General features: G+C 39.5%; 1 long non-coding RNA gene across 1 annotated transcript; it reads right to left on the bottom strand.

Moving 5' to 3' along the window:
- Window positions 1-1,078: 1,078 nt before the first annotated feature.
- Window positions 1,079-40,576, bottom strand: LOC142100176 (uncharacterized). Its single transcript, XR_012678751.1, has 3 exons — window positions 40,498-40,576; window positions 6,766-6,837; window positions 1,079-1,153 (listed from the first exon to the last, which is right to left on the bottom strand). It is a non-coding gene; the product is annotated as an uncharacterized LOC142100176 (long non-coding RNA).
- Window positions 40,577-72,089: the final 31,513 nt, after the last annotated feature.

The following is a 72,089-nucleotide window of genomic DNA, read 5'->3' on the forward strand; positions in this document are numbered from 1 at the left end:
AGAAATTCAATCAAGGTCCAGTACAGGAAATTGGCCAGGGCGGTTGACACAGTTTCGTAAGTTGATAAACTAAACAATGTTGTGTGTTTTATAATCAAGTCAATGCTAATAAACCAGATAGAATAGAAATCACAGTTTGTGTTGGGCAATGGGTACATGAATGGCATGATCTACAAGGGCAATGCTGATGATGTCAGTAATGATGTCATTGAGCACACATGCCCATCACTTGTATACTCCCAGACTGGTACGACTGTAAGAATTAATGAGAAACTAGGGATGTTCACTGACCCCTGTGTTTTGGTTTTGGTTTTGGCAAAACGGCCCTCACGTGTTTTGATTTTGTTTTTGTTTTTGGATCTGTATTTTTTTTAAAAAATAGCTAAAGAATGTTTAGATAACATAATTTAGCTATTTTTTTTTGTTCCTACATTATTATTAACCTCAAAACATTACTTTCCAGTCATTTCCAGTTAATTGTTGTCAAGTGAAAAGAACACTGCTCCCCCTTCTATTTCTGTATGAGCAATGGCACTGAGCAATGTCACTGGAGACTGGACAAGAACACTGCAAATTCTTTTTCTGTGTGAGCAACGGCACTGATACTGGAGAGTGACAAGAACAATGTGACTGGAGACTGGAGAGTGACAAGAAAACTTCTATTCCTGTTTCTATGTGAGCAATGGTGCTGGATCTCCAGGGGAGGGAGGTACTTATGGAATAAAAAACACTCATGATTGACGACGCAACAATGATGTCTTGCCTCAATTCAGTTCTGAGGAAGAGGGAAAGTACCGAGTTGGCTCAGATCGGTACTCTGATTGGCAGTGTTCAGTTTTCGGAGAACCGAGCCTGAGCATCTCTATGAGACAAATGCAGGATGGGGAATCTCAAGCATCAGGCATGGTAATTAACAGATCAGTATGTGACAGGACAGAGGGTAATTTAGTGTGTGTCAGCGAAATAATCAGAATTGAAAAGGTGCCTCACACATTACAATCTAATTGTTTGGCCCAATTGCTGAATCACCAAATTGCTGTCTAATCTGGCCACTTATATGGTAGACAAGATTGCAACGGTCTTCTCAAATACATTTGGCTGGATCAACTTTCTTCCAGATTTTCCAGCCAGCTTGGTTAACATGTGATTGTTTCTGATAGAATAAAAAATCAGGAATAACACACAATTTAGGACCAAGGCAAACCAAATTCTACCAATGTACCAAGTTAATTATTTTTAAATATACAATTATTGTCTGGCAACCACTATTGATTGGTCTTCTCTGGGCAATAATCAGGGTGAAAAACTAACATATAATTTGACTAAAAGTATGAGCTTGATTAGACCTGACTGCTGTATGAAGCACCATCTAAGAGGTATACAAAAAGAGACCAAGGGGTATATTTACTAAACTGCGGCTTTGAAAAAGTGGAGATGTTGCCTGTAGCAACCAATCAGATACTAGCTGTCATTTTGTAGAAAGTACTAAATAAATGAAAGCAAGAATCTGATTGGTTGCTATAGGCAATATCCCCACTTTTTCAAACCCGCAGCTTAGTAAATCTAGCCCCTAATGTTTTACAAGCATCAGTTAATATGTTGGTTAACGGTTCTATGACTCAGGATCTTAGCTGCCTGTTCATGGCGTACACATTTTCTTTTCCTAATCACATTTTCCTTAATTAGAACACAATGCACAAAGCCATTACAAACTTTTTTTGTAGATTTAATTTAATTCGGAAACATAGTGGAAGTATTGAGACATAACTCAATGATAGCAGACATTTCAAGAAACCTTTTCCATTCTTTCCCATATGCTTCCAAACTACTAGATTAAAATAAACAGTTTTGCTTTGACATTATCTACTATATGCTAATGAAATAAAATGTCTGCTAGAATGAATATTTTAATTAAAAACTGTAAGAAATAGAATCACATTTATACTGTCTCCTGCTTAAATTTTTCAAGGCCTGGACTTTAGCTGAAAGTTTGAGTTTGTTTCTTCTTGTTTTTCAATGTTCCAATCTAAATTACTTGCACCATAGTTAATTAAGATAATGCTCATTTAAACTTTTGGCTGCTAAATGTATATCTCACTGGGCCGTGCCATTTTCCACTTTTTCATACTGTGACAGCTTCATCAGGAATACCTTTTTGTTTTATACTCCACCCAAGCATTTTTTGTGTATCTTTAGGGCCTTTCATTTTATATCAAAGTCAAGAAACCAACTTTGTAATTTATAAGCATTGAACAAATAAATAAAAGGAGAAATAACGTAATAACATTTTTTTTTAATGATTTTCCCCTTAGCTACATCTACAAAAATAATATAGCCAATAAAATATACCCTTTAGTTTATTCTATGGCTAATTATATTGACAGAGTTACCATATATATATGTATGGGGAGGGAAGGGGATGAGTCCGGACTCTGAAGACAGGTGTCCAATTCAAAAACAATTTTATTAGACCCAAGTGTAATCACATAAAGCGCAACAACATAGGAACAGGAGTAAGGAGGGTGAGGATGGGAGTGAATGGGGCTATATCCAATGTAAACAGTATTTAAACCAGCCAAGAATAGCATAAAGTGAGCCAACAAACTACACCTTTCTCTTATAAACCTAATGTATACTGAATCTGATGAAGGGTATAGGTTTGCCCAGTGAGAGGCAGAGGAGGGCTGGCAAATTTTAGCCCGAGTGGCAAGACCCCACTCAGCAGCCTATTAGGAACATTTTAAAGGAAAAAAATTCAGGTTGCCCGGTGACCCAGCAAAAGGTAGCCCACTATGGGACCGGCCCGGGGGGAAGATGCTCCCTGCCCCTGGTGGGAAGTGGTGTAGAGCTAAATCTTGCTTCTGGAGAAGTTAACCCCTTTCTCACATGTAACAGACTCTCACTCTTCTACAGTGTACTTTATTGAAGGTTTATTTTTTGATGCTGGATTTTTATTTTGTATGACATGTGTTATTACGTACTCTACCACTAGGAGCACTGTGACAGTGATGTTCTTACAAAACCCAGATGATCTCAGGAACCACCAGTGATCACATCACCAGCCTCCGAGGGCACCTTTAGGGTGCACGGGGAGAGAGCACCGCTTTCTACATCCTATTAATGATCATTATTTCCATTTGAGCCAGGTGCTTGCCAGCTAACAGAAATTCTATGCTGTGGCTAAATCTAACACTAATTTTGTTGCAGTTTTCAGTGGTGCAGTGTAGGTTGGTGTGGTGATGTTGTATTACTGTTGCCGTGTGGATGCAATATTCCTGGTATAAGCTTACATTGATCTCATTTGTTTGGTGGGTTGTTCTTCCTGAGTGGATTATTTTAGTGGAGACCACTTCAGTTCAGGATTCTTGCTTTAGTTCAGCTCCTGGGGGTAAATGTATCAATCTGAGAGCTTTCCGGCAGGTTTGAAAAACCAATCAGATTCTAGCTATCATTTATTTAGTACATTCTACAAAATGATAGCTAGAATCTGATTGGTTGCTATTGGCAACATCTCCACTTTTCAAACCCGCCGGAAAACTCTTTGCTTGATACATGTACTCCCTGGTGTTAGTAGAGTCCTGTGAAGAGAGGTGGGTGGAGAGGGGAATGAGGCTCACCTTCTGTGGTCTGCGGTGAATTGCAAACTCTTTTGATGCAGATGCTAGGTGATTTGTGGGGCAGGCAATGACAATGAATCTATGCCTTTATCAGAGAGAGGGCTGAACAAATTGTAAGCTATGCTGTATGATGATAGTGCAGAGTACACTGCGCTTACCTCTCCATACTGCACTTCCTAGAAAATAAATTGCATTTTTGCATTCTTGTGTGTAATAAACCACATTATTGGTAATATCCTGATTTTCTATGGAACATCTGACTCAGTCCATATCCATCTGGACCAAATCCTGCTCCTTTAATCAGCACCATCTTACCGAGCTAATCCTGGCACATTTCCATAAAAAACGGATGCGATCCCTTCTGACTTGTCCAATAAATAAACAGCTTATCACTTGGATGATATACACAAAATCATTAATTAATTAATAATAATAATACTATTCATTTTCCTGTATTATATGCCTTACATACCTCTGTAACACAAAAATATATTTTATTTCATTTCTTGCTCTTCTTTTGTATATTTTCATTTCAGAGCTGATTACTTCAAGGTGGCATATACCTCTTATGCAAGACCACTTGTGAGAGTGATTATACACTTTCTCAATCTCCTCTTTTGCTTTTAATTACAGAGATTATGTGAGTTCATTTAGTCTGCCTCGATCTCTTCACCTATCTAGTGCCTGTTTTTCTCTTTAGAACCATGATTCGCCTCTTTATTTCCTTGGGTAAATACGTCAAGCAGCACTAATCAGCGCTTCTCACAGCCTGACTCATCAGCAAGGAACAGCATCCATTCTCTAACTAAGGCCAGGGTTCTTTTTTCGAGGCAAAAAAAAATAAAAATAATCCCATTTCAAAAGACATCATAATGTATTAACCTTGTTATAGAAACAATCAGAACATGATGTATTATGGTTTCTTGATCGACATGTCTTCTGTAATTCATTGTCTCTTTTCAATGAAGGAGAATCGACTTACGGCCTTGATTAGCTCTGGGAGCAATATATTATGTTGTTACTCATTACATTGCACTAGTGTCACTGTTACTTATGTGGTTTTTGGTGTACTTATCATAACATAATGGAACGAATAAATGATTTTGGAGAGAAAGACAGCACTCCAGTGAAAATAGACTCCTGAGAAAAATGACAATAGTATAAAACTTATTATAGAGCTTGAAAAATATAATTAGCCACTTAAAAAAAATCTGTTGTACCTATGTTAGCATTCATTTGATAATAGTTTATATAATATGCTGAAGTCTAGTAGAAAGAAAGAATTAAACTTCTCGCATTTCATACAGCAAAAAATTTTTTGGGATGTATTCTCCATTTAATTAGTTTGTTTAAGTAATTTATTTAACTTTTCTGGCAATGTGCACAGGTAGGCAGAACCATATAAAACATACTTGCATAATAAAAAAAGTGCAACTTTTGTGACAATGATTGGGGCAGCACAGTGGCTCAGTGGTTAGCACTTTTGCCTCTCAGCGCTGGGTTCATGAGTTGGATTCCTGACCATGGCCTTATCTGTGTGGAGTTTGTATGTTCTCCCCGTGTTTGCGTGGGTTTCCTCCAGCTGCTCCAGTTTCCTCCCACACTCCAAAAACATAAAAGTAGGTTAATTGGCTGCTATTAAATTCACCCTAATATCTCTCTCTGTCTGTGTGTATGTATGTTATGGAATTCAGTCCCTGGGGCTGGGACTGGTTCACATAGTTTGGTCCCGCCCCCTTAACGTCAATCACCTTTTCTGACCAATTGCAGCGGGGGAGGGGGCGACACGTTGATGAACGAGTCGCATCCCGACCCCGCCACTTTACTACTTTGGTCTTTAGGAACCGGGAGGTTAGCCTGCTCTCCCGGGAGAACTCCCAGAAATCCGTGAGTCTCCCGGACATTCCAGGAGGGTAGGCAACTATGAGCTATATAAATAGCTGATGATTATGAGTTCCTAACATACTGGTAGAGTGTGAAGCAGTAACAGGGCATCAGTCACTTTGGTGCTTTATTTCAACCTGTTGATATAGAGAGCGCAAACAGTTCCAGATTACTCCTGCTTCATCGACACTTTTGTCCAAGTGCACATCTGCACTCTTTATATGAATTGTCTTGTAACTTTAATGAAGCCCAGGATTTTTCTCAGTTTGTACTAAGATCAGGATTCTCACTCTTATCTCTGCTAGCAAGAGAATTTGATTTTCTGACCAATGTAACCTTTGAACAGACAAAATGATAGATGTAACAAAGATAATCCAATGTTCCTTCACTCTCATGGTTAGTTTCATACACAAATTAGGCTAAACCAAGCAGTATTTTAGATTAAAAAAAAAAAGTGAAAATTTGTATTAGTACGCTGGCCTTTAGTGTGTGCAGGACAAATAAATTATATTTAGAGTATACAAATCTGAAGCACAGAGTATATGAACATCACACATTCCATGGGTTATTAATTTAAGTACTTTACTTAAAATATACATAAAATGGAAACAATTTAAAAACAGTAAAGTCAAGTAAAAAAATAATCAACTGTTTGTTACACACTTGTCACCCAGCTAGTTGTACATTTATATTTATTACCTCAACAATGAAATAAAAGAAAAATTGGCTTTAAGCACAGTAGGGCTACATTAGTGTATAATGTCCATGACAAAGTGTTAAAACACATGTAACATTGGTAACTGCATGTCAGCTTCCAATGTCTTTGTGAGTTCTGTAACGGTTTTAATAATTCTGTTAAAATAAATATAGCGGTAGTATAGCAGGAGTAGAACAATATGGTCTCATTATGTACAATAAATATTAACTTATCCAATTCCCCATTTAATTTTGCAGTTTAGTTTGTGCCTTTGTTGCACGGTTTTATTCCATTTATGTTGAGTCATTTGCAAGCATTTTTTATTTTCTTGGGCTGAGGTGTTTTAATCAGAACTTTGAGATTGTTTTTTTTTTGTCTTATTTAACCCCATTGCTTCCAGGGCTTTGTTTATTTCTTTTTATTAAAAGGTAAGAATATGCTCCAAGCTAGGGGCACTGTGGCAGAGGGTGTTGTATGAATTATCGGCTGTGACAAAGCCGGCACACTTAAGCACTACAAATTAACCCCGACAGCAATAACATCGATAGTATGAGAATATAGACTTACCATATAGCAGCAAGTCATTCTGTCCGGCAGCTGTAATGATCTACAGATCTAAAATGCGACTGTGAGAAAGATCTAAAAAAAAGAAGCAACGTCATTTTTAAGAGACTGAGTACAAATGCCGCTTTTAAAGTGGCAATGTCTGGCCCCACCGCCTGTATTACATTATACAGGCGGTGGGGGCCATGATCCCATATTTCCCATATTCTCACAAATAGAAAACATTGGACATGTCTGAAAACTATTGACAAATGTTGAGGATCCACTTCATACCCAAAACAAGGCCATGGGACCCATAAAGCTCAGTTGGCATTGCTGTTCCAACATCTGTTCAGCTGCCCACTGAGCTCAAAGTGATTGCTGTTGCTGGACCCTCTGCATCCAACTGTCAGCATCCTGGACCTTGTCATGTGAGAGCTGCAGAAACTGCCTAATCTATTATCCCAGGCCACGGGGCAGTAAAGTATTCTTCACCTCCTCTATTGCCCTGCACAATTTGGCTCAATTGTTCCTTCCCACCCTCGCATTACCTACCCTAGATAATACACATTCATTAACAGCTTTCACATCTCTCCATCATGCACATACATAATTCAATTTCTCTCCAAACTCCTCTTCTCTATCCATCATCCTATTTCTCCCTCTCCCTATTATTTTTTCCTCTTCACTACTTCCCACCTTGCTAGCTTGCACTCATGAACTGTTTTGTTTCCTGCACCCACCACACTCACCAGTCTACGAAACATAAATAAACTTCATACACACAAATCATCCTCACATGTCCTCTTTCTCACCCTGCCCCTTCTCATGGCTGCTTGTGATACACACCTAACTTTGCATCTTGTACAATCCCACTAACTGCTCCTCATTCCACTTTCAAAACTTTACATCCACCCCATACTTCCAATACCACCAACATTATACACATATCTGCGCTACCCTCTCCTCCCTTCTCCTGTGAACTGTGGAACACAGATCTGTTTGTAACAAACTTGCATCCATTCATGATTTATTAATTTCTAAATTCATCAACCTCCTTGCCATTACAGAAACCTGGCTAACCTCCTCTGACTACACATCACCTGCAGCTCTCTCCTATGGGGGACTATCTCAGACACACTCCCAGATCTTGGAAAAGAGAAGGTGTGTAGTAGGTATTCTACTTTCTCCAAGCTGCACCAAGTCTTACCTTTGAAGCCTCCCTTTCACACTATCCGTCTATTTTATCCTCTCCACCTTCATGTTGCTGTCGGGTAGCCCAGGTCCAGTATCCCAAATCCTCAGCAACTTTTATGGCCTGGCTCACTTATTTTCTATCATTTGACCTGCCTACTATTATACTAGGCAACTTCAACATTCCCATTGATAATCCCACTGTCTCTGATGCCACTCAGATTTCTTTCATTTATTTCCTCCTTTGGTGTCTCCTAATGGACCTCCCACCCACTGTGATGGACATTCCCTTGACCTTCTCTTTTCCCACTGGTGTTTCATCTCTAGTTTTGCCAATTTAGCCTTCCCACTCTCCGACCACAGCCTTCTTTCCTTCAGTCTCACTTAGCTCATGCCCTCTCCCCTGCATCCAAATCCACACAGACACCTAAGTACTCTTAACCCAATCAGCTTCTCATTTTCACTAAAACAATTACTTTCTCTCATGACAGTATTGTCCTGCTCTAATCAGGCAAAACACTCACCTTAGCCATAGACAATGCAGCTTCGGCTACTACATACAGTCTTCGACAATCCAAACCCCAACCGTGAAACACCAAACAGACCCACTACTAACAAAAAATGCTCCCCCACTGCAGAGCGCCATTGGAGAAAATCTCATACTGATCCCCTCCACTATAAATTCATCCTTTCATCCTATAGCACTGCCCTTTCAAGTGCCAAACAAACATATTTCAAATCTCTAATATCCATCCAGTCTAATAACACATGTCGCCTTTTTGCCACTGTCAACTCACTTCTCTGCCCACCTACACCTCCTCCCCCTTCCTCCATTACATCCCATAATTTTTCCACCTACTTTATAGATAAAATCGACATCATTTGACAAGATTTTTCCTCATGCCAAATTTCACACATTACACCAACTCTACCCACCGTCACTTACACTTCCCAAATAACCCTCAAATCATTCTCTCCAGTAACAGAACTCATCTCATCATCTCACACTACAACCTGCCCCTGTAAAACTATTGTCTCCCAAATTCTGCACTCCATTTCCCTCCCCCCGCATGCCCAACTCCTCCTCTTCAACCTGTTTTTCTCCACTGGCACATTTTTATCCTCCTTTTAGCATAAACTCATCTCACCAATTCTAAAGGAACCAACTCCTGATCCAGCCTCTCTCTCCAACTATCACTCTGTTTCTCTCCTCCCCTTTGCCTCCAAACTACTTAACGATTAATGCACAACGGTCTGTCTCACTTTCTCTCCTCTCACTTCATTCTCGACTCTCTGCAAAAAGGCTTCTGCCCCTGACATTCCACTGAAACTGCTCTCACAAAAGGCATATCCTCCGCTCCATTCCTGCTATCTGTTGGTCCCACAAGGCTCTGTCCATGGCCCTTTACCTTTTTCACTTTACACCTCTTCTCCTGGAGAACTAATTCGCTCATTCAGATTCCAGTACCACATCTATGCTGATGACACCCAAATCTATATCTCTTCCCTTGACCTCTTCCCTTCTGTACTATGTTGTGTAACCAACTGTATTTCTGCTATCTCTACATGGATATCCCAAAGCTTATCATATTCCCTTCTCCCAGAGTCACCACCTCCCCTCACATCTCCCTCACTGTCACCACAAATCCCTCAGTTTCCCAAGCCTGCTGCATTGGTGTCACGCTTGACTTGTCCTCTGCTTTATTCCTCACATCCAGACTCTCTTCAGTCCTGTAAACTCCACCTTAAAAACATTGCAAGAATACACCCTTTTCTTACCCAAGATTCTACCAAACCTGCTATCCATTCTCTCATCATCTCCCGTGTTGACTACTGCAACCTTCTACTATCTGGCATTCACAACACCCATCTATCCCCACTTCAATCCATCCTAAATGCTGCTCCAAGACTGATCTTCCTCTCTCACTGCTCCACATCTGCTACACTACGTTGCAAATCTCTACACTAGCTCCTGTGTCCTCCATACCATGCCCAATCATGCTTTCCCACAGCCTTCAAATCTTTAGACACTCTCAAAAAAAACATCTCTCTCTTTTAAAGCTTACCTTATTCTCGATGATACTACACACACTAATTCACCCTCACAACTGTCCCAGTCTCCACTCTGAGCCACACTCGCTCCTCTTGTTTCAGCTGTGCCCTCTTCTACTTAGAATGTAAGCTCTCTAATGAGCAGGGTCCTCTCTACAGTTTGTCTTCTTGTCTGCATTCATTTCACCTACCGTGTATGTCCTATTTTATCTATGTATTGTTTGTTCTACTGTACAGCGCTGCGGAGCACTGTGATGCCTTACAAATCTGCAACAATAATAATAATAATAGTAGTAATAATAATAATAATAATAACAATAAAAAAAAGAGGTGATATAGTGGATCAAAGCATGACTATCGACTATACATGTCCTCAGCATGTTAAACGGCATTAGCTATTAATGTTTTAAAACTTAGAGAATTTAAGTTTTAAAGCACCATACAATATATATTTATTCTTATTAAATAGTTTCAAATATATCAGAGAAAGTATAAACAAAGGCCGTAGTTCACCTCACATATTTCCTGTATCAACATAAGACAAACATACAGTTTTCAAAAAGCCTGCTATGCTTTAACTAAATTAATATTAATTATGTGTAATTACATTATTAGACCAAATTACCGTAAACAACAATAGGAGGGTAACAATGTCTTATAGCCTCTGTTGCCTTCCTACAGACAGTAGGGCGAGTTCCCCGTCACACTGACAACCAAACAGCTTTGGTCATGAGACATTACCCTCTCCGCATGAGGCATGTCTATCAGCAAAAAACAGTTGTAAAATAAGAAGTGACTATCTGTATTTATGATATCAGTCTTGCTTACAAACCCATTTACATAATGGATGGGTATCATTAGCAATTCAACAACAAACTAAAAAGTACAATGATGGGTTTCATATGTTCATTAAAATAATATTTCAGAAGAATCATTAGGATCCACCAGACAGCGCGTTGTCTCCAAATAAATGAGATGGAACTAAAGAGTTTTCAAGTACTGTAGACTGAAAGCAAAATTTTTTTTTTAATATATTAAAACTATAATGCGCTGGAGATTGCAACGAAAAGCATCACCAAAACATTCAATTTACTAGAACAGGGTAAAATGGCCTTTTAATGATCTGTGCAGCATCCTGAGCGACAGATAATGTCAATCAATATTTCATAATTATCATGCTATTTATAAATAAGCGGCACTGTAATCTGATATAAAACAACGGATGTGTACAGTCGCTTATGTCCTTCCTACTCAATTGTATATTCGGGATGAACTATTTCACATTTTTCCTCCCTTACATTTGTCCGGACATGGCAAGAATTCTCTTTACAGTCATTAGAAAGAGTGGTGATGTTTGTGGTTGAGCTGTTCTACTAATGAGATTATTTTAAATCAGAAACCATATTTCTTATTTCTGGTAAATGCACGTCTTGTAAAGGTTGAAAATATGGCTTGTGTACCCCCGAGGGACTGTCTGCTAATTGGTTTAATATTTTGTTTTGTTTGCTCTCACGAAAATAGCAATTGACATCAGCAATGAAATGAATGGGCACATTTTGCTTTTCCTGAATGGCATTTTAATATCCGTTGGAGGTTGCGGTAAAAAGAAGTTTGTTTTCCTGTATGTCAGGTACTTCAATCCAGCACACAATGTCAGATAGACCTTCAAAGTATAGAGAAACAAATTTCCTTTGTCATTATCGCTCTTGACTTGATATTCCAGAAACTTTTCTGTATTACTAAGACCATTGGTCTGAAATGAAAATTGATATACATTAGAGGCTTATTGTTAAGGGTTTAAGTACATTATTTTACTGGTACTCTGGTCTAGTGGTACATTTGGTATTTATACTTATTACATCAATCTTTTCCTGTTTTCTTATACTGAAAAGATTATACAACCCATAGGCAGCAGCCGAGCTAACATTGGTGCAGCAGGTGGCGTGCACCGGGGCCCATGGAGATAATGGGGCCACCTGCATGAGGAACTATTGAGTTGTGGGCCCCGGCTCTCTTCTCCTGCTTCCCTGCACCGGGTCCCACGGACCCGGAAGAGTGTAATCTAATCTAAGGGTTAGGTTTACGGTTAGGGTTAGGATTAGGATTAGGGTCAAGTGCCGTATCCGTGTATTGCCGCTTTAAAACCAGAAATGTCAGACCAGCATTTTGAAGTGATGTCAAGTTCAACTGTCGACCCTTTTCTGTAGTTGCAGTTTATTGAAGCTCTGTCTGAAATGTTGTGTGTGTGTGTGTGATGATATGTCTGCATTTCTGGCATGTTGCCCTGTCAGGCTTCGGTATTTTCATGTCACACTAAACAGTGTCGGACATATCACTATCGGAAAAGCCTTCTCCACCCATATAAATATACCAACAATAACATAAATCTTGCAGCATAGACATTACTTTATTACAGATGCGTGACATTTTCAAAACTGTTCCACAAAGTATTTGTTTCACTCCACATTGAAATTTCACACTTTGACTATCAGTATTTGGCCATATAGAACTCTCTACTAAATTCTATCTGCGCAAAATCCCGCAAGATCACTTGTCTCTATATTTTACTCAATGCAAAACATCATTCAAAATGAATTTATCTTTCATCAGATAGCTAGTACCATAATAAATGCCAATAGTCACAATGCCAATGTGAAAATGGTTTTAATACAGAGCATCAGTTTACAGGAAGTGATGTATTGTTTATAAGTAGCCCTGTCTGTTGTATTCAGATATGTCAGAGAATGTTTAACAATGCAAATGTTTTATATTGGCAATTGTGTAGAGATTTGAAAGCCATTTTCCTGACTCTAGATAGGAGCATAACGCTTATGTTGCTTTTTAATTTCATTTTGGCGTCCAAACTTCACAGCATTTAATACCACTGCAAGATCCAGATGGCGTAAAATTCAGCCAAGAAATTTCTGGTTGGTTGACACTGACAGTAATATCTACCTGCTCCATTCAATTTTAAAGTCATTACTTTGCTTTCAACCAATCATTGTGTGTACAATGAAACATATGTACATTGTACTCCTTGCGCTTTCACATAATTAATGTGCGTATAACAAAGGATGTTTTGGTGGGTAATGACACTTCATAACAGTGGGATTCTACGAACCGTTGGGCATATGTTCTACAGTCAATATTTATTGCTTATGAAATCTATAAACGAAGTCTAAAAAAATTAATATATGAGAGAGAGAGAGAGAGGGATGGGGATAGGGATGGGGATAGGGATGGGGATGGGGATAGGCAGTGAAAATGACCTGTGCGCCCTAGGCACCTAGGCACCCTTTGCTCTGATGCTTCTTGTGGATGTGATGTCATCACAAGGGAGGAGCTTCGGCCACCTTTTCTACTACCGGGGCTCTCTTGCTTCTTAACTTGTGTGCGGGAAGGAGGGTGGCATATTCTGCTCCTCTATCGATTGGGTTTGTTGTACTGGTCTGTGACATCATAGCCTATTACCAACATAAAGGAAAAGCAGCTGGGAGCTTTAGAGGTAAGAAGCTGCTGACTGCTACTCCTCCATGTTAGTGTTCGGCACTGGGTGTGGGGGTACCAAGAGAAATGATGTCACTTATTCAGTTGTTTTAGGCCCGACCTCAACTTTTTCACCCTAGAGGGCCCCCACACTAAGTGCCGGTGACTGCATGGAGGACCCCTGTGAAGTTCCAGCTGCTGTTCCTTTATCTTGGTAATCTATATATAAATTAAACTATATCAGAAACTACCTGTAATTGATATTTAAAATCATATTGCATCATTACAACCCTACTCTAAGCCAGCAAGGAGCTAATTACTCAGATTTGCCCCTAACCCTTGTTGGAAAAAAAGACCAAAATTGACATATTCACCTAGTTTCACCCAACAACGCTTTCCAATCACTCATGCTCCTCCTGCTCAAAAACTTTCATCATGTAGAAAGTAGAAAAAAAGAATTCCCAATGGGATACAGAGTGAATTAAATGTTCTCAAAAAAAGCAATCGAATATATTTACTGTATATTAAATATACAGAGTGATTCAAAAGTCGCAGTACACCCTTTTATTTCAAAAACTCTAAGGATTGGGAAACCTGAATACTCCAGTAAGGTATGGGTGACGTGGTCTATCTTTTACGGTATGTACCAAACATTGGCGCCATCTTGAAATCGGACAATCGGCCCAATTCCTGTAGAGTTTTTGAAATAAAAGGGTGTACTGCGACTTTTGAATCACCCTGTATTTACATTTTACAGTGCGCTTACATATGCTTACAGTAGCAGAGCCAGTGGCGGATTCAGGGGGGGGGGGGCAATCGGGGAAATCGCCACCCCAAGCTAGTGGCACAAACCTAACTTTAAATTGGTCCAAGACGTCGCCGATCAAAATGAGAGGGTACGGGGGCCAATCACGGGTAGTGGGTGGGGCCAACTGGGCCGGCCAATCAGAATGAAGGAGGAGAGTGATTATGCTAAATTGTCCCCCCCTAAAAATAAAGTCTAGGCCGGCCCTGAGCAGAGCCAGATTAAGATCAAAGTGTTGAGTACTAGTTTTAGGGCATGCACATGCTCTCTCCCAATGCTCCCACATAGTGTGCCAGCAGTGCTCCAACTATGATTATATCAACAGTACACCTAGTATATTGATTATACTAGTGTCTACCCCTCAAGTGCCTACTCTTGTCTTTTGTGTTATCCTACAAGTGTAAGAATGGACCGTCTGTGACTTTACCAATTGGCACAGATACTTTTGGGGCTTGAGTCAAAACACTGTATCGCTTAGCCCCATAGCAAAATTTTGGTAGGGACCTGGTGATGCTGCTCTAGCCTCCCTCCTACCCCACATACCTGCTCTGCCATAAAAATAACTCATCTGAGCATGTGCAGTTTGGCGTATGCTTGTCTCCTAACCTTGTATGCACACAAGGTTAGAATGTTAGCATATGGAGCGCTTTGTTCCATCTCCTGCGTTGGCATGGTAACCACTGTATTCCCCGGTGAGCTAGTGTAGGCAGAAGTGGGCAGAGGGATACTGTCCGAAAAGCGCTACTTCCATTAGAGCCTGCATAGTGAATTGATGCAGCAATGTTAGCTGCGCACCTAGTGTAATATAAAGCTACTAAAAGCCCTCATAGTGGGACCGGAGGCTCCCTGACAGTATTAGGAGAGTCTGTGCCCACATAATAAGTTACCTGCACGGGCGTGCAGTATAACAGTGATTTAGTGAACCTACCTGCATCTGTATATCTATATATTAGAGTACATATCTATCTGTATAATACTGTTATAACCTGAACTGCTGCTTTACTAACAAGTTTGCAACTACTGTGAGTACCTGGATATATCTACTGTTGTGCAAGTTCAATAAACAGCAACTTGTTTAAGTTCAAAAGCGTTATGGTTTAACATCCATATTAACACCACTGGCACCTTCAATAACTTTAGAGGGTATAACCAACATAGAATTATTTACTCCTGATTCCCATTATGTTTCCTTTCTCCCCTTCTGCTGCTTTCTGCCATTCCCAAGTCTGACCCTACTCATTTCTCTTCATCTGTGCTGCATTCTCTGTCCCTTTTATCTCCGTGGCTTCTCTCTTTTGTGTCCTGCCTTTGACTGAATGCAAGAAGTGTTAGGTAATTAAACGGGACATTCGCTTGAGCTCATTGGTGGAAAGCAGAGGAGTTGTGGGAGACTCAGTACGGTCACATTATTGGAAACTGGCCAAAGCAGCAGGGTACAGTGTGAAGAGAGGCAAAGGCAGCATGGCAGAGTGTGAAGGGGGGCCAAAGCAGCATGGCACAGGGTGAAGAGGAGCAAAAGCAGCATGGCACAGGGTGTGAAGTGGGGCCAGGAGAAGGGGGGAGCAAAAGCAGCATGGAGGGTGCAGTGTGATCATAAGGGAGCACAGTATGGTGATGAAGGGGCACAGTAATGTGTGTGTGATGGCAAGGCATGTGGTAATGTAATGTGTGCGTGGTAGGTGGTGGCTAACTAATGGGCGCTATTTTTTTGTGGGGTGATGGTGGGACAATTTCATTTTATAGTGCGTACTATTAATTTAATATGGGGTGGTTTGGGGGCTATTAATTGAATGTGAGGCTGAGTTTGAGGAGCATGAGGTCTATTTATAAATAGGAATATTAATTATTTAATGGCAGTGTTGGTTCCGGGAAATAGGTATATTTATTATATGCAAATGTATTGTTGGAATTTTCAAAATGTACCCATTTTTTTCCCAAATTGGGCCCCCAACATTCCAGGATCCAGACAAGCCGCAACTAAAGAAACCAGCAGCCACAGGTGGTAAAAGTGACAAGAACAAGTAGGACAGTTTATCAAATGTTCTGATTCTAGTGGGACAATCACGATTTTTAGTCAGTGTTCTGCCCAATGTAAGGGGCAGGTCAAGACTGTGTACTCTTTATATACACACTGCATTCTTTATATACTACACTTTGGTGCTAGCTTTTCTTCGTGGGCTGACCACTCTCCCTCTAGTGCCTGGTCTTGTCTCTATGATGGCTGGCCACACCCCCTCTGGTGGGTCCCTAGTGTTGCAGTCCCCCGGTGGGCCCTTCATGCCCCAGTCCGACACTGCATAAGGGGGCTCTGACCCTGCTGAGGATTACAGATTTTCTCCCAAAAGAGTGTTACCAGGAGACTGCTGGCTAACAAGCAAGAAAAGTTCAAAATCACAAGATACGCCAGTGCCAGTCAAAAATGGAGAAGAGGCACCACTGGCTGGAGGGTCTGGAAGAGACGGAGATGTGGAAGAAAAGCAGCAGAGGGACGACAAAGAGCTATCAGGGTTCCCCTTGCTGCCGATGAATGCTACAGAACTAAAGTAAGGCTCTTTTTGGGCAAAGCCTCTTACAGGCCTGAGCCTGCACTCTGTTCCACTCCTCTTCCCTTGGGCATAAAGCCCTGGCACATCTTGGACATTGTGCCCATTTCGCAATAGTTTGCACAAGGCCCAGTGTAAATAGGTGTGATGCTAAAGGATAAATATCCTTTGGGCTCATATAGGGTAAATCAGGCTTTAGGCCTGTGACACAATTTAACATACAGGATTAGCCTATGCAGCAGTTAAAATTCAGGATTAGCCTGTGGTCCCACGTAATGGTCAGGAGAAACTGGTGGTAAGTAGTTAAGGTGCTAGGCCTGTGAGTTTGAATTGGCAGTAGTCCGACAGCCATAGGTGGTAATTCCCATAGTGAGACCACGCCTGGTCTGTTCCTCTATGTGGTAATTAAGTGGCCATTTGTATGATTGTCTCTCTAATGTATTGCACTGTACTTTATAGCATAGTACTCTACGGTATTGTGTTTATTTTCCTTTAGCAATTTCATTCCAGGATCCTGAAGTCAGACCCCCATTAAAGGTAGGCTTTTGGTATCCACATTCACTGTCTGCATCTTTTGGCATCGGTGTCTGTGTGCTGTGATGTTCGAGCTGGGGTAGTACACCACACCTAGTGCGAGTATTTTTGCGCAGTGTCTGATCGTGTAGTTTTGTTGTTAGCATCTGGGTGCTGCTTTGTCATGTCCGTAGATAGCACTAGTGTGGGAGGAACATCTTAGACAGTAGATAACTCTGTGGGTTTTGTGTCTCCCCTGTTTCATAGGCAAGACACAACACAGGGTTGCAGATTGCCATCAAGAGCAGGCAACCACTCCTGACAGCACTGCAATCCTCCTCCTACTTGCCCAGCTGGTTGGTTGCCATACACTTATTTGAGCTCACCCCTACTGTATTGAACCTATGATTGTATGCTCTCGCTCTGCCTCTCTGGCAAAAGGCAAAAGGGAGGACTCAAGTCTATGATATGCACAAATCTACATATGGATGCATTTTGTGTACATGTGCAGTTCGGGAATGCATATATTCGCACCACAAAAAATGTTGTGTGCCCAACTCCAAATGAGGCCCTTTAAGTTATTAGACTAAAGAAAGCTGATATCTGATTGATTGCTATGAGTTACTGTACAACACATGATACTCTTACACTAATTTATTAAACTAAGCACTAAAACTTTCTTTTGTTTTATGCAAACTAACTCCACGGTGCTAATTTCCCCCCCAAAGAGTATGGGACATATTTTTTCAGATCCTACTTCACATACTATAATTTATGTATTGTTATGGGTCATTTACCCAACCAAGAAACACAATTCTAAAGTCTTAGCTGCAATAGAATTCATTTTAATTTCATGTAAAATACAAACAAGGTGGAAAGCTGAATCACAACAAACTTGCCAATAGAATAATTAATTAAACCGTAGGGAATAGGGACTGCCACTGGTGTGATTTGGTTTGGAGAAAAGATGTTAAGTAGATTGATCTTAAATATATCATTTTCCATGTAACAATTATCAAATGACAGTAGTGACCGTTTCAGGCAAATTAATTATCCCTTGACACAAGCCTCATTTTATATATGCAGGGCTGAGATTTTAATGATGTATTTTACCTCTGTTGTTTTTCAAGCCAGGTAATTGTCATCCCAAGATAACACATTCCAACAGTCATGTTTTCATTATGTGTTATCAGATGTATTATATCTGTCATGTCAATAGGTCATAAGAGAGCATGTTAACTTACTATTTACTGATTTTGCTGGCAATTAACTATTGCATGCATATTCATTTGGCAGGGGGAAAAAATCTATTTATGTGGAGAACATCTTTAAACCATTCTTATTTTCAGAAACACTTGAAAAATCTTTTTCTAGAGGTAAAGAGATATTAAAGAGCAAACCTCTTTTAGGATGGTTCAAAACAATGGCATAAATGTGTTTTTTCATATTTGTGTGTGATTAAAGTTAATATTATACCTGAAATTTGCACTTTTTGGGCCTTGTTTATTAAGGCATAACGAACGAAATGTGCATTTTTTTTAAAAACGTACGTGAAACGGGTATACATATCATCATCCATTTATATAGCGCCACTAATTCCGCAGCGCTGTACAGAGAACTCACTCACGTCAGTCCCTGCCCTATAGGAGCTTACAATCTAAATTCCCCTAACATACACACACACAGATCGAGAGAAGCTAAGGGCAATTTAATAGCAGCCAATCAACCTACCATTATGTTTTTGGAGTGTGGGAGGAAACAGGAGCACCCAGAGGAAACCCACGCAACCACGGGGAGAACATACAAACTCCCCACAGATAAGGCCATGGTCGGGAATCAAACTCATGACCTCAATGCTGTGAGACAGAAGTGCTAACCATTGAGCCAATGTTCTGCCCACATGATGAATATAAACTCACAAAAGAACACACAGAAAAAAATAGCTTTTCAATTAGCGTTACCTGTTAATTCATTAGTGACAAAACATCAACAAAATAAAAACAGTTGTTTATTAATCTATTTATTTTTAAAATTAAAAACATGCATTTAGATGTATTTAATGTCTACTGTGCATAAAAAATAACATTTTAACAATTGCTCCTGATGTCCTAGCATAGATTCTCAGCTGTCATCGCTAATAATCACCACTTAGACTATACCTGCAGCTATACCTGTAGCAAGAGATACGACTGAAAAACATGTACCTTAGAGATGCATAGAGCCTCAATCGAACGACTGCATGCGCTCGAGCTTGAACGAACATAATGTATATTGACTGCAGACGTACGCGCTTACCAATCCCTTTCCCTCCCTGAAATCTGAAGCTGCATAAGTGTCCTTTGCATTTGAAGATTAATTGAAAGCTGCTGCGTTCTGTGGCATATTGTCCGGTTCTGAGCATGTGCAGAGTAATTATGCGCGTTATATGCAAAAAACACACCAGGGGGTAAATGTATGAATCTCCGTTCTTCATCTCCGGCGTGTTCAGCCTCTTCAGCGCTTAAATTTAAAGCGGCGCTGCATTGTAAAGGGAAGTTTCCCTTTACAATGCAGCGCCGCTTTAAATTTAAGCGCTGAAGAGGCTGAACACGCCGGAGATGAAGAATCCGGAGATTCATACATTTACCCCCAGATACGCTTAATGAATCAGGCCCTTGTTGTTTCTGATATGGAGACTATCACCCTCTATTGTTTTATAGCTGTAGCATCACACAAAATAGTATAAAAATATAATAACTGTGTTCTCTGGGAGGGAACCCGTATTAAGGATGTTGTAAATACAAACTTTTTTTAGCATTTTATTTTTTCTTCCTATAAATTTTACTGTGCGAAATCACACCATCTAGCTAATACCCAGCAAATCTGGATTAGAATAATGAAAGCACATAAAAAAAACAAAGTGTTAGAGACAGTACATTGAAATATGTTGTACATATGGGAAACTGGTTCTAAGTGTGGAAGTTGAATAATTGGATGAAGTAAGCCGGATAAAGTAATTAATGTTGGGTTACCGTGCGATTGCAATGGAAAACAATACACACGCTTACATTTACACTTACATTTGTAAATAGTACACATTTAATAAAGTTCCAGCTCACATCAGTTTATTAGTAAAACTTAAAGGTTATTTATACAAAGATAAATTTACATTACGGCTATTTATGCTTCAGGTCCTGAGAAATGTATGGTGATTGGTCTTATATTAATGCTCGTTTCACCAGAAGAAATCCGGTATCAGCGGTCAAGCGATCGCACACTTCGAACGCTAGTTATAAATAATATCACTGTTTCATACACCAAATAACCAGTACATAGGGGTCATAAAATCCAATACATACAGGTCTAGAGGCGGGAGCCTAAGGAAAGGATACCTGGCAGTTTGAAGAACAATGACCAGATGAATTCACCAATGCAGCATCGAGTACCTGAGAATGCAAGAACTTTGACCTATGATTACACTACTTTTATGACTGTACAGTGTATAAATTGTTGAGCTCTGGCTTTGGTCCCCAGAGCGTTGTGATTGGTCCTCAGAGCGTTCTGATTGAAGCTTGAGTTGGTGCCAACCAGGGCCGCCATCAGGGGGGTACGGGGGGTACTGTTGTACCGGGCCCGGGCTCACCAGGGCCAACAGCTCAGCACAGACTTACCTGGGGCCCGCCGCTGGTCTCCGCTATTCTGTCTTCAGCCTGGCTGTCACCGTGACAGCCAGGCACCAGGATTCGATCGCAGGGGTGGAGGATTCATTCCCCCTGTGATCATGTGCTCTGCCTGTGACAGATCACATGATTGCAGGGGCAATGATTCCTCCACCCCTGCGATCGGATCCTGGTGCCTGGCTGTCACAGCCAGGCTGAAGACAGAATAGCGGAGACCAGCGGCGGGCCCCCAGGTAAGTATGAAAGTATGTGTTGCTCATGGGGGGGCGCTCATGAGGGGGGGGCCCGGGTGGCGGGCGGGGCCCGGTTGGCCCGTACTGCTCCCGATTTTATCTGAAGGCGGCCCTGGTGCCAACTGTCGGATGCATAATGTATTTAGTGTACTTTTCTGTATTTTGTAATACATTCTTATGCATCCTCATTGTTTGCTGTAATTCTGCTATCTTTTGCTATTAAATCTCTTTGTGAACCACATTCCATTAGCAGAAATTTAATATTTGCAAAAGCCAAAGTTTAGAACCCATGAATAACTACTGTATTTTCTGCTCTTTACAAGTCAATCTGGGAGCCCAGCTTACACATGTCCATCATGTTAACATTCTATAACCGCATTCCAACCTCAGGGTGGTCATTAATTATACAACACTAGTTAAATTATTGAGAGCTGTATATGATGTTTTATCATTGACAGCTGTAAATTAATCTGCAAAACATCTTATTGAATAACACATTGTGCTGCAATAATCGATGGTTATTGGAGTTGTATAACATGCTGGTCATGGGGCTGTTTATGATACAGGAACGCACAGTAAAAATTGGCAAGGAATAAATATTATCTATATATTAATAGCATAAGTATGACTTATTTCTATGATGACGTTGTCTGAGGAGGACACATCATATACCAAATTAAAGATCTTGGTCTGTAGATTTCCAGAAAAATATTGGTGAGGTAATTGCATAGTTTTGCAAAACGTCTGCCCCTCATTTACAACAATGCATCACCATTGTCCTCTGGAAAATGTGACAGTTGGCAATACTCCTGTGCACTGGTTGGTTAATCTAGATACTGTAACAGTTAGTGAACGCTACCTGTGTACCTGCTGGGTAACCTGGAACATGTGACCTGTTGGGTGGTCTGGAAACTGTGACTGTTATTTGCAGCCCTGCTGGGTGACCTAGAACATGTGGTCTGTTGGGTGGTCTAGAAACTGTGACAGTTATTTGCAGCCACACATACCAGTGTGTCTTTGTGGGGACCATGCCCAGCAATGTAACTTCGACGAAAGAAGTTATACATATATTGTAGTGTATAGAGACATTCTTTAGTTCCTTTAATATAGTGATTGATAATATAGGGCCTGATTCATTAAGGAAAGTTAAGCAAAAAATTTAGTAAGTTTTCTTACTCAAGTGTTCTGGAGAAAACCATATTGCATTGCAAGGGGTGCAAATCAGTTTTATCATTTTGCACATACGGAAAATACTGGCTGTTTTTCATGTAGCACACAAATACTTGATAACTTATTTGTACACTGAAATTTAAAGTTCATCTAAGACATGCCCTACCTCAACTATAAATTTGCCATCACATTTTAAATTTACCTCCCCTTCCAATGCAACATGGTTTTGCCTTATTTACTTACTTTGCTTAACTTTCCTTAATGAATCAGGCCCATAGTTATTTGTCCATTATACTCCGTTGTTAAAATTTCTACATGTAATGTAGTGTATAAAAAAGTTATTGAATTCTGTTAATAAAGTAATTTAGCCATTACATTTCAATGTAACTTAAGGCGGTTACCATCGGGTTTCTCTAGATTTTTATTAATCTTTGTCTGTCCAGCTACTATAATATTCCTCAGATGACCTTGACTTTCCCTGCTTACAGTTTGATGACGACACTGTGATGGGTCAACGACTTGTTAAAACAGATCTGCATTCCAACAGCAGTTTTTAATTTAGCCACTTATAATACTACATTAAAAACTATTGCAAATATAAGCAGATTTTTAATTTGTTATTTTCAACATTCTGCTAGTAAGCCTATTAAAAGAGGACTTGTCAACTACATACAGTGGAGGCATCAATTGAATGGACTATATAGCTTATTAGTTTGCAATGAACTAGTGACATCAACTTTTTGAATAATATCCATGGGACCTCATGGTACCATGAGGTACTAGTTCCAAGTGAATAATGGGGAGGAACTGCCACTTATGTGTAGTATAAAGGATGATAAGCTGGAGATGGTAAAGTTTTAAGAAAATGTTCATCTTACATTGTGGCTGAGATCAGACATAGGCCTGAAAATCATCTGGAAACGTGTATGTATAGTTGTAGCTACATTGGGACTCTCTGCAGTATAGAGGAACAGATCGGAGGTACCTGAGCAATTAAAAACCTCATTAATGGTCATTATAAAATAAAAAGATACAAGTTGCCATTGATTTCAAGGATATAATTCTTCTTCCTAAGGGCTCATGAGTATTGTATAATAATATATATAATGCTCAGCCCACAAAATGGATACCTCCACTCTATGTACGCAACAGGTTCACTTTGAAGGACCAATAAACTTTTCCAAAATAATTGAGATACCCTACTGGGGTGACATTGTTACCCCATAGCTACAGGGACCCATGATAGACTAGACAGTGCATACTCAGTTGACCAGACTTTCCTCCTTTTGGTATTTGTACCGGAACGGGAGCAAGGGGATTTGAAACACTGCTCTAGTTTCTGTGTAATCAATAATTGGTGGGCATGAATTGTGTAATTAATGTGCATGGGTGGGAGTCCTCTTATAAAATGCATATGGTAATGTCTTTTACTTCACGCACCTCACCAACCTTCATATTCTATAAGTGTAACTTTAATGAAGCAAATAAACACACAGACACATATTAACTTTTGGCAAAATGTTGCAATTTTATTAATAACAAATTAATTGAAAATTACGAATGGTGGTGGCGAGAGCAAAACGCAGTCAGCTGACAAACTATCATTTAACCAAATAGTGCAATGCCAAGATGGCATTAAAGCTACACCAAGGAATAATCCCTTAACATTGGCCGGTGCTAAAACAGGCATCAGCGTGACGGCTCCCTTCTGGACTCGACATTGACGGCCACACAAAACACACAAAGGGATACTCCACGTGGAAGGATCAAGAGTGATGTTAGTTCGAAAGGGGCAGTGACGTGCAGCCAAATAGCATGAACACCATTGTGATTAGTCACTGACTGCACTACTCTCCTACTAACTGCGCCTCCTCTGTAACAAAAGATTGTTAAACAACAACATTACCACATCTAGCTGAGTGGGAGGGAAGGTATCCGAGAGAGTGCAGGAAGAAAAGACTCAGCATTCCATGGGAAGTAATGTAAAGAGACTATGCCACTCCCCATGGATCCTATTGGCTGGATATCATAAAACTTTAACCTCAAAAGGATAAGGGCCTGAAACTCCTAAACCAATGCTTTTAAGTGCACTCAGCTTAATGGCTTCACTTAACAATATCATGTATACTTGCCCACTTTCTCCGAATGTCAAGGAGACTCCCAATTTCCGGGTCCCTTCCGCACTCACACGTCCCCTCCCTTCCGGGATCTCCCGAAGGGGAATCATAAAGAAATGGTAAGTATGATATAATGTGTAGGGGTATTCTATGTATGCTATGAACTGAGCATTGATGGTGTTAATGGTTTATTGACACAGATGACAACAGCGACTATACCTGGGCCTCAGGAAATTCTAGGAGGCTAACACTACATAGCCTCCATCACTTGACCTCACTGTTCAGTGACATAATTGGAGTTCACTGTTAATGCTCAGTTCACACAATATAATGATTGCTGTGTGCAAAATGTGAAAGGTGTTGATATTTTTTTTTTTCTAGAATTGGCATTAGTATTTCTATGTTTTGCCCTGGAAATCAAGGCCACTACTAATGTATAAACAATGTTTGCTGAGCATTGCTAGTGAGGGCAATCTGTGGTAGCCACATGAAACAAAGGAATTGTTAATGAGGAATAGGGAGCAAAGGGGACCATTTACAATTTTGGATGGGACTCAATTTTTTAAAAAAACGTATTAAACATTCAGCCTTTATGATATAAATTCACGATTTTCCACCTAAATATATATTGGGCATTTTATTTTATTGCCAGTTATACCACTTTCCAGGAAAAACTCACTGCTTGGCCAGTTCTATGTCATATATGTAAACATTCGAGTCAATTAGTGGATATGAGCAGAACGCTGTCTTGCCAGATTGAGCTATATGGACAATCTGGAGTAACAGATGCCTGTGTGGCTCAAACAGAATCCAGTATCCCCGGTACACTTTCTAATCACTATGTAAATGCAGTTATGCTTGGATAAGATGTGTGCTAGTGTTAAAAGAGCACGGTTTTGTTTCACATGAAAGTTTGAAATAATAAATATAATAGTCAGACAGATTTGTTCAGTCTCCTTTTGAAAAATGTTAGTTGGAAATTGTTCCAGTTCCTCTCTCCCTGTGACCCTGAAATAATTCTCCTCTGTAGAGGTCACGTTAATATGAGCTTTTATACAGACGGGCGCATTTCTGGCTTCAAAACTCAAATTAAAAACTCACCTCCAGAAAAATGTCTTTTTACGTTAAATCCGTGTTTTCAGATGAAATATTGCATTACCTCAGCTTCTGTGACACTCTGTTCTTTGTGCTGCACTTAAAAGGAATAAATCGCACCCAGACCTCAAAAAAAGTTATGATTAATATGTACTGAAAGCTTGCAAAAGCCTACTATATAAGGTGATACACAAAGAACAAAACTGGGGGACATTTACGAACAAGAAAAAATGGGGGTGAGCAGTGCATATTTTTTTGTGCAAATATAAATATATGGCGCACGCTGGGGCACTTATAGATATCTATGCACGTCTATTTTTTTAATGTAAACTACGAATTTCTTTCTGCGCGTACATAAAAATAACCTTACACTTACAACTCCGTGTGATTGGAGAGGTGGAACAGGAAAGTAAGAGTCAGGCAGCAGCAAGGGTGTGTCCATGTAATTGCGGTTGATGTAGTTGAGAACAGTGTGAGAGTGAACCACATCAGCTGCCAAACTTAAGGCGGGAGTGGAATTGAGCATTTCAACTGTGTTCCACCTGTTTCACACACCAACTAAGATACTGCACTACACCATAAGACCAAACTGCCGTGCCAACGGTGACACAGCCGAAACAGAGTAGGGAGAGTCAGGGTAAAAGTTTTTATCTATGATATCGGTGGTACTTGCTATTGCGACAACAGTCTTACCGACAGCGACCATATAGGCAAACAAGTTCTGATTAGTAGAACTGCGACAATGATTAATTGCAGACTTACATAAAAACACACAATGGATATTTCTGATGACTCTCCATATAGATTGCTAGAAATTGCAAAGATATTGCATGCCGGCACTTGAATTGTACGTCACAAAACAGAGCGACATGGACATTTCTAAATTTTAAGTGGCAATGACAGGACCCGGCAACTCAACCATTTAATCTAAGGGTTAGGGGCCGGGTCCTGTCGTTGCAGCTTTAAATTTAGAGTTGTCCATGTAAGTCTGCATTTAATCATTGTCGCAGTTCTACTAATCGGAATTTGTTTGTCTATATAGTCACTGTCGGTAAGACTGTTGTCGGAATAACCTACCCAACCCGTTTAATATACTCTGCATATGCAATGACTCTATTTAATATCTGTGAACACACTACCAGCTGTCAAACTGTGCAGATGTACTAAGTGCAAATTTGCATATGAAGTGTATATTTTCCTTTTGGACTTTAAAGATTTATTATTTTTTATTAGATTTTTAAATAAACTCTTTTTTTCCTACATTAACTACGTTATACTCTTTTCTCTATAATTATCTCTTTCCAGAATATTTTAAATAAAGTTTAGATCAAAAAGGTCTATCTTCATGTTTTAGTTTACAGAAGAAAACCACTTATTTAGACTTGCGCTTCATTTATCATCTGTTTATGAATATTTGTTATATTAATCTGTGCACTGAAACCACATTTACACACTATACATTGACAATTTTTGTCTGATTCCAATCTGGGGCTAGAATTTGATCAATTTCCAATTACACAGCTTACATATTATAATTTGTGCACCGTAGTTACACCTTCTATATCTGTTTCATAATCTTACTGGCAGCATATATTAGTATTGAGAGCACAGACCTGTCCTGTTGATGAAACTGTGAATGGGGGACCTTGAACGTGAATGTGGACCTTGACCAACGAACCTCAAATGTAAACTGTGACGTAACCCACAACCGCAACATTGAAACAGCATGTATTAAAAATTGTACCACGAACATGTTCAAGAACTTCGAACTGGTGATAAATGGATGAAAATCTTCAAGCACCTCTTTTCAAGTGTGTTAGTATAGTAAGTCAAGATGATTTGCCTTTGTTTGTGGACTTAATCATGTTCAATCTGAAAATACTTACGTTTTAACATTCACACAATTTATATCTAAATGTTTATGGTAGCTTGTAGTGATGGTAGAGGGTAGAGGGATGCCATTTACATGACCACACCAGGCTGAGGAATGGCTAAACACATCTCTATCTTTACCTTTACATTTGGTCCACAACTTAATTAATTACCAATTTTCTCTTAAGATACTGGTATCTGCGTCTCTCATCCACCCTCATTACATCCTCCCATTCCCGGTTACAGGGCTTTTTTCGGGCTGCACCCACTCTATGGAATTCTCTCCCTCGCACAGTAAGACTCTCCTCTGGTCTACAAACTTTCAAGCGTTCTCTGAAAACCCACCTCTTCAGACAAGCTTATAATATTCCTCTGCCACCCTCTTAACCTCGCTACCTTTAGCCTGTTACACAGTTTCACGCGGGACGGCTGCCCCCTGACCAAAATTGTTGTGTGACGGGTTCATTTAGCTTATGAGTCACTTTTACCTTTGCAGTCTGGCTGGGTCAAAATGCAAAATGTAGACTTAACCTCATTTGTCAATCTCCCATTGTCCCATAGATTGTAAGCTTGCGAGCAGGACCTTTTCACCTCTTTGTCTGTTTTACCCAGTTTGTTTATTATGTTTGTCCCCAATTGTAAAGCGCTACGGAATATGTTGGCGCTATATAAATAAATGATGATGATGATGATGATGGTCCTTGGATCCCTAGTTAATAATTAAATAAGTCATGGGATTAGTGTGCCTTTCATGTGTCCCATTTGTATATTTTATCACTGCTGCCACCCATTCAAGGTCATTAGAATATTTCATCCTACAACACAAAACTTATTTTTGTATTTGAGCATATAATTAGGTGACTTACTGTAGGTAGAATGCATTCTGCAAGGATTCTCTGATCCATCCTGTTCGTCCAATCAGAAGTAACTATATTTTTCACCCACACAGACACTTGATGCAATAAGTCATATGCATACTGGGCAAAAAAGCCCGCACAAAAAAAAAAAATGCTACTTAATTAAATGGGTACCACTGTAATTCATTAGCACAGCCCACTTCCAGTTGAACCTCTATAAATACCTGAAGCAGCCTGTAAGGAAATGACAATTAAGTAGAGCAAACAGACTTCCGCTAATTTTTTCAATTTTATAGCCGCAATGCAAATTATTGGAGTATATAGAGGTCAAATTGCAAACAGACAATCAGAAGCAGCTAGATAGTGCGGCTGATAGTCATCATCACCAACCCTCCAGCATCTGCAAGAGATACTCCTCCTGACGGGTGTTTCTGCTTCTGCATCTATGTCTAGATGAATCGCAATTATGTCAACAAGCCATTACTATGCTGGGAAAATGTGTATGTTACACAAAGGAAACAGACCACCGGCCAACTTGAAATGTGTTTTTTTACTAGTATCTCTCGGCATGCCTATTTTCACGTAGTTTGTTTACAGTATACCAAAGTTATTAGCATCTGAAAAAGAATTGAGTTAAACCTTAACTATACCAGCACTAAGGATGCTATCGACAATTCATTTAACATAAATGTATTACACCAAAGGGTTTGCAGTCTAGTATAACGCAAATTCCCCTACATTTGTATCATACTGCAAAGTGAAAGTATGAAAGCTAATTCAGGAATTTTCATGGATCTTGTAAAAAAGGGTAAAGTAAGAAGTGGTAAAGTAGCATGGGGTGGGCTATCGTAATACCTGGACAATTTGACCATGATTGCATTATACAACTTGCTGAAGCAGTACAAAGATTCAGGAGTGTTAACGTGCGTTGCAATCACTGTGCTAAGAGAGAGAAGATAAACGTTCCATTGAACATTAGCTGTGCTTTCAAGGTTCCATTATGTACCATTGGTGTAAGTGTATAATTTACTTTATAGCTCCCTATCATCTAGTAAATACTAAACTAAATTATAATTTTTTTGCCCAAGAAAAAAATGTAACCTACAAGGTGCGAGTCCATTTATATTTCATATCCATTAATAATCATTAAGGATTGTTTACATCCAGTTTTCAACCATGCTAAACTTACTAAAGGGGCTTGTTAACACACTTGTGTTTTCATGCATGCTTTACAGACCAGACATTAATGCTGAATCGGAGTGGTAAATGGTCCATATTATACATTATATATATTATACAATAAAAACTGCTTCTTTTCTATGTAGCTTTCTGTATATTATATATATACTGTATATACTATATTTTTTGGTACAATTACCCTGCAGAGTTTTTTCAATGCAGAACCAAGTTATTGAAATCTGCATAAAATCTGAATAATACATTTAAGAGATTTTAATTATTTATCATATATACTGTATACATTAATAAACAAATTACTATGTACAGAGAAATAAAAGAAGAGTTTGCATGAATAGGAATCACAAAACTTTTACATCTGCTTGGTTTATTTTAAACAGCTGCCATGGTAAGAGGAGAGGATTGTGGGGAAAGACAGCAGGGACCACTGTCGTTTCAACAAATGGTGCATCTATAGTAAGCTCAATTTTTTTTTTTATATTAACTCATTGAACTCCACCGAAATGTTTTAGTTTAGTGTGGAGTTGTTCTTTAAATGGAATAAAAAAAAATCTAAATAAAAAATTCATGGCTATAGAGAACATTAACAAGTACACTTATGAAATAGCTGTAGTGGGTTATGCCACATAGTCAATAGATAATAGATAATACATCCCTGGGAGAGGGGATTGGGCGGATGTGATGGGATTGGAGGATTTAAAATTGCCATGTAGCGTTGAGTATGTCTATTAGGACCCCTGCAGGTTGATATAGAGATTGACGCAAAAGTTTGAGTTCAAGTAGTCTGATGTCCTACCCTAACTAAACTCTGGGGAGGCTCTTCTATGACTAGTGTAGAGGTTCCAATATAAGCCTATCGTGATAGTGTTGACCTTGTCTGATAGTCAACTGGGGAATGACAAAAAAGAAAGAACTACAGTTAAGAGGTACTAGAGAAAGCCATGAGGAGCTGCAGAGTCATTGAGTGAATTTGTGTGCATTAGTGTGCCAAGCCTGAAACCCATGAGTCAACTTGTTGAGGAAGACTGTGAATCCAGGGAGCCAGAGCATAATAATAGAGCCTGTATAACCTGTATGATGCCTATGTCTAGATAGAGAGGGACAAAGACCACCCAAGTGATGCGGAAATAACCTGATGCTAGGAGATCAGCCTAAAGAGCAATGTAGAGGTCAAGAGTGAGAGTGATTATCTCTAAGTTATGGAGTGTCAGCTCTTGCGTGTTTTCTGGGGGATATTCTACATTGACTACTTGCAACTAATGTTCTGGAGGTGTTCAATAAAGGATTGGACTATACTGAAAAATGGTATATCGCTCATTTATTAAAACAACAATGAAGTGAACTGTATTGTTATACCTGCGACCTCCAACAGTAAAACTGATTTTCTTTCCCGTCCCCAGAGCCCAGAGATTAGAGGCACAGAGCTAGATGAAGATACCCAGAACAAGTGGTAGGCGCATATGTGGCTGGCACCTACACCCTTCACCAGGGCCGGATTAACCATAGGGCTAACTGGGCTACAGCCCAGGAGCCTGTGGCATCCAGGGGGCCCTTGAAAGTGCTCAGCAGCAGTATTGATCGGTCGGGGGCGGGGGCGCCCCCAGCTCGATCAGTGCTGCTGAGCACTTTCACTGCAGTCCTTCCCCGATGCGCTGTAGTCTCCTTAGCACAGGAGTGGAAAAACAGTAATACTAATAGATGCCCACAGCTTCATATATAGCTGCCGTGCTAATGATTTAAGTACTATCAGCTGGGTAATCAGAAGGGGCAAATCGGAAGCAGTTAAATAGTGCTGATTATGTGCACCAGTCTACCAGCACCTGCAAGAGAAACGCCTCCTGTATCTGCCTCTGCATCCATGTCTATTTCAATCACAATTATGAACAATCCCCTGACTTAACTTTGGCTCCCCAATTCTACTTTCCAATTTTAAGAAGATGTCAATATAAAGTGTACAAAACCCTGGCAATAGATGTGCATTCAACTCTGCATGAGTCCCACTGTTTTTGTCTGTGAATCACACCAAGCTCTTGGGCCTGATTCATTAAGGAAAGTTAAGCGAAAAATTGAGTACGTTTTCTTACTCAAGTTTTCAGAACAAAACCATGTTGCAGTGGTGCAAATTAGTTTCTTATTTTGCACATAAGTAAAATACTGGCTGTTTTTTCATGTAGCAGGAAAATACTTGGTAGCTTATTTGTACACTGAAATCTAGAGTTGATCTAGGACATGCCCTACCCCAGATATAAATCTGTACCTGCCCCTCTAGTGCAACAATGCTTTGCCTTACTTGCTTACTTTTGCTTAACTTTCCCTAATGAATCGGGCCTTTTGACTCTTTAACTTCTGGGCCTGATTCACCTTTGGATGTAAGTCCTTTTGCATGCTGTATCATGCGTGAAATAGCTCTGTGCATGTTCAGAAGTGGATCTTAAACCAATGAACGAAACTACATGCAATTTATGTCTGAACTCAATTGACACTAACGGGTTCCTATGACTTGAAGAGAGGAACGGGGGAGGGAAGGGGAGGATGAACATAGGTAATGTACAGTAAGGGTGTGCTAAGGGTGTGCCAATGCAGATTCGGCACACTACAGTAACTACAGTACTTTTTTTTTATTTTTAACATTAATAGTTTTTATTAAGGTTTCAAAAGTATAGGATAGGTGGGTACAAAAAGGAAAAGGGGGGAGAGGGGGGGTACATAATGTGAAGAAGACATAACATTGCAGTCAAACCCCACAGCATATGTGTATACATATATCGGCATTGTCTCCAGAAGGGGAAGAGATAGTAAAAATATTGAATATTCAATCAGGAGCTTGAGAGAGATCGTCTGAATCAGGAGTTAGAGGGGTATACGTTTCTATAGGGTAGATTAATTTGGAGCCCTCGCCATCAGTTGAAAATTTGTGCCATGACATCCACTTAACAATTGGAGAGGATGGTGACATGGAGTATGGGGCATCTAGTGTTTCCATATGAAAACTAAAATGTATCTTCGCAATGACCTTATGTAGAATATGGGAGGTGGCTGTTTCCAGAATTGTGCAATCACCGCCTTAGTGACTACCATGATATGACCCCATAAATAACGGTGGTGTTTTGGAAATTGCATAGGATATAAATGAAGAAGAGAGATGACAGCTCTAAGAATATTGATGTAACACTCTGGGGTAGGTCAAAGATCTCTTGCCAAAGGGGCTGGATGACAGGGCACAACCAAAAAACATGAATAAGATCTCTCACAGCTCCACAATTGCGCCAACACTGGTTTGAGTGATTAGACCAAATCTTCTGGAGGCAAGTCTGGGTTAGGCAAGTAGGATACAACAATTTATATTGCATCTCTATATGGTTGGTACACTTAGAAACAGTAGACAGATTGCCATATATGATTTCCCACTAAACCGGAGAGAGGGAGATGGTGAGATCTGATTCCCATTTAAATTGAGAGGTGTATTTAGGGATGGTGGACATGGAAGATAAATATTGATACCAAAAAATGATTCCACCATTGTTGTTACCCTTAGTCAGTTTAGTGTAGAGAAGAGGGAAAGGAGGACGAAGTAGACCATTTTGACGGTGAAGGTCCCCGATCCAATGCTGCAGCCGCAGGTATATATAAAAATCCTTAGAAGTAAGAGCATATGTATCCTGCAACTGTCCAAAAGAGCAGTGGCCCCCAGAACCAAATAGATTGGCAAGCTAGGAGAGACCTGCATGCACCCAACCTGAAATATCAAAGTCAAGAAGTAACAAAGATACTGTGAGGAGGGAGATATTGTTAGTTGGAAGAGTGAGGTTTGTAGAAGACCCTATGTTTCTGTCCCAAATTCTCAGCGCATCCACCAAAGACATTTGGGAGTCAGGAGAGAGAGGTCTCAGGTATTTGGGAATCCAAATCATATCTGCAATTGGATACACAGTGTATAGAGCCGTTCCAGGTCCACCCAAGGGTTTTGGGAGTTCGGGAGAGACCAAACTCTAATTTGAGATAGGATGCAGGCTTCTTGGTATCTAATCAGATCGGGTAAGGCTAATCCTTCACATGTTTTGAATAGAGTCATATGGGTATACGACAGTCTAGATGGACGGCCTTTCCAGATATAGGCAGAATGTATGGGATAGTTCTGAATAGGTAAATAATTTGGGGAGAAGGATCAGTTTAAATGCCGCTATCCGGCCAAACCATGAAACCTCAAATGTTATCTATGAAGTAGAAAGCTTTTGTAGTTGGTTTAATAATGGAGGATAATTAACTTTAATTATACCTGAAAGGTTATCGGGGACATGTTTTGCTAAGTTTGAAATTGTTTTTTTCCTTCCATACATATTTAAATTTAGATTTTAGGCGGGCCACCATGTCCAAGGGTACATGAATCGGTCTGGCTCTGAGATGAATAATAGGATGTCATCCTCAAAAAAGGCACATGCTGTGACAAGACCCCCCGAGACTAAAGCCCTTACAAGAATTTGATCTATGCAAGTGTTCAGCCAGGGGCTAAATTGCCATAACATAAATAAGGGGTGAGAGAGGGCACCCCTGTCTTGTCCCATTGGAAATGGGAAATGAATCAGAAAGAAACCCGTTACTAAAGACCTTGGCAGATGGACCACGATAGAGTGCCATGATTGCCTGTAGGATGGCCCCCTGAAAGTCAAATTTGAGTAACACCTGATTCATATAGTCCCAGTGCAATCTGTCAAATGCTTTCTCCACGTCCAGAGACAGCATTAACAGCTCAGCATGGTTCTCAAGCTGAGAGTTTTCCGGCGGGTTTGAAAAGTGGAGATGTTGCTTATAGCAACCAATGAGATTCTAGCTATCATTTTGTAGAATGTACTAAATAAATGATAGCTAGAATCTGATTGGCTTTTCAAACCCGCCGGAAAACTCTCAGTTTGATACATTTACCCCCTGGAGTGCGGAGAGGAATCCCAGAGAGCATACAGAGTATAACAGTAAACGAAAACATGGTAGATAAATACTACTCAAAAATCAGGCCAAAACAGCGATAGGAGCAGGTGTGGCGGCATCTATAGAAAGGGTCGTTCGGCGGGCCTGCCGAAACCGGGAGGGGTGGAATAGGAGAGTCTGAGATATCAGAATATTACCTGCATAAGCATATTCCCATCTGCTCAATTTATTCTCTAAAGCCACCACACAAAGCCCCATGCATAAAGTGATAATATAAGGTCCCAGGGAGCAACAGGGCCCAGGGACCTAGCAAACATCAAAACCTATAAAACTTAGTGCAACATTAGGAATAAGAAGCCCAACATCATTATGATGGATAATACCTAAACAAAAGGAACAGACTGGCTGATGTCTCTGCTATTCTCCCGATATAAGTATAGGTTTCAATGTTCACAATACTCGGATAGGCAGTAATGCATGATGTGGGTCAACTGGGATTCACAGGAGTGGATCTCTCCAAAATGGACCGCCTATACCTGTAAGAAAACAGAAGAAAACAAAGACAAATCTGCTCCAGTCCTAGTTCAGGCATTAACCACTGTCGACCGATCTGGCTGGATCTGAGACTGCGCTTAAGAGGAACTAGAGGTACAAATGATATCCCATCCTTTTAACAGCTGGACCCCCTCTTCAGGAGTACCGATGACATGTGTAGAGTTGTTCATCTGTACAATAAGCCTCACCAGAAACCCCCATTGATAAGGGAATATCCCTAGCTCGGAGCATGGAAGGAGCGCCTCTTAAGTATAGTTGCTGCAGAAAAGTTTGGGAACATTTGTAGGTCCATAAGTATATCTGTATGTTATGTGGCTCTAGCTGATCTCAGGAGCAGTTCTTTAATATGAAAAAAGTGTATTCGGAGAAGTGTGTCCCTGGGCGCTGATCCAGTGAACTCTCTTGGTTTGGATAAACGATGAACCCTATCAATGAGGAGGTCTTGATCTGAAGCTTTAGGCAGTAGCTCATAAAGAGGGCCATAAATTAAGAAAGAAGATCTGAGTTGGTTACAGATTCTGGGATACCTCTAATTTTTATATTATTGCGCCGGGAATGGTCTTCAAAATCTGCCATTTTATCTTTACATGAGTCAAACTCTTGGCGCATAACTTTGTGAGCCTCTATCAATGCATTGTGAGAGGCTGAGAGGAGGATGAATCTGGGTGCCCAGTCATGGAAATCCACCTCGATTGTCATGGAGCCCGCAGCGCACACGTCTGGTTGATATGGCGTCCAAACCACGCCCCTCTAAAGTGTGTGTTTTTAAGCTGTATCATTTGCACCAGCTCCAGGGCAGGTGTAAGTGCCAGGGACTGTGATAATGATGACTGCCTCTAGATAGCTCAGGACATGTGTATGCTAGAAGATAGACTATAAAAAAATGCATTGTATGTGTAGTATGCATAGAACATCCTGATTTATGTATTTACTGTTTAAAAAAGTTCAACATTTACAAATATTTGTATTAATGATTATAATATTAATAGTTGTTCAATTGTTCTATAAAAACATTGTGCAATTGTGCATGCATTCTGATGTGACCTTTCAGTGAAGAGATGCTTGGGCGTATACTGCAGATTATTCTGTCTGTCTACATACAGCAAGCAACATTTAGCCAAAGTGTACTTATACCCGCATTCAAAAGAAAACGTATATTGAGATCTGCTTGTATTTGAATACACTCGGATATACACTCAAGTTCTGTGTTCCTTTTTTTATTTTGAATGTTAAGTGGATATTCAGTATACATACATAGCTGGACACCCAAGTGGAGCACCAGACTAAATATTTCATGTTACTCAGGCAGCAGAAAGCCTATGAACACCTTTGTGTTTGATGTCCCCTGAATAGTCCAGGGTTGTAGTATCTAGGCCTTCTGTGAGCAAGAGATCACATGATTGAACTAGTCCTCTAGGTTTCAATCCTTCTGAGACCAGCTGACCTCACATGAGTAGTCAAAGCTTGTAGTCTCCAGTCCTCTTGAGACCAGCTTCCTTTTTGATACACATGAGTCCAGGCTTGTAGTCTTCAGTCATCTTTAGACAAGCTTCCTATTTGACACCACATGAGTAGTCAAGGCTTGTAGTCTCCAGTCCTCTTTAGACCAGCTTCCTGTTTGATGCATGTGAGTCCAGGCTTATAGTCTCCAGTCCTCTTTAGACCAGCTTCCTGTTTGATACACATGAGTCCAGGCTTGTAGCCTCTAATCCTCTTTAGACTAGCTTCCTATTTGACACCACATAAGTAGTCAAGGCTTGTAGTCTCCAGTCCTCTTTAGACCAGCTTCCTATTTGACACCACATAAGTAGTCAAGGCTTGTAGTCTCGAGTCCTCTTTAGACCAGCTTCCTGTTTGATGCACATAAGTAGTCAAGGCTTACAGTATCCAGTCCTCTTTAGACCAGCTTCCCATATGATGCATGTGAGTCCAGGCTTGTAGCCTCCAGTCCTCTTTACACCAACTTCTTGTTTGATGCACATAAGTAGTCCAGGTATATAGTCTCCAATCCTCTTTAGACCAGCTTCCGGTTTGATACTTGTAAGTCCAGGCTTATAGTCTTCAATTCTCTTTAAAGCAGCTTCCGATTTGATGCACATGAGTCCAAGCTTGCAGTCCCCCATCCTCTTGAGACCAGTTTCTTATTTGACACCACATGAGTATTCCAAGCTTGCAGTCTACAGTCTTCCAAACACTAGGTTAGTATTGGTATAGGTTTCTAGCCTATACCCCTTCTGGGAATGTCTACCTGTGCAACATTATCATTTGTCTTTTCTTATATGTATACATAAGGTCAAATAGTTAATTTGTGTCACTAATAAAAAGTTAATATTGATTTTCTACAAAAATCATATTATGTTTGGATATCATTTGCAAAGATCCAATGTTGATCCTCAATAACATTTTACATTCAATCTGTTATTTTTACCTTCCAGCAATACAACACATTTCTCCATAGGGAAACACCGAGGTATAATATTTTTTTAACAAAAGGTGAGAATGTCTAAGTGGTTTCCTCTGGCTTCTTGCAGTCCGTAAATCTTAAATTTAGTCTCTGTGGATCTCATTACCAATCCACAGACACTTGGGGAATTAGCAACAGGCAGAACATACCTTACTGGAGAGGTTGTTGGTTTTCCAAGTTGTAGCAAGCATGTCTGTACACAAAATTAATTGCAATCTATATGGAATTGCAATATATATGACATTGCAATTTATATTCCCATCTATTGTCTACCTTTAAAAAAATATACTGTATTTATTTAGGCAATATTAAGCCTTCCTAGCTTTCCCACCAGACTCAATGGACAAACATGACCTCAAAAAGTCACAGCTATGTATTGTTTGAAGTCAAATAATAACTTAAATCTGATGTAAGAAATCCTTAAATGCAAATAACATATGAATGATTTGCAAGTGAAACTTTTATTAACATACATTTTGCCCTTAGTTGAATGAGAACTCATTTTTGTATTATGAGATAAATTTCCACTCTTTATTTGACTAATCTGAGAAGAAGTGGAATTATTAGATTTTTTTTTTCCTTTCTGGAGTGTCACGCTGTTCTCAAACAAAGCTTTAATTAATATTCTATGGCACAAAAATATGTACATGTTTAATAGATGTTCTGCATATTTATTTCAAACAATGGAAGGAAAAGAAATGACATCTTGGAAGCGAGGAGGTAGCATTCATTGACTTGTTAAAAATATTACTAAAGTGATAAGAGAGTTCCCATAGGATTTGTACTGAGTAAGCAGTGGCACGGTGGTTAAGATATAATGAGAAACTTGCTAGACCCCAGTTGGAATCCCGGAGTTGGAACTTCGTGACCTTTGACATGTTTATTTCTCTAACCTTCACTTTAGCTTCTAAGCGCAGAGAATGTGAGCCTGAAAACATATGTGTACAGAACTGTGTAAAATGGTATATATTTGATGAAAAATTAATAATGTATCCAGTCCATTGCTCTCACAGAGTATTAAGCAGTGTAGTGTCGGATAACGGATGCGTAATCAAGACTGATCTTGGCATTAGGTTCCTTAGCCCAATGAAAGACAGGCAGGTCACAGCAGATTCCCTGTCTTGCTTCATTAACCGGCACCTGTTACACTTGATTACCAGCCCTAACTAATTATCGGTTCAGAGTTTTTCCAGCTGTACTGCATCCCGAAGGTCTAAGCAACTGACCCGATTTAAATTTGTTGTCTCCTTTCCCAAGGTCTTGCCACAATGGGATCTTGGCTATAGACTCTGACAGTCATGGAATTCTATGTAATAACATCATGTTTTCTTATTCATCTTTGTATAATTGTAGGAACAATGTGACTTAAAATACTACACACTTCCTGCCTATTCTCCCCTTATTCACCAGCTTATTTCCAGCTTTCAGAAAAGCAATATTTTATTACACTCCTAAACATGACCATCATGTGTTATGTACTGTATGGTATGTATGGTATATACTGGACCTGATTCATTAAGGAAAGTAAGGCAAAAAAAGGAATATGTTTTCTACTGGACAAACCATGATACATTGCAAAGGGGGAAAATTAGTTTATTATTTTGCACATAAGATAAATACTGGCTGTTTTTTCACGTAGAACACAAATGCTTGATAGCTTTATTTTCACACTGAAATTTAAAGTTGATCTAGGACATGCCCTATCCCAACTATAAATCTGTCCCCACATTTTAAAGTTACAACCCCCCTCTAATGCAACATGGTTTTACCCTGGTGCAAAGTAACTCTTTTTTGTTTACTTTCATTAATGAACCAGTCCTACTATGTATATTTATTAGTTATGCTAGAATATGTTCAGTTTCAGTATGAAATTTTCCATCTGTGGCTTAATTGCTTTAACTCTTGCTCCTTTTTCAGATATTTTTGACCCCCGCATGCACAATCACACTTCAATTTTCCTGGTACATACAATAGTTTGGGGACTCTGTTGAGCAGCTTCCATAATCAACTCTGTCTCCTTAATCATCCATCATCTCACTGTTGCTGTGTCATGCCTGAGGTTGGCTATTACTAGTTGCACTGTTCTCTCCCCGGCAACAAGCTGGACATCCGTGGGGTCGTGCGGTGCCCACTCATTGCTTTAACTAGATTGGGACTGCTGGGCCCCCCAGAGACCCGGCCCCACAGGGTTTCAGGCCTGGCTGCCCTCTCTTATCAGGCCTCTTGATTAGCTTGCCCAACTAACTACATCCTGCCCTGGTTAACTGAAGGGTGTGGGGACTCTAGTTAACAAAGGAGGACCCATTTCAAAGGATATAGGTACTTTTCAATGTGAAATTATAACAAAATTACATATCTTTTAATCAATGACTAAAACAAAAATGCTACCAAGTATTGAAATATAAACTTAAATATAATATAATTGATATAATTGATTTATGTGTTTTAAAAAATATATACACTTATTGCATAGCCTCAATGAGAGGCTAATTTTAATGTAAAGTTATTAACAGACATACCACACATACAAAGTCATGTATAAAGCTATGACCATCCCTCTGTTTTACTTCCTACTATAATGCTGTAGACATTATTTCAATTAGTTGTTGGTGTGGGCTTTCCGGTGTCTTTTGATTCTGTAACATTTATCTAAGGTAAAATTTCAGGACTCTGCCTAAAAAACTGGCAAACTTTCCAGAGTTTAATTATGTCACAGGAAAAATCTTTGTTGTCATGCTCCTACCAGCAGTGTCGGACTGGGACATGAAGGGCCCACCGGGGGATGTCATGGTAGGGGCCCACCCCAGGGGGTGTGGCCAGCCACCTGAGTGTGTGACCAGAGGGGGCATGGTCAGCCCACCGAGACCATGGTTAGTGCCATATTTTAGCATATAAGGATGCAATGTATGCAAAAAGTGTACAATCTGGGACCCAGACCCTAGATCGGTACAAAGCGGAACAGTAACCCAAAATCAAGACTGTCCCATCAGAACAGTTAGCAGCTATCCTGCTCTCTCCTACCTGTTCTTTCAGTTTTCACTTCCTGGTGTCTTAATCTCAGTAGCTGCTTGTCTCCATCCTGGAATGTTGGGCTCCTGTTTGAGAAAAACGGATAGGTACAAGAAATATGAAAAGATGGGCCATGAGTGAACACTCTAGCCCCCCCCCCCTCTTCCAAACCAGCCCAGATGTTACATCAATAGCAACACACGGACACACACTAATATATTGCTCATATACAGGGACACACACTATTGTGGGTTATTATAACATCGACAGGAAAATCTCTGGACGAGATAAAGAAATTCTACGGAAGAGAAAAAAAACAATGGAACTGTAAAAAATGTGAGCTCTGCAAGCAGACTTCATAAAACCATTAAAGACACTAGTTAAAGTCCTAAAATTAAAATATGTTTATGCATTAATCGTTTGATTTTTTCATTAGATCAATTTTAAGGGAAACAAATAGAGTCCCCTTTCTTAAGACTTAATAAAACTATAAGTAATAGTATTTTGGAGAAATGGAGTGATCCTAACTGGGTAATATGATGGACTTTGTAGCAACATTTTTACACCTCTCACTATGCATATTTTCAGTCAGACCTTTAAAGAATATTTTTAAAATTAACTAAGTCAGCGGTATAATCCCTCTTTTTCTATATACCAAGTGCATGGACACACACTAATACAGTTCTCATACACACTGACACACACTAATACATTTCTCATACACACAGACACAAACTCTTATGCACTTACATTTTCCTGCAGTGCAGCCTCCAGCTTCCTAAATGGCAGTATGGGTAGGGGGCGTGTCTGTGCTCTGATTGGCTGAGTGAATATCAAAAAGAAAAAATGTTGCACTAATATTGGTAGATAGACTGTTATCTCAATATAGAATATATTAATATATTACATTTTCTAGATACTCAGGTAGTTTATATCATGAATTAAAGCAGAGGTGTAACCAGTCAGCTAGAATTGTACAAGAAAAGAAAAAAAATTTGCTGGCTCTACAAAGGTGCACAGAACAGTCCTGACATAAATGATAACAGTCCTGACATAAATGATAACAGTCCTGACATAAATGATATGTGTGTTTTAATATCAAGGACCAGAACAACAAAGTTAAAATGCACCTTTATTTACTATCATAGATAAAAATATCTATTTGTTAAAAGCAGCAAAATTTATTGTGACAAGTGAAAAAAATAAAAAGTGATATTAAAATTGCTGTGTGTGACTTTTGCTCTTTATATAGATATGATGGATTCTGCAAATAATATAAAGCCTGATTTAGTTATAAATAAGTAGTCCCTCATATATGAACTACTTGTTAGTCCATAAAGTTGCAATTATAAATAAATTTTATGTTAATGTTATGCCACACATAAACGCCCCCAATTAATGCTATGCCTTGTATAAGTGCCCCAATTCACTTTATGCCTCACATAAGTGCCCCCAATTATTGTTATGACACATCAAACGCTACTTCCTCTGCCCTGTTCCATGGTTTTTGTAGTCTTCTGCCTGATGGTGGTTTAGTGGTTAGCACTTCTGCCTCACAGCACTGGGGGCAGTTCAATTCCCGACCATGGCCTTATCTGTGTGGAGTATGTATGTTCTCCCCGTGTTTGCGTGGGTTTCCTCCGGGTGCTTCGGTTTACTCCCACACTCCAAAAACATACTTATAGGTTAATTGGTAGCTATTAAATTGCCCTTAGTCTCTCTTGGTCTGTGTGTATGTTAGGGGATTTAGGTTGTAAGCTCCAATGGGTCAGAGACTGATGTGAGCAAGTTCTCTATACAGCTCTGCGGAATTAGTGGCGCTATATCCCACTCCACTGGAACAAGCTCCCTCCCTCCATCAGAACTTGCCCTAATCTGTCCAGTTTCAAACGGGCCCTAAAAACCCACATTTTTCTTAAAGCCTTTCTGTCTCCCACTTAAATTCCTACCTTATCTTCTGCCTCCATCCCCCTACTCTCCCTCTCTCCCCTGCGTCTCTCTGTCTGTCCACCCCTCCCCTTAGATTGTACACTCCTCTGAGCAGGGCCATCTCTCCTCCTGTTTCCACCACTTCTAACTCTGCTCTCCAGCTACTTAGCCCTCCTCCTCGAGGGTCCTCCATCCCACGTCCACTCTTGCTCCCTCCTCCCCCCTCTGGAGGTCTTCCGCGGCCTCCTTCTTGGGACCCGTCGTTTGCGGATCCTCCCCCTTCCCCGCCCTCTCTAGCTGTGCATTGAGCTTACTGAGTTGCTGTGCTTACTGTTTACTTTACTGTGCTGTCTCCCATTGTATTGTAATTTGTTTGTCTCTGTACGGCTTTGCGGACGCCTTGTAGCGCTTTATAAATAAAAATTAATAATAATAATATATAAATAAATGGATGACGATGATGACGATTGTCGAGTTTTCCAAAATTGAGGTTAGCTTGACACACTATCCTGGATGCTACACAACTTAGATTTTAACTTACACAGTACAAGCAGAAGAGATGGACATTGTGCTCTATACATAATAATAATAATAATAATAATAATAATAATAATAATAATAATAATAATAAGTGTAAGCAATAGTCCATGATGTAAACTCTCTCACCAGAGAGTTTTTGCTCTAATGTTAGTTAGATCCCTGTATGTATATCTAATATATGTTACGTGGTCAATGTGAATCATAAAGACCATTTGCTTTTGTCTATCAATGAATTAAGCCTTTTATGTGACACATGAGGATCTACACGGGCCCCCTTCCAGCTGAAGGTAACAAGCTTCTTCTTTTTTTTGTTTTACCTGCTTGAGAAATTGTGCTTTGATCTTATAAAAACAATAAATGCAGAGTTAACTACTAACTAAAACTAAGGATGATTTGGAGAGACATTCCTTGATTCGATTTGCTTTCCTGACATTGAATGATTTTGTAATCTTCTGGTTCACAAAGGCTTCCTTGTTTGTAATATTTTTCCACCATCATTCCCAAATCAAACACTTCCTAGATTTCTGCAATCTGCGCCACTCACATCAAAACCTTTCCAGTACATAAAAACTGTAACACAGTTTTAAAGGGCCTATACTTTATAAAGGAGTCTATTCAGACCACAGTCATGAAGAAGTCCTGTTAGAGATTAGATTGAACATCAATATGTTATGAAAGCCATTGCTTCAAGACAAAAAAGCAACACAACCTTCCTTATCACAGTCTGTACCTAGTAAGGTATCGTCACTTCTAGATATTCGAAGACATGCATTTGAAAGTCACAAGGTCCTAATATCCCCTCTCTCTTTACCATCCCTAATTAACTCACCTTGTTTATATGCCTCCGTTCTTAGTCTGCAATTCTTTTTTCTTCTTAACAGGATTCGTCAGCTCCTAGTCACTGACTGAGAGCATGCCGCGTGGTGACGTCATTACCGCACGTCGCTTTCAGTGACTGGGAGCCGATCAGGCAAAAAAAACAAAAACAACTTGAATTCAATTTATGCAGCGTGCAGGTCACTCCAGGCCCCCAATCAGCCCGGACCAGGGTTGCCAACTTTGAAACGAAAAACAAGCAACCGCTTAGTGAAAAACAAGCCCAAACCAATCATAAAAAGCCCAACTTACAGGGGACCGTCCTTTTCAATAACACTAATTTCTACACTGAATCTCTATTTAGAAAACCTTTATAAACGCAAGAGGACACATTTCTACACTGATATGGCAAAAGAAGAAGCAAATGCAATAAATTACCCTATTGAAATGGGGGAAACCGACATGGCTGCAGGTTCAATAATCATCCCCAAATACACACAGTTTCTAATTAACTATAATTACACCACAGCATCGCCCTGGCAAGTAAAAAAGGCTAGATCCACGACATACATGAACAGAGTATAATGTATACAAGGATAGTGGTATGTCTATACCACACAGCCCCATGATATAACAGTATAAGATAGGGCTCTGAAAGCAGTCATCTGACATGAGCAGTTTACTGAATGGGAGGGGAGGATGTTATATAGCAGTGTTACCTCTATAAGTGCAGCGATCGTACAGACACAGCACTTATTTCAGCATGTTTTTGCAGATCCGTCTTCCTGGTGAGCCACTAACTGACAACACAGCAGCCAATCAAAATCTGCCTTAGTATATGGCCCAGCCCATCTCTTCTCACATGACTTTCAGCCATGAGGGGATGGGCGTGTATTTGCGTGATTGACACACGAAGTGTCCTTTTAGGAAGTAGGATGAAGAGGAAGGGAGGAAATAGCTGGGAAAGCAGTAAAATGAAGGTTCTGACACACATGTATTGTTAAGCCCAAAAACCTGCAACCCGCAATCAGCAAAACAAACCCTCAACTTGGAAATAAAGCAAGCCCAATTCCGCTTGTTATAAGTGGAATTGGAAACTGTGGCCCGGACACCTTACACCAGTCTTCCCCGTACCCTCCTGATGGCGGCACAGTGAGGGCCCTGGAGATCGCATTTTGGTCATACCCTTAAGCAAAACGGGGTGGAGCCATCAGGCGTTGGGGCCCACCAGGGATTACCCCGGCTCCCCGGTGGGCCAGTCCGGCCCTGTCTTCCAGCACATTGGTTATTCACACTCATATTAATACTTCGTAATATTTTTAGCTACCCAGCTAGTTTCATGCAGACATGTAAAAATTTAAATCAGAAGCTACAGGACTAAAACATAGTAAATAGAACATATGACCAAATATATATGTATCTGTTTATATATCTTTATGTTATCTTTTATAAAGGTTTGTGCATTTTACTTTAATATGCTAATAATTTTACTTCCGTTTGTCTTGCTCAGAAAGCAATATAAGCTTCCATTCATGTTATTAAATTAGACTCTGTGCAGAATAACTTATGCCCATATGGTTTACTGAACATTTATAGAAAAATAACATGGCATTAACTATACTTATAAATATGCTATACTTTCCCTTAAATGTAGCTTTATTATACAGTAGACGGCTATTATTTTGCACATACTGGTAATTGAATTTGCATTACATATTACTAAATAGAACACCGAGTTTGCTTTTCATTTCGTTTTTAATAAGTCTTTGCAGAAATCTGTGTTGCTCTGTGCTCACATCACTCAGACGACTCTCTTTGCTTTTTTGGCACGATTCCTCTGAAATTCCAAGCTGCTTAAATTCAGCTCACCTCTGTTCATCGCATGTTCTCTCTGTCTGATGCTGTTTGTCCTGTTTCTTTGCATTCCCCATTTGAGATTCCTGAGGTATTTTCGTACTATCAGCTATATGTTTTTCTAGCCTCGGGGTACCATACTTGCCAGCTTTGATTAAGGTTTCCTGCTACCTAAAATACAGGTTGTTTTGAGTTTCCTGAAAGACTCTGCCACATTGTCAACGCTTTCATTCCTTCACCTTTATTGTGTCATGATCTCCTGTTTTCTAGTTTTACACTGCATTTTTTATTTGCCTTATATAACTTTCCTCTCTTTATCTCTGATGTTAGTCTGACAATGTAAACTTCCAGAGACAGGTAAAATACAGCGTGCAAAAAGGTTTACTAAAAAGTCAAGAGGAAGAGAACAACTAAAAGGAAAGTCGCACTGTTAATATTGAGAAGCTTGAGAGAGTGTGGCAAACTACCCTCCTGCCCATTTAGACATCCGTTGCTAAAATACTGTATGTATTGTTTTAGCAAAATGGGAAAAAATAGAATTGCAATAAATGATAGACAATCATTTTCAATAAATTCAATAACATGTCAAATTAACAATGGTGTAATAGTTCTAGAAGTGACTTGTAAAACTAAACATTAAACAACAGAACAAATATGTGATTGTCTGAATTTAAGCAAAGTAAACAGGTGCCGCCAATCTCTGCCAGTCCTTAATGCCAACTCACTTTAGCCAACACAATATGATTTAAAGTCCCATTATTATACTCAAATCTCTCCTGAACCTACATGATATATACACTTTCCATCTCACCAGTATGCCCATAGTCATGTGAGCCATTGTTGGTTTAAGGGCGGTTTACCAGTCCCCTTGTTCCTACACTTATTCTGTTCTACCTGGACAACAGTTTTTCCTGCTTCAGCTCCCCAGCTAACCTGGTTATCCTGACACCTGTATTTGCATTTCAACCATTGGTTATCCAGCATTTGCAGTTTCTAAGCTAAACTTGGAAATGTTGCTGTCTTGCTTCTTCTATAGACTATGCTTACTGTTTAACCATTGACTGCACCTAGTTGTACCTGGTTGGGTTGGTACAGCATATTGATGCTGACTACCCCATCAACACTTACCCCGACATCTTCATGGCGAACTTCTCCTTCCCGACGCACTATCCATGACGACTGTTGTCAAATGCGTCTTCAACCAATCGCAATATAGGAAGAAGCCAGCGGCACTTAATGACGTCACTGAGGAATACGTCAGTATTATCGCTGTAGCTAAGTGGGTAATGTAAGTATGCGGTGATGTACAATGTAGAAGCCTTTGTAAACTACAGTGTACAACGCTGCATACTTATTTTACCCCTTTAACAGCAGAGATAATACCGTCGTGTTTATCAGTGACGTCATTAAGTGTCGCTGGCTCTTCCTATATCGCAATTGGTTGAAGTCACATTGAAAACAGTCATCATTGATAGTGCCCCGGGAAGGAGACGTTCATCGTAAAGATGTCGGGATAAGTGTTGTCAGGGTAGTCAGCATCGATATGCTGCCTACTACCAACCTGTTTGATTCTTGCTCAATAATAAAGACATTCTGTTTTCACTATTACAACTCTCCATAGTATTCATACTGAATATCCGTAGCAGGTCTCCATTTCAAACAATATATTAAGTTCCTTTAAAAAAAAACATCACATTGAATGCCATATTAAAATGTTGCAAATCTTATGTACTTACTTGCCAGAACCTAGGAAGTTTTACAAACTTTTAAGCAACAAAACACAAGACATAAAATCACAATCAGGGGACGCTGAGTAATTGGGAGCTCTGTGCAATTAAGTTGTAGTGTTTCAGCAACTGTGCAATGAGTGCACTGTAATATGGGTGACTGTGCAGTGAGGTGTCTGCTCAATGAGGAGTGGGGTGCTGTAAAATGGGGGTCTAAATTGTTTGGTCTCTGCAATAGTGCCTGGAAAAGGGATCTGTGCATTGTAGCATTCAATGAAATAATTATGTACTTGGGTAAAGTGCTAATATAAAGCATTGCAGAACCATTGGGGTGCAATTTGCAACTAACCAGGCTTTGAATACCCCTAATTTCTATATATGTAACCATTCAAACTTTGTCCAGTGGTCAAAACCTGTGTGTCATTGATAAAAACCTCATACTTCCAAGAATGAGTCAAGAATGATCTCTTTGTTGTGTCCTTCTATTTGTAGATGTTGTAAATTTGCAGCACAAAGCTAGACCTCTGAGTGTTTCATTATTGTTTGTTAGTTATCATCCTTTAGGGCTCAGGGACATAGACATTTTTAAAATGACAAAATGGGACATTGACAATTCACCCAACACTTTTTCTCCATCCATTTGCCATCATGCATTTTATATCTTTGGGGCTCAATTAGCGGTAGATGAATTTGAGCCCCGAATAAATGTAGGGAAAGATGTACTGAACCACGTGTCACTATAATCGGTTTTGAAATCCCATGCATGAAATCATTCACACTGAGGATCCCAAAAAAACGAGGATATTAAGCATGTAACACGGAGAAGGAGTGCATACAGTCTTGCTCCCTTGTGAAGACAAATTCTTTAGCTGCAATGCAAACATTAGATGACCGTCTTCTAGAGAGTCAAAATATTAAAAATGATAATACTACAGTTTATATTTCCAACATTCACCCTTTGGGACTATTAAACCTATTTTTTTTTTAAAAAAAGTCTATAAGCATGAACTTATTCTTCATGCTACATACACACTGGTGTTTTCAATGTGGGTTTTTTTGTGGTTTGTTTTTAAATGTGAAAATACCAAAAAATGCATATAAAGCGCTTTTACATTTAGTATACATTGGATATGATGTTTTTTCAAGTATGTTCAATTTGTGCTTTTTTAAACATGTATCTGTGACAAGACAGAAAATCATTATCCTTTCAAACCAAATACATATGTAAACAGACCTTAACCATATCACAAATGTGTTGACCCCCAGACACACTGAAAATAGTGGAAACAAAGCGCACTGCCTTTAACCAAGTTGAAAGCATAGACACATAAGATCTCAAAGTGTCCTGTCTCATTTCATATGATGATTAGATTCATATCCATTTACATGCATTCACATTAGAAACTCATCTTAAACACAGGATTTTAATTCATATTGTAAGTAGTCTTAATCAGCCACCAGAAATGTGTTATCACATATCTGTCATCAACCTTTAAATACATTGTGGTTGGAGGAGTTTTATGTCATTGATATATACTGGGAAGGGAGCCCCGTCCACCATAATATATAACATATCACAGAGACCACCTCAAGTCTTATCTGTAGCACTTATGTACTGTAACCTCATTCCATTCCCCTAACATCATTAGTACTCTTTACTTAACACTTTCAATTTAATCCTAGTCCCCTACTCCAAAGGGCATATTCAATTGGCAGCGTTACTGTAAAAAAATAACATGGCCTGCACACTATTACCGTTAGTACGGTAATAGTGTGTGTAATTACCGTTAGTACTGTAATTTCAATGTTGAATTGAATTCCCCCGCTAAGTCTCAATTGTCAAAAATTGGGATCTTAGCCGCACTTACCTCATCCGCCGCTGTCATATCACGGCTACCTGGGTCCCTTCTGGGCGTCTGCAGCATTCCCGTTCCCCACACCTCCGTTTGTAAACAAACACATACTGTTTGTTCTGCTGCATGGGCGCGGCCATCTTGGATGCAGTCAGGTGATCATTTCAGACCAACCAGATTCAGAAGCTGTGATCACATGAACTGATCAGCCAATAGTTGTTTGGGACATCCTATTTAAACCTGCTGCTGTGTTCTGTTCATTGCCAGAACAACACACTTCTCTCCAGAGGATAGTTCTTGGCTCCTTGTTCCAGTGTTCCTGTCTGCATAACTAAAGTGCAGTGTTGCTGTCTGCATAACTAAAGTGCAGTATTCCTGTCTGCATAATTAAAGTGCAGTGTTCCTGTCTGCATTACTAAGTGCACTGTTCCTGTCAGCATTTCCAGACTGCTCGTTCCCCTGCTATATTCTACATTCAGCAAGAACATGAGCAGGAAGATCATCCAGGCTGCTAGTTTCTGTTTCAGACCTGCTCCAGCTAGGCCCAAGGGTCCCGAATCGGATCAAGAAATTCAGACGACCGTGACATCAATCTTTTATCATAGTCCCCAATTCCTAACTCCACTCAGTAATTTGCAGATGAATGGGTGTCCAAATAAGATGGTACTTAAATTAACTGGAGCCCAAATTCTCTGATGCCTATATTAAGTGGAGTACAAACATCAGACCCAAAATATTGGTGTCCAAAATGAGCCACTCCCTTTCATAAAGAATGATAGTATTATTATCTACTTACTTTCACCTTCTATAATATAGCCCACACTCTGCTGACCTGTTCTATTAATAAATAATAAACATTTTCAAAATAAATTACCTAATATACAGCTATTGACACAAAGTATAGTGTAAACAGCTTTTCGTGCTTGTAAGTGCAAATCAAACGGTGTTGGCTGTGTGATGTAGTGGTGGAAACTGGATGTATGCAGAAGTCAATCAAAGATACAAAGCAGAGGAACATGTTAGATAAACTCTGCTAGAGAGTGTATCTGACAAACAATTCGATATAGGCTTGGGCTACATTTTGCAAATAAGTCTCTAATAGTGGACTTAGCCTTTAATACTAGATCATATACTACAAAAGATACGCTGGCACTGGATAAAACATATAATATAATACTGTGTTTTTGATGCTAAGATTACTGACATATCTATTTTATATACTTTATATACTCAGGCAGGCAGTTGACTTTACTGACTGGGAGTTGAACCCATTCCCGAGTCTCATCAAAAGCAACTATTATGTGGACTAAACCAAAAACCATGAGACTGCAACCCATTGTTCACAGGGAATCAGTGACATCACTTAGCCACTAATAGACTAAAGTATCTGTCTCCACTTTCTAAGTGACTGATCCATTTTATAGTGATCGGTGTCCTGCTGCACTCTATGCCAACAGTGAACACTTTCATAAAGCCAAGAAAAATGGTACAAAAAAATATATATCTGCTTTAGAATACAATGGCATTAACGTGGCAGTTTACTTATTGATTCAGGTCAGTATCTTGGAATGAGAGATGGACAGAAACAAGCAGTGAGCAACTACAAAACACAAACACACATGTCCAATTCCAAAGAAAAACAGAGCAGCCTAGTTCACCTTCCATTGCAACATACTGTCTTTCCAGGTCCATCGATTGCGTTCTATCACCTACTTACAACACAAGTCATCCCCTTAAGTCATTTTGTCTGGGAGTGAAAGATGTTTTGTTATCCAAACACTCTAACAGTTTGGGAAACACGGATCACTAACGAGGTTTGTGACCTTCAAAGCTTATTATCTCCGTTGACATGACTTCTAAATCTACATTATTTGATTGTTCCTGGGCAGATTTCTGTGAAGGGCAATCACATTTAGATTTACATAATCGTGATGATCGCATTTCATACATTCCCAAGTACCTCAACTTAATGAATAAAATCCATGCATTATGGAAGAAAAGACCCTGGCAATGCGTTAACGCTCTTCACAATAAAGTTCAATTGACTTTTCGGTGTTAACATTTGATAATCAACCTTGACAAATTGCTCACAAATTGCATTCCTGTGGATAATACTGGATTGCTTTACAATATGTTGCATGAATTATCTGAGACTTCTGCACTTCAGCGGCTATTTATATACGTTTTGTTTTGAAAAGTTCAGCTTCAATATATAACTTTTCTAAATATGCTTTGGAAATATAGGCTGAAGAAGGTTCTTAGGGCTAGATTTACTAAACTGTAGGTTTGAAAAAGTGGAGATGTTGCCTATAGCAACCAATCAGATTCTAGTTCTTATTTATTTAGTACATTCTACAAAATGACAGCTAGAATCTGATTGGTTGCTATAGGCAACATCTCCACTTTTTCAAACCCGCAGTTTAGTAAATATACACCTTAATGTTGATGACTGCCTCTCCCCAACACTATAATTACTAGAGATGCTCACTGACCCCCATGAAGTGGTTTTGGTTTTGGATCTGGATTAGCTTCGTGTTTTGGTTTTGGTTTTGTCAAAACCACCCTTGTGTGTTTTGGTTTTGGTTTTGTATTTTTTAGAATTAATTGTTAAAATTACATAATTTTGCTCTTTTTTTGATCCTACATTATTATTAACCTCAAAAACACTAATTTCAAGTCATTTGCAGTCCATTTTGACCACCTCACAGGTCACATTATTATTTTCATACACTTTCGGACAAATACTGCAGCGACCTGGATGGATGGTAAGCGACAGAGCAATGACACAAACACACGGCAGTTCCTACCACATCTAGGACACATTGGCACACAGCAGTGGCAGAAAAGAAAAGTCAGAAGAAAAGCCTGCAATGCCTAGTATTTGTATTTCAGCAATGACAATTAGCAATGGAGCAATGGAGCTCTTTTCTTTGAGTGTATATAACACTGTACACTTTTTTGTGCAAATTTAGAAGAAAAGCCTGCAAGGACTAGTAGTTGTATTTCTGCAATGAGAATTACCAATGGAGCTTTCCTTTCTGTGTGTTACCTATATAACACCGTAGAATTGGACTGCAGAATTAAATTGACCCTGTAAGCACTATTATTTGTATTTTTCTGCAATGAGATTTAACACTGGAGCTATGGAGCTCTCCTGAATGTCACTGATTACTTTGTTTAACACTGCTACCACCCTCCTCTTTCAATTCTCTAACGTTACCTGCCCAACTGCTCTACACTTTATGCTACCCCTTCTTTGTCCCTCTCTGAAATGGCGCTAGATCGCCGTGGAGGGCGGTATTTATAGATTCCAACACTTGCGAGATCCGAGATCCGACGACGTCACAATGATATTTTGCCTCGTTTTCAATTCTGAAAAAGCAGGAAGGTATCAAGCCAAGTCGGCTCGGTACTCGGATCCCCTAGGTTTGGGTGTGTTCAGTGTCCGAGGAACTGAGCCTGAGCATCTCTAACAATTACCCTTCTACTGCTTTGATCATGGTTGCAGCAACATTAAAGAAATAGTAAAGTCAACAAATATGTGAAAGAGCGCACTTATAAATGTTCATCACAGATTTCTTATGCTTCAAACCTATTCCAGGACACAAACAATTGCTCCTGCTGTTGCTTACCACTTCTTCTGAATAAATTTATGTTTCTTCCGCATCTTTGTCCACTAACTGGGGACCCTGATCCTGAAATGAATAGCAATATATTACCAGGAGGAACTTTTGGCAAGGAAAGACCAGAGAAGACCATACAAAGAAGCCCAAGGGCTACATCTCTTCAATGGCGTTATTCCCAATTGAGACAGCTGTAGAGGCAATGGGTCTCTGCTACAACTAGTGCATTAGCTAAAGTTTTTTGGTTTTGGAAATATATCAGTCATATAAACCTTTTATTCACCTCATTTACCTTCTCTCGTTGACTAGCTCAAATGTATTTGGTTATTTAACTAGGTTAGTTTTCCTGATCACTTCCTGATTATTTACCTTGTTAGTACTTTGATTTTGGGCAATATAACAGAAAGCATTTTAAATATGACCAGGTTTCTCTAAAGAAAAACAGTACTTAGGCTGGGTACACACTACAGGGTTTTCAGCCGATGAGTGGGCCAACCACCTAATAAACCACTGTTCTGTCCGTTATTGCAACGATGAGAGATTATCATTCCAAAGCACATCAAATTGTTTAATTTGATTTTAAAGCTGAAGTAAAAATCTCGTTCAATGATGGAACAATGTTGTTCCAATTCTGCAGTGAGTATTCCCTCTTGATCAGGATCTCCATAGAGTTTACAGAGTCACAATCTTTTCAGCCGATTATTATGACAGATGAAGAGCACAGATCTGAAGGTAAATCATGAAAAATGTGTATAGTGTGTACACATGAATCGGCATGCTGATCAGGAATTTTTTTTTATCAGACTGTCACGGGCACTAGGAGTTTTACCCAGAATTCACCAGGTGGAATTTCACTTTACCAGAGGCGCGGAGTCTAACACAGTGGCTGGTCTTCTCCAGGAACTCCCGCAAGGGAGTATGGTTTTAGCGGCTGCCACTGTGCAGGTCGCCGCCCTCTGGGAAGTGTGGTGAATATACGGAACTGTACAACTGGATAGGAAAGGGAAATTCAATGATATAAATGCAGAGCCTCTGAACAATGGAAACAATGGTAACACGGTAGACTGATGAGCAGTAATAGAAGGAGGAGAAAGTTCCAGAGTGCATTAGCACACAGGTAGCATACAGCAGATCAACATATAACAACTGGATAAAGTTTATGGAAGGACCAATCAATAATGCAGCAGGAGAGTCAGCGACTCGCAGCTATACTTCAGAGGCACTATAGGCTTTTGTCCTAATAACAGGTACCATGCGACATAGTAGGATCCTGACATATGTTCCCGCTGGTAAATGTAAAGACTAGTGCAGATGCTGGTATGGTACTAGATAGCGTGGAGCGGTCTGTGACCTGTAAGACTCACCACTGATGTGGAGAGAAGACTTGTCCAGGTGCAGGTATGTTACCAGGTAGCGTAGAGTGGTCTGCGACTAGCAAGTTGTACCACTGATATGGAGAGACGACTTTTCCAGGTGCAGGTATGTTACCAGGTAGCGTAGAGTGGTCTGCGACTAGCAAGTTGTACCACTGATATGGAGAGACGACTTGTCCAGATGCAGGTATGTTACCAGGTAGCGTAGAGTGGTCTGCGACTAGCAAGTTGTACCACTGATATGGAGAGAAGACTTGTCCAGGTGCAGGTATGTTACCAGGTAGCGTAGAGTGGTCTGCGACTAGCAAGTTGTACAACTGATATGGAGAGACGACTTTTCCAGGTGCAGGTATGTTACCAGGTAGCGTAGAGTGGTCTGCGACTAGCAAGTTGTACCACTGATATGGAGAGACGACTTGTCCAGGTGCAGGTATGTTACCAGGTAGCGTAGAGTGGTCTGCGACTAGCAAGTTGTACCACTGATATGAAGAGACGACTTGTCCAGGTGCAGGTATGTTACCAGGTAGCGTAGAGTGGTCTGCGACTAGCAAGTTGTACCACTGATATGGAGAGACGACTTGTCCAGGTGCAGGTATGTTACCAGGTAGCGTAGAGTGGTCTGCGACTAGCAAGTTGTACCACTGATATGGAGAGAAGACTTGTCCAGGTGCAGGTATGTTACCAGGTAGCGTAGAGTGGTCTGCGGCTAGCAAGTTGTACCACTGATGTGGAGAGAAGACTTGTCCAGGTGCAGGTATGTTACAAGGTAGCGTAGAGTGGTCTGCGACTAGCAAGTTGTACCACTGATATGGAGAGAAGACTTGTCCAGGTGCAGGTATGTTACCAGGTAGCGTAGAGTGGTCTGCGACTAGCAAGTTGTACCACTGATATGGAGAGACGACTTTTCCAGGTGCAGGTATGTTACCAGGTAGCGTAGAGTGGTCTGCGACTAGCAAGTTGTACCACTGATATGGAGAGACGACTTGTCCAGGTGCAGGTATGTTACCAGGTAGCGTAGAGTGGTCTGCGACTAGCAAGTTGTACCACTGATATGGAGAGACGACTTGTCCAGGTGCAGGTATGTTACCAGGTAGCGTAGAGTGGTCTGCGACTAGCAAGTTGTACCACTGATATGGAGAGACGACTTGTCCAGGTGCAGGTATGTTACCAGGTAGCGTAGAGTGGTCTGCGGCTAGCAAGTTGTACCTCGATATGGAGAGAAGGCTTGTCCAGGTGCAGGTATGTAACAAGGTAGCGTGGAGTGGTCTGTGGCTGGCAAGTAGTACCACGATATGGAGAGAAGGCTTGTCCAGGTGCAGGTATATAACAACGTAGTGTGGAGTGGTCTGCGGCTAGCAAGTTGTACCACGATATGGAGAGAAGGCTTGTCCAGGCGCAGGTATGTTCCACAGCAAAAAGAGAGCACGAGTAGAAACCGGAAACACCTCGGAGTCACAAGGGCATGAGAACCAAGAACAGGCAACGGTAATAGAATAACAGGTGCCTTAAGTAGTGAGAGGTGATTGATTGACCAATGAGACTATGAGCAAGGTTTTAACAGTCCGTGGTTTCTACACATGCGCAATCCTTGGTCAACATGGCGGATGGCAACGGCGCTTAGCAGGCGCCGGCAAGAGAGAGAGAGACCCATGTCCCAAACCAGAGGCACTAACCGTCCGGTGAGTGACACAGACTTTGGTAAAATCCTTATAGAAAACACATTGGGAGAAAATATCTATAGTGTGTATCAAGGTTAATCCAATGTGTTGTTCATGGTATCGAACAATTTGCCCCAACGACCAGTATATTATAAAGAGCAGTGCCCATCATATACCATCATTGGTCCCACACATTATATCAATATATTCCCAACACATTGACTAGCCTCTTTCCAACATATTAAACTAGCCTTTTCTCAGTACGATGTGTTTAATCAGATTGTGTTCAGCAAAAACAGTTTATGTCTATTAGAATCGTTGCACTACTGAAGGCACAGGATGTTACAAGGGTGTTTACAGCTAGTATAGATTTAACATAGAATGTTATTATAGCATCTGATGTCATTAATTTGGCCCCAATCAGGTGTGTATGTACCTAAACAAAAATGTAGCATACTTATGGGCAAAATGTTTGTAGCAATTCATGAAGCCATCTTACTACTACGCATCCTTGTTGTTCTAGTCACCGGTTGATCACTTTAGGAGTTAATGTGGAGACAGATGAGGTGAGAGGATCAGGGGCAGGAAAAGAGTACATCCTCTCTCTCTTCCTATTTTAGTCTTTCACACCATCATCCATCGTGATACACGATTGCAACAAAGAATATGGTCTCCTGTACACCTCCTGCAATCAAATTATAGAGTGGTCAGTGACCTCAGTGCTGACAGAGGTTCAAAGCAGCATGTTAAGTTCCAGGAGGTGAGAAGAGAACCTAGTTGCTGCTGCACGTGGGATGATGTTGGTCCAGGCAAAGTTCTCACCTCGTCCTGATAGATTATCTGATGAGCAATAAATCTATGAAAGAGACTTGGAAATGTCATCAGATGTGAAATCTTTGAGTCTCTATTTTCTACGTCAAGTGTGAATGATGTCTCTCTCTTTTCTATAAATTCATATAGATATGTCTTTTTTTGTGTAACTTTTTCCATTGTATCCTATAAAGATTTTTCTTTGTTGCTCTGATACATAAACATGTTTTAAACACAAACTGTGTTGATTCGTTCCACAGACAGTTTACAGAAACAGTGATCTTCATTTCAATGGGTAAACCGATTTCAATGTTCTGTTCAACAAAGGCATCACTTTTTATTTCTACATTGTGTTTCAATAATGATATCTGCTTTTTTCTACCCAGATAGTAGGATAAGAACAGGTTTGATACATGAAATTTGTTTTATTCAGAGACACATTTCAGACATATAGTTTAAGGCTGTTTCTGTTGCTAATAGCACCTGGCACTCGTATTTTATTGGGGGGCTTGTGCATGTTCTAAAGCTTTAGTTGGCTACATGATGGTTCTGTAAGTAGCTTCTAAGTGGTTCACACATAGACATTAATGTGAAATAATAATGCAAAAGACACCTGTATCATAACAAATATAATTGAAATCTACAGTGAACTAGAGGTCAGTTAAACTCCAAATTAATATGTTTTTTTTTCCCCATCCTACTGGTATACTTTACCCATTTCTACACCTCTCTTCATCTTGTGCAGAACTTCAAAATGAAGTTTGGATGATGCTGCTATACCATAGCAACAGGAAGCCCATCTTTAGCTGACCAGCCCTGCAAACAAAAGCCCAGTTTGCAAGCCAGGATAAAATGCCTGCCCTTTCCCAGTTTTGAATCAAAAGGATGGAGGTGGGGGGCACTTACAAGCTAATGATGGGATCCAGTTTATAACTTAATATGGAGTAAAATCTTAAAGAGTGAACCGGGGATTAGTAAGTATGTATACTTGGCACCATATGTGGTTATACATGACCTGGCAATAGAGAATATATTTTTTTGTATATTTGATTTAGCACCAAACGTGGCTCTACATGTTAGATGTGGCACCAGATATGATCTCGTAAATTAGACCGTTGCCTCTACACATTATTCTTGGCACTACATATCGCTCTGCATATTGTATTAGGCAAAATATATAATTCTGCATATTATACTTGTCACCAGATATGGGAAGCCTATTAGACTTGGCATTAGATATGTCATATCATTTTAGAAATGGCACCTAATATACACACTATATTTGGCACCAGACATAGTGCCAGAATGTTATATCTGGCACCAGACTTGGTGCCACGACTTTGCACTATATATGTGACATGGACATCCTTCTGGTGATGCACACACGAGCAACTTCTTACTTCATAAGCAGTGATATAATTGTGCGCAAACACATATAAACTCACTTTCCATCCGGAGGACACTAGGGGACCTATCTCTTACTAAACACAATCAATTCAGGTTTATAAGCACAAACTCCTCCCTTTGGTCTAATTGCTTCATTAGCCCCTGTCCACCACCTGTGTGTGTGTCCAGCCCAGGAGTTCCACTGTGCCGGAACTTAACTATGTATGCAGCCTTCTCCTGCAGTCTGTCAGCTGAACACCTAACTCCTCTCTTAGAGGCCTGTGGCAAGACCTCAGGGACATGCTCAATTCTCTTGTCCTTCTTCAGATCCATGCACTAGTTGCTCAGGTAGTTGAAAAAAACTCTAAACTTCATGAAGGTGCTGTGAGGATGCCAGGACTCAAGCAAGTGTTGGGGGAGGGGGTGCCAGTAAGGGCAAAACTGGTAAAGGGAGGGCATTTCTGTGAAATAAATGGCCAGCAATTGGGGCTTCTCTGTGTAAAATATTGCCATAAATTGGGAGAATTTCTGTGAAACTGCTCAGGAACTGTATATATATATATATATATATATATATATATATATATATATATATATATATATATGCAATATATGGCTGACAATTGGTGCAGTGGTCTTCTGTGCAATATATGGCAATTAAGGGTGGTCTTGACCTATACTTCTAATAAGAAAAAATAATTACCATTCAAAGTGAACTGTGTAATAAAATTAAATAAATGAGCAGGATCCCATGAAATTCCTATGCTGACTAGCCCCAGTCTGGAAACCAGTGCACACTGTCTAGTTCTGGGGCTATGTGAGGATTTGGAGGGAACACAAAAAAGTGTGTTAATTAGCTACTATTTGTAATTAACACACATCTGCTGCACTTCTTAAATTAGCTTTACTATTATTATTTATTAGATTACATTTTAATTTTATTTTAATAGTGCATATTTTGTTGTGTCCCCACAGTGCTTATGGCTTATCAAGGCTGTGTTGCCTGGATTTTAAAGTATTTATTTTCAAGATTACTGTAGCCTTAACTTTCACACGTGGAGGGGTATGGGGGGGGGGTCACATTATGCTTTCTCCCATGGCATCATTTTGTCTAAAACCTGCCCTTGATACAATACTACAAATGATTTGTGCAACCACATCAAACCAATTTTCTCTACTGATCACTAAGATAAATTACCGGCACAGGGAACTGAACATAAGCTTCCCAAGTTAAATAACTTACTACAGCTATTGACTAGTATAGAGGTACATTTGAAGTGCTATTAAATCATCAGGTTCCAAGTCATGATGTCAGGACTAGCTTTAGCTAAGAAAATCCACACATGCATACAGCAGTTGCAATTATAAGGCTGCTAGGACACAATAACATCTGAAGCATACACAGTTAAACGGTTATAAGAGCTATGACTTAAACCAAATACTTAAAGGAAAAAAAAAATGTATTTTGAAAGAACAGCAGCATGTGGTCTCAGCATTGTCGATCTCTTAAAAATGGTTTTACTTGTCTTACCTTACAGACACAAACTATTATGAGCTCTTGACAGTTTAACTTGGCTCATTTGGGGCAATTACTGTCTGTACAGAATGGTTGTGGAAAGTACTATTTCATCTTAATACAGAATGTCTCAGTAAAAGCGACAGAAGTAGAGTACACAGACATATCAAGTAAACAATAAATAGCAATTGCCACATTTTTTTCAGGGTCTGGGGCCTACATGTTACTGCTATGTCCATGGCATAAGAGCAATAAATGAGATGCAAATTGTATCTAAAAGCCCATTCTGACCTAATCTATTATATATTAAACTTTTCTTCACAGTATAATTTTTTAGGGGAGAGCAGGATTAAGGAGTTGTGCTTCTGAGATTCGGTTTGGTGGGGGAAGGTAATTTTTGTTCCCTTTTAATGAATCTTGATTCTTCTTCATCAATTGTGCAAGCAGGTTCTGAAAACATGTTGTCTTCTGTAACTTCATTTTGCGTTTGCAGACTCACCAGGATCTGCAAACACAGATGATTTTGCATTTAGCACAACTGATATGCTTGCCACCCATTGTATGGTTTATAATTTGTAATAAGTTGGATGAGGTTGAGGATGCATCATACTTCTCTTCGATTTGTTAGCACTGGCATTAGCATTGCTTCGTTTCTTGTATATTGTATTTTGCAATATGGGGTTCTCTGAGCATCTTTGTCGATGCCTATACTTGGTGGGAATTGTTTCTATTCATCTGACCTCCATGAGATAAGTGTAAATGGTCCTCATCATCCCTATAAATGAGTATCCCATTGCAGTCTCATCATGCTCATCTTCAAACTTGTGAATAATAACTGGAACTTTATCCTTGAGATATTGCCCAGAGAGAGAACTCACGCATATGCAGGAACGCATAGCTGCATCCGACACTATACCATGGTCGAAGTGGAAATTTAGAAATGGCAATATGAAAAAGTTACTTGAAGTGTAAGTGAATGAAAATCTATAGTTTTACAAAGAAGGTAGTTAGAGAAATGACGGTATGGCATACCACTGTATACACCCCCACAGTGTGTGTGTGTGTGTGTATGTATGTATGTATGTATGTATGTATGTATGTGTGTGTGTGTGTGTGTGTGTGTGTATGTACACACAACCCTGTCAGCAGCCTGCTGCTGCAGACTAGCTGTGTTTTTACCCATTTTCTTATAGGGTGCAGTGCGTTAATTGAACACGACACTGTCACTCCGCCAGCAGTGATTGTCAAACAGAAGCGGTATCGCATTCCCGAGGCCAGACGGGTGGATGTGAGAAAGGAGACGTGATTGCAGAGTCCACTAGTGAGTGGAATAATCCCATTGTGCTTGTCCAGAAAACTAATGGGACAATTAGGTTTTGCAATGACTTTAGGCGCCTAAACAGTGTCTCCCAGTTCGATGCCTATCTGATGCCACAAGTGGATGAACTGGTAGAAAATCTTGCTGGTAGTAACTATCTGACTACTCTTTGACTTCCACAGCCAAGCCAAAGACTGCATTTTCCACCCCTGATATTCTCTTTCAATATAAAGTCCTACCATTTGGGTTGCATGGGGCCCCTGCCACCTTCCAAAGGGCCATGAATAAATTGCTGCAACCTCACACAGTTTATACAGCCTCTTATTTGGATGACATATAGTGATTTATACCCCAGACTGGGGATCACATACAACCAAAGTCAAGGTGGTCTTTGCTGCATTGAGATCTGCAGGACTAAATGTGCTATAGCCACGAGAGAAGCCAAGTATTTGGGGTACCCCATCTAGACAAAGTGGAGGCAGTCAAAAATTGCCCAAGACCAGAGAAAAAAAATCTCAGTTAAGAACCTTCCTAGGCTTAGTAGTTTACTACAGATGGTTTGTAAGCTACTTCGCCACTAGAGCTGCTGCACTTATGGACACGTTAAAAAAAAAGATGTCCAGATAGCTTATCCTGGTCTGACTCTGCAGAAGCCGCCTGGTCAGATCTTCGTTTAGCTCTTTGTTTCTTTGTTCCTCTCCAGTTCTACAAGCACCGGACTTTACCCGGAGAACAACCGGGAGGTAAATGCTAAGGTAACCCGCTGTTTCTTGGCATTGCAATAATTTAAGTTCTCAGTAGAACATAGACCTGGGATTCTGCATAAAAATGCAGATGCATTGTCATGAAAGTTTGCACTTCCCGCGAAGTCCGTGTCCCCCTACTTCAGGGGTGTCCAACCTTTTAGCTTCCCTGGGCCACATTGGAAGACGGTGAGTTGGTTTGGGCCGCACATAAGATACACTAACAATAACGATAGCTGATCATCCAAAAAACCATAGAAAACATAGTTAACATATATATATATATATATATATATATATATATATATATATATATATGAGAAAAAAAGTTATATATAATATATATATATATATATATAAATATATCTCATTTTTTTTTTCAAATCCCCCTATACTTACCTTTCAATCGACCTGTTCAAAAAATCCTCTCTAGTTATTATACTATAATCACTTTTTGTATTGTTTCGATGCAATATCAATGAAGTGCATTTAAGCCAGGCATTGTATATCAGGGTGCCCTGACCAGGCCTACGGTACCTGACATATACATCACTGTGACCCCAAATTGTGACCTGTTTTGCTAATTACACCACTATGTTAGTTAAGGGATAACACCTTATAATGGGCCAAAGAGAATAATATATAATGCCCCATTATTATTACAAGTAGAAGTATGTAGCAGGGAGATAAGGTCCATGATGCTCCAGGACCAGGTGACTTTTATTCACTGGTCAGCGTCCCTTGAAATAATAAAAAAAAATCTTAACTTACCTTTTAATCGGCTTGTTCTCCTGTCCTCTTCTCTTCTTTTCTCCAATTCTGTGCTGCTGATTGTTCTTCTCGCGCGGGTGACTCCTCTGTGCTGCGCTCCGCAATGGATGTTGGGCGTGATGACATCACGCCCGACATTCACTGCGAGCACCGCACGGAGGAGGAGACAAGGGAGTCGGAGTACCAGCTGACGTGACCGCGTGACCGCAAGGTAAGTATTTTCTTTTCTTTTTTTTGCAGGATTTTTTTTCCATTAACAGTGCTGCCCCCTTGCCACAACCAAAACTCCTTCTGGGCCACATTTACAGGCGTGCTGGGCCGCATGTGGCCCGCGGGTTGCGGGTAGGACAACCCTGCCCTACTTGGAGACGCTAGGGGGAGTAATATGTAACAAAGGGAGGCATTTAACTGGCAAAATGCAGAGAAAACATACAATCAGCAATACACCTAGTTTATAGATAAAGACTTATGTGTGACAAATAATAGTTTAAAGTTTGGTTTAACTTACATAGTGTGAAATGTCCTTCCCCACAGCAAAGAGACAGGATCTGTCTGTGTCAGGGCAAACAGAACCACTGATGTTAGTTTCCTATTAAAGGGAAGGTAAGTGTGTCACCTGCCCATCAAGATAAGGCTGTGGGAGAAGTGTCATGTATAAAACCTGGAATGTTTCTTTGTTCAGTAAGACCAACGCTGGGGATGCTAGCTGGTCTTTAGAGAGCTGGTCTTTGTCTAGCTAGCATTTAGGGTCTCAAGAAACGGTGTGAAATCTGTATGGTGGCAAATACACTTACCATCCTGACATATAAAAACTGCATAAAAAGGAAGAAGCTGTCTGCGTATGTTATAGCAGTAGAGGGCCCTTGCCACAATATATATATATATATATATATATATATATATATATATATATATATGTATATATAAATATATATATACAAGTTAACCCGTGCATTATACTCATACATTCTAGTCAAATCAAGATACTTAAGGTCCTAAAAAGGTTCTTGTCATGCATTTGGGCCTAGCCCAGGCCTCCTCAGGGGAAGAGCGTTACTTCCCAACGCAAGCGCCCTTTTTATTGTGTGTTCATGAGGTAAAATTACCTCACGAAAATGAGTTTGACCCCTCAACTCGTAATTTAGCCTTTACTACCCCTCCCACGGGGGGAAGGGGGGATGATGGAAGTTAACTGACTTGACTATTCTAATTTTTTTGTCAAATAATGTCAGTATACCAAATTTCAGGTCAATTGGATAAGCCCTTTCTGAGAAAATAGTTTTTTCCACACACACACTAACGCACGCCTCTACACATGTGTGTTCATGAGGTAAAATTACCTCACGAAAATGAGTTTGAGCCCTACCAAATTTCAGCCCTTTTTGAAATTTTTTTCCCACACACACTAAGAATTTAGTAGGTCAGTGTATAACTCTGCCCAGCAGGTGGCGCTGCAACTTGGTTTTTTTTTACACACACACACAGACGCCACTAAGCATTTATATATTAGATATTATATCATAGACATTGAAATATTTGAAGCTAAACTTTTCCAGTTGTATTTTCATATTATAACCCTCAGCAAGTGAAAGTAATGTTTGCAAAAATTCTTAGCAATTAATATAATTTATTTACTAAAATACCTGGTTTGGATAAGTGATCATACCCTTGGAGTAACCATTATAAACTTGCTCTGGTGCAACCAATGACCTTACAGACAGGGGAGGGCTGGCAAATATTAGCCTGGGGGCAAGACTCGACTTTGCAGCCTATTAGGAACATTTTAAAGGGAAAAAATGCAGTTGGCCCCCTGCCCAGCCGCCCAGTCTGCCCCAGCTTACAGATCACACACCAGGCTATTTGGCACCATCTAACATATTTAAGTGGTTTTGATTTCATCAGAATCAAACTAGTTGTTCCTTCCACTACTAGTAGTCCATGTTAAGGCAGCAAATTCACTATTGTTGGAAAGCTGCTTCCAAAAGGGCTCTGAGATATGGTTGTGGAAAGGCACAAATTAGGGGAAGGATGCAAAAAGATTTCAAAGGCTTTTACTCTCCCTCTGAGTACAGTTCCAAGCATTTTTATGAAGTGGAAAGCGTATGGCACCACCAATACTTTGCCTAGATTGGGCCATCCCTCCAAACTGGATAACAGAGCTGGAAGGATAATGATCAGGGAAGAAACTAAGAGGCCAATGCCAACCAAATGGCTGAGCTTGGTTGGTCTGTGCATGTGACAAGCTTTGTATAAAGGTGCCCTTTATGGCAGAGTGGCATGAAAGAAGCCTCGTCTAAAAAAGTGCCACACTCAGTCTCAAAACAACACTTCTGATGCAAGTTTCTGATACCTTGAGGCAAAAGTTTGTATGGTCAGATGAGACCAAGATAGAACTTTTTGGACTGAACTCCAAGCACTATGTTTGGAGCAAACCAAACACAGCACACCGCCCAAAACATACCATGCTATATAAATAAATGTTGATGATGATGATGATGATGATACCTACTGTGAAGCATGGTGGTGGCAACATTATGTTGATTGGTCAAGATTGAAGGAAAGATGGATGCTGTCAAGTACACCCAAATGCTAAACAGCTGAAGATGGACAGGTGGTTCACCTTCCAGCAGAACTCTAAACATACGGCCAAGAAAACAACGCAGTAGCTTAGAGGGTGAATGTCCTTGACTGGTCTAAATACAAAAGAAAATCTGTGGATGGACTTGAAGCAGGCAGTCCATTGCCGCTTACCACGACATTTGACTGAACTTGGACAGTTCTGCAAGGAGGAATGGGCAAATATTACCCAATCTAGATACACAAAGCTGGCAGAGACATATCCAAACAGACTAATGGCTGTTATTACAGAAAAAAGCTGGATCTACAAAGTATTAAATCAGGGGAGAGATCATTTTTCCAATTCTGTTATTTTATTTTTTTATTTTTTCAGAACTCTTTCCTTTTTTATTCATTAGTTTATTGTTGTATGGTGAACTGTGTACATAAAGCTGAAAAAAGTATAATTTAATTTATTTCAATTTCCATGGCATGATGATCACTCCCCGTGTTTGCTTGGGTTTCCTCTATGAGCTCCGCTGTCCTCCCACACTTCAAAGACATAATTGGCTTCTGACAAAATTAATCCTAAATTGAGTGTGTGGTAGGGAATATAGATTATAAGCGAAACTGTAGCTTGGACTGATGTAAATGATTAAATATTTTCTGTAAAGCACAGCAAAATATGTAGGTGTTATGTAAAGACCTTCATAAATAAATAATAATAATAATTATTATTATTATTATTATTAATATTATTATTATTATTATTATATAAATCAATTCCATGTTAAGTTGCTAGATATTTGTCATTTATTGAGCTCTGTGAGTTAATGCCTTTGAGATTACAATCTTTCTTGGAAAAAAGGATGCAGAGTCCCTGGAAAATACAGTTACAGTCTGTTAGCATATATTCTGCATTGCATTCATGTGAAGGAAGAAGTTAAGAAGTTTGTGGTTTGTGTCCTGGTCCCTTGAGGCCAGTTTTGAATGTACCGTGAACTCTTAAAATCCAGAATTTCTCATCAAAACAGAGAAGGAAACTGGTGGCAACTTGGACACTAGACGTATAATTATTTTGCATGTGTTAGTCAAATGTTAAATTAATGCTTTCAATTATTTCTGCTCCTCATTGGTAAACTTAGTTGTTTTCAAGTGTTACTAAAATATGGGCATTTTAGTATATTTTTAGGAAAATAATTAATAACTAGACATATATATTAGTCTGACAACTAAATAATAGTATTCCTGTTAATTTCTTCCACCCTACTTGAATTTTTGCATTACTGTTACTAAATGCAACATTCACATATATGCCTATTGTCAGGTCCTGTGCTTGTTCAGTCCCTGACTTACCCTGCAGTCTGTCCACGAGTCTTATATGCCCTGAAAGCCTCACTGTTAATTCACCGTTTAAATTCATTCTTTTTTCTATGTTGGTGAGGCTTCTCACCTGCTGTATACAGATGATTTTTCACACCACCAATGTCCAGGAAGAATCTGGAGCTGTGAAATCTGGGTTACAACATTGCAGTCTCTACACAATGAGCCACAGGCTCAGTTAACCAATTGAACCATTTTAATTATTATTTTATCTGTGTAGACCTGCATCAGGGAATGACATAATGCCCTCCTGCTGCTAGTAATACGTTTCCAGCACCTGAATCGTGTTACCACAGGCTCAGGCCTATATAAGCATCTTCCTGTGAGCAACATTGGAATGGGATAATTCTTAGTCACCTGATCTCTGTGAACCAGTACTCTGTATCCTGTACCTTTCTCGCTGCCTTCCTGTGTTTGACCATTGGCTATCAGACAACTACCTGTCTGGCTTTTGATGCCTGGCTCTTGGACGACTACCTCTCTGCAAGCTGACCCACGGCTCTTTCAGGAAGTTATCCTTTCAGGGTCTGAACCACTGGCTATTATCTGGACTTGCTTTTACTTGAGTCCTCAGACTCTCCCTCTATACTTAAAGATACAGCAAACCTTTTGTCACTAACACTTGCCATTGGAATCCACCAATCAGTAGCTGTCATGCAAATACCATAATTTCTGACACCTGTCTGTAGTTCTTTAGATTAGCTTTTCCGTTACATTTTAAACAAATAATTTGAACTGTATTAGGTTACTAATGTATGCACCTGGAAAACATTCAATATTACCTTGTTCTAACTTCAACTTGACAGATATACTTATAGTAATATATTTTGCATTTACCCTGTAACCCTAAAATCCTACTTTATTTTGACCCTTTACTCCTTAAACATCTGCAGTTCTCCAAGCTTGCTTACCAGCAGTAGGCAGACAATCTTGCTTACAAAGGTCTATGCTTAATTGTGGTATCTTGGAAATGCCTGAATCCTGGCCATATTTGACAAGTTTATTCAGATACTGTTTATAGGAGTCTATACAAATATTAGCAATAATTGTGTTTTATACATGTATTTATTCACATATTTATATATTTGAATCTCTGGTTTTATCAAGAACAGTTTATTCTTAGGAGAAATATCTAATATATAGAAAACAATTCATTCTTTCATTCATTCATTCACTCATTCATTCATTCATTCCGGTCACACTGATTAAAACTGCCTTGTTATAGCTATCCACATGTCCTTACAAATTTCATTAGCTTCTGTGACTCTGCAACAAAGTTTTCAATCTCAGAACGAACAAATAAACTATTCAATGTACTGCACTCTCTACTTTAAGTCACAGGGACATGTTCATTGACGCCATCGGATGAAAAGACCATGACTCGGTAAACTTTATGGAGATTGTGATCATGAGTGCCTACACACTGCAGGATCGGAAGGTGATTGGAACGAGATTATTAACCAGTACAACCAACCAAACAAAACGACAATCGGCACTTTGGAACGATTGTTGTTCATCATGTGATAATACACACTAACGCAATATGTGGCCAAGCGGTCGTTTATCAGGTGTTTGGCCCAATAATCGGCTGAAAAACCTCCGGTGTGTACCTAGCCTTACTAATGTACTATGTGCATCAGATACAGAGATGGAGGCAGTGATGTCACAGCAGCTCAAATTACTGAAGGTTTTTTTTATCTGCAGGAGATTCCATTATGACACTATCCTTAATATAAAGGAGGAGTTTCAGCTGTCTGGAATGGAGAGGGGAATTACTTCGTTGCTTTGTTTGACAGAAATGCAGTGTAAAGCCAGGCTAACACAAAATAATGTATTTTATCATAATGGTTCATATTTTAACTTTTCAATGTTGCACTTTATTGGTAATTTAATAGAATCCTGCAGATATTTTGCTGCAGAAACACTGTGACTACTTGTATATGCCAACTTGTACCTGTTCACTCAGGTGTTGGCAGTCTATCAAGTGCAGCTTATGTATAGAAAATAATGTTGCTTAATAATAATATTTAGGAATAATAGCATCAAAGGTAATCTTTAGGTATTCAGAGACCAGTTGATTTTCTTTTAAAATCGCCAGTGTTTGTCTTTAAGTACTTTTCTAAACCTGACTGCAAATTTGTTCTTGCAGAAACGGTTTGTAATTATGATAAATGAGAAAGTACATCATTTCAGTACACTTTATTTGGCTCTCTTCGAAACTCTCATGCATCAATGCAACATCTTGATTAGATCAGATGTGATTCTATCCATCGGCTGAGAACAGTCTTGTGCTTGTGTCAATAATCTTAAAAGACTGCGCTCTCCCGAATCATTAAACATCTTCAGAGGAATCAAGACCCAGCCAGGCAAAGTGCGAACCAACCTGTTTAACTTAAATGTCCCTCCCCAACATTTCCCGCACTCCTAAGGACAAAATTAATGTCAAAGTAGGGGAATAAAATATATGTATATGATGCAAACTGAGAGGAATGTGAAAAGAGCAAGGAGCCATCAGTTTAGAGATGCAAAACTCAAACATGTTTAGACACGGGTAACAAAATGTATTTGCTTAATGACCTGTATAAACAACTAGCAATTGGATGTCTATAAACAAATGAGATTGTAAAAAACAATAAAGAATTGCAAGTGCTCTTCTATGTGTTCACATTTCTAATTAAAGGCTGAAGCATTATAATTTTGTATTTTATTGTTGTTGCTTATTTATATAGCGCCACCAATTACACAGCGCTGTACAGAGAATATATTTCATTCACTCCCTTACTCATTAGCACTTACAGTATAAATTCCCAAACCCACTCAGACACACTATGGTTAACTTTTTCAGCAGCCAATTAGCCTATCAGTATGTTTTTGGAGTGTGGGAGGAAACTGGAGCACCTGGAGGAAACCCACCCAAACACAGGGAGAGCGTACAAACTCCACACAGATAGGACTCTGATCAGGAATCAAACTTATGAACCCAGCACTGTCAGGAGAAATGCTAATCACTGTGGCATCGTTGCTGCCCCAAAAAAAATGATAATGTTAATGGAGAGGATGTTACTTTTAAAAATTTCCTGAGACTCCGGGACACCCTGAGGCACAGTTGTTGCTAAACTGGCTAGGGCCTTAACTGTGCGAGAGGCTCGACAGCCCAGGGCGCAACGCAGAAGGGGGGCGAAGTTTATTTCATATTTTATGTTAATTTGATTAAAATTGAAAGCTAGAGAAGTGGCAGTTTACCTTCTCGCCCCAGGTGCTAAAATATAAAGTTACGGCTCTGCTTCACATTGGCAGGTGAGCTAATCCCAATATAGCTATACTGTGCACAAATTTCTCCTACTTATGTATATGCTGACACACAGTGGTTTATATATTGTTTCAGAGCGCCGGACTATATTTTCTTTTGTTTTCACGTACACAATGGTCTTAATACTCATGGCTGTACTCTCTCAAATGATTATTCACTTGTGCACATTTCATTAATTTAAAGGAACACTCCTTGGTTTCACCGATTTTAAATGATAAAATAAGCCACAAAGCAATCTGATGATTGTAAGAGTTGTATTTGGTTTCAAGAAAACCATTTCATGCCTCAATGGCAAACTCCTGCCATGGTCCGTTCCATCAGCCAAGCGATTGCAGCAATTGCTGACAAAGCAAAATTGGAGATTGCATGTTTCTCCTGCTTCACGAGCAATAAGCAATTGCAGTTCACTAAATGTATGTTTAGAGAAAACAGTTTGTTCAAAGGGAGCCTTCTATCAATTTTTTTTATGAATTCTTAACTATCCCAAAGTGTTGCACCAGTAGGCACCCATCCTTTGTGGGGGTGTTTAAATTTATCTGTAAAATTCCCCATAGAAAATATAATGAAAATGTATATTTTGGGGGATTTTTTTCTATAAAGAATGTAAAATAATATTGTTGAATATATTTTATTATGTCCAGAAAAAAAAATGATGTCAAATTTGTTTGGGTAACAAATTAAAAAGTATTTCCCTGTAAAAATGACATAGCCCAAATCCATGAATGTCAGTCTTATCACGGAGATATAAATCACTTACAGCATTGAAGAGTTTAACTTGACAAATTAGTCATTAATTACAGAAAAAATTCCCTTTATTTAAAAGTTTAGAGACCTAAATATAATTTTTCTCAGAGTTATTTTAAAGTTGCTTTCCATCTACAGTCATATGGAATTTAAATGGATATTCTGTAATATGTATAATTATTTTTTAACAGCAAAGCTTCTGTAAATAGCAAGAATTGTTTTAAATGAACTCACCTTTGAGTAGCTAGTAAATCATTATATTTAACAAGTTAAAAAGTTTTGCATACAATTGTTGTTGCTGTTTCAGATAGCAATACGTGTTGTAGCAACATTTTGTGAAAAGGGATGACCTTGCCCAATTCTCAGACTTTCCTCGCTTGTATATAAAAACTTTTTTGCAATTAACTATTTTATTTAATATCTCCATAGCCTTTCACTAATTAGTGCTACTATTTAATTGAAACACAAAATAGCAATCCTGGTAAACAATCTATTACCTTTTCTATAATTGTATCCAGTTCTGAAATAAAACATCAATTTTATGATGTGCTGATACTAATTGGCCTAATTACAGTTGTATGCCAAATTTTGGGTACACCTACTCAGATTGTTTTTTTTTTACTAAATCTGAAAAAGTTAACACGACCGCTGCAGGGCACGGAACTTTAATGTACAATTGTTATTTATGTGCTAAATTAACAGACTGAAGAAAAAAAAAAACTGAATGTGGAATCTGCAAAAGTTTGGGTACCCTTCCAATTTATTGTGTAAATATTTTTTTTGTAAGGCCACAAAAAAGTGTTAACAAAAAGTTTTGATTGAATCATTTGGCCTTAAACTAAGACTTGTGCAAACATTTGCAAAGTTGAATAAATACTTTGACACTTCGAAACTCTGGAGATCTTGTATCTATGCTCATCAACCATGGGTTCCTCTAAGCAGCTGACTGAGGGCTTCAAAATAAAGTTTATTGATCTTATAAAGCCATGGAAGACTGTAAACATAAAAGCTAATGCTTCCAGCTTGGAATTGCATTGTTAGAAGTAACATTAAGATATGGTAGTTAAAGAGAACTGCTGAAGTCAAATAAAGATCTAGAAGGCCCAGAAAAATATTTGATAGGACTGCATGTAAACTGGTCAGGGGCCCATATATCACTGCAAAGGACCAGCAAAAGGTTTAGATAACACTGGATTGGTGGTCCATAGAATAGCACGGCTTACACATCTAACCCTGTGTCACTGTGTGTGATATTGGGTGGTGCATGGGTAGATAATACACACCTGTGCTTTCTTCTCTGTCCTGACTAGCTCTTGGGTGTGACCATAAGAGACTAGAGGTTAGGACTTATATCAGCATTAGTGCCTGGGCCACACATTCAGTCATTGGGAGGTGTGAATAACAATGCCAAAAGGAACATTACAATAATAATAATAATAATAATAATAATAATAAAAGTAATAATAATAAAAACAAGTGGTGCTTCATCAATCCAATTGGTCACCCAATATGGCCCTGCTGCTAGTTAGAAGATAGTTCAACCCAAAGCTGGAAATTCCATTTTGATGAGTTAAATAAATTAAACAATGATAGAATATAATGTCCTTGGGTTCCGGAGTTCATTTCAATTTGGTGGGTTCCCTAATGTGTGTAAAAGCCCAGAGACACTCTTCGTGCTCTTGCTGCTGTGAGAC

The sequence above is a fragment of the Mixophyes fleayi genome, chromosome 8, assembly GCF_038048845.1.
Source record: "Mixophyes fleayi isolate aMixFle1 chromosome 8, aMixFle1.hap1, whole genome shotgun sequence".
Lineage (NCBI taxonomy): Eukaryota > Metazoa > Chordata > Amphibia > Anura > Limnodynastidae > Mixophyes > Mixophyes fleayi.